The sequence below is a fragment of the Micromys minutus genome (genome assembly GCF_963924665.1).
Source record: "Micromys minutus genome assembly, chromosome: 9".
Taxonomy (NCBI): domain Eukaryota; kingdom Metazoa; phylum Chordata; class Mammalia; order Rodentia; family Muridae; genus Micromys; species Micromys minutus.
The window spans coordinates 52,175,308-52,241,630 of NC_137978.1; the positions used below are offsets into that span (position 1 = coordinate 52,175,308).

The window sequence follows — 66,323 nt, forward strand, 5'->3', positions numbered from 1 at the left end:
GGGCAGGGGAGGTGGCTCAGTGATTTAGAACCCTCCCTGTGCAGGCAGGAGAATCTGAGTTTGCCTTCTAGAGCCCACATAAACAGTGTGTGTTTGCATGTGCCTCTAACTCCACTGGTGTGGGGCACAGACAGGAGGTTCACTGGGATTGGCTAGCTGTCGGCCTGATCCAGACTGTCCAGATTCAGTGATAGAGCCGGTGAGAGAGAGAGAGAGAGAGAGAGAGAGAGAGAGAGAGAGAGAGAGAGGGAGAGAGAAAGGGAGGGAGAGAGGGGAGGAGAGGGAAGTGTGGGGAGAGGAGAAGAGGGGAGGGGAGGGGAGAGGAGAGGAGAGGAGAGGAGAGGAGAGGAGAAGAGAAGAGAAGAGAAGAGAAGAGAAGAGAAGAGAAGAGAAGAGAAGGAGAGGGGAGAGGAGAAAGGAGAGAGAGGAGAGGAGAGGAGGGGAGGGGAGGGGAAGGGAGGGGAGGGGAGAGGAGAGGAGGGAAGGGGAGGGGAGGGGAGAGGAGAGGAGAAGAGAAGAGAAAGAGGAGAGGAGAAGAGGAAAAAGGAGAGAGAGAAGAGAGGAGAAAGGAGAGAGGAGAGAGGAGAAAGTAAGGGAGTGTACAAGCCCTCATGTGGGTGAAACAGTTGCCCAACAGTTTACCCCAAGCTAGTGAATCTTGTCCTAAGTGACTCACTCTCCTCCCCTTCTCTGAGCTACCCCATTTGGTTATCTGTTCCTGTTTTCTTTTTGTCATTCTTTCTCTCCTTTTTCTTTTTCTTCCTTTCTTTTTTCTTTCTTTTTCCTTCTTTTCTTTTCTGATGTCAGGGAACCCAGGCTGACTTTGAACTCTGTAGTCAAATTCCTGATGCTCCTGCCTCCACCCTTCAAGAAAGAGTCCGGATCACAGGCATGCACCGCCATGCCCAATTTAGACGGTGTAGGGTGCATGCTAGGCAAGGCAAGCACTCTGCCAACTGAACTACAACCCCAGCCTGTCTATCTTACTTTATAAAGCTTTGGCATCTCAAGGATCCTGATCTAGAGAATGTGCCCTGTGTAGGCTAGCCAATTTCTACAGCTAAGCTAAGATCTGGCTCTCCTGCGGTGGGGGGGTTGGGAGGGGGAGATGCTTTTCACATACTGGTCTCAGGCAGAGAATCAAAGCCTTCAAAATCCCAGCACCCACACACTTAACCCTTTCAGGCCAGGCCAGTCACTGTTAGCCCAGTGGCTCCTGGAGGGAAGCTTAGCTACTCTACTGGCTAGCCAGTCCGAGCCGCTCTCTTTCCCTTCAGACCCACACCCGTGTCAACCACTTCTGTGGACTGTAAATAGGGCACTCTTAAACAGTCTTTTTTCTTCTTCTTTTGGCCTGCCGTCCTTACACAGACCTCCCTGGAATGGGCTCTTGCTGTGTGGGTCCAAAGGGAGTCCCCTACAAAAGGAGTCAAAAAGATAGGACAAGTTCGGGGGAGGTGTCGGCAATGGCTGGGACTGAAAACAGCTGTCCCGGAGTCCAGAGCATCTCTGGAACCCAAGGCAGCCCTGAGACAAGGCCATGGTTTTGTTTGTTTTTATCCGACGACCACAGGAACACTGCGAGGTAATTTCAGGGTTGGAGCCGGGATACGATAATGAACGGTGGGGAGAGGCGATGTGGACAGGAGAATTGAGGGCCGTGTGGAAGCTGCCTAGCTCATGTGAGGAACGGGCCCTTCAAGGCCACATTAGGGAGCCCCTTATGCCTCAAAACTCTATTCGCATCTCCTGCCTGGGAAAGCATCCAGTGGTCCAAGTCCGATTTGAGATATCCCCACGCTGCGCCGGCTCTGCTTTCCGACAGAGAGGCAGGGCGCCCACTCACTCCCACTGGGCAGCCCCACAAATGAGTCTCACCTGATTGCTAGTCTCTGTCCTCAGTCCCGGAGAAGAGGCAGCAGCTGGGCCGGCTTGGTTTTAAACCAGTCCTGTTGCCTCCCACACCACTGCCTGGGCCGCCTCCAAGGTCCCTGGGAACTTGAAGTGGCCCACTCCAAGACCCCTTGTTGGTTTTCCTTCTCTAGATACAGGCCTCAGAGCTGGGACGCTCTCGGGAGATATCCAGAAGAGACTAGCTTAAGCTGACCTGGGTCTGAGAGACAGAGTCCTGAAGTCCCCTCCCAGGCACACACTCACTTCCTCTGCCACAGTGGGTCTTTGTGGAACCATCCAGTCTTTGGTTCCTTGTGGTTTCCAGCCCACAGAACCTCTTCTATTTGTTTCTGTCTTCTTCAGCCTTAGCTGGAGAGCAGCCATAGGAGCCAGTGATAATCTTTTTCCTCCCCTTTCTAACTAACTTCCCTGCCCCAACTTTCTCCTGAGCCCATAGAGCCCCCTTTGGGGACACTACAAGATGCCACCTCCCTAGTCCTAGCATCTGGTAACACCTGTTGACATCCGACTCACTCACTACTGAATTCCTACACCCAGCTTTTCCCCGGGAGCCACTTAGTAGCTGTGTGACCCTAGGCGAATAGCTGTACCTCTCTGTTTCTTCATATGAGACTTGTACACAGTGACCCCTCCATAAGCCCAATGAGGAGAGTACCAGACAAAGGATAAAATAATGTCACACAGAAGAGTGTATGGCTCAGTGGGTAACATCACAGATCCCATATCCTGGGTTCAAATCTAGATGTCCTCACTAACTGAAAATATCTGCTTTGAGAAGCTGTCATGAGCTTTAACAACTCAGTGCATGTGCTAACACTTATAGTGATGGTGAAGGCCTGGCTACGCTAATAAATGAACGATGGAATGTTCTAGAAGTGGGACGTTAGGCACTTGTGTGAATCCTCATACTCTTCATAAAGAAACCTTGGGATGAGTTACTGTCTCTCTTCATCTGTCTCTGTCTCTGTCTCTCTCTCTCTGTCTCTGTCTCTCACTCTCACTTTCTCACGCTCTTATCCTAACCAACCCCCACACCCTGCTCTCTTTGTTTTTTGGAGTGGGTTTCTGATTTGATCTGGAGCTCCCAATGCAGCTAAACTGGCTGACCATCCGGCCGAGAGATACTTAGGATTATCGGCGCAAACCACTGGGCCTGGCTCTCTTTTGATTCCAGAGCATCATATCTGTGTCAAGCACTGTTCTGTCTGAGCTGGCTCCCTGCCCCTGCTGGCCCTCTAGCCTTCCTCCCTCCCATCTCTCCCAGCAGCGACGGCAGCAGCGAGAAACCCTCATGACAACTTCTCCCCCTAGGACCTAACCACAGGCTCTCCCACGTTGCCCTGGGAACTCAACTCAAGATAAAATATCTGCCTACTGGGTGCCAGACACTGAAGGGGTCCAGCGGTGAGCGAGACAGAGCCCCTGCTTTCTGGTGAGGAGAGACAGCTAGTTAAGGCACACACACTGTGATCCAAAGTGACAGGTACTGCAGCTAGAACTGTTTATTCTTTAGTCTCAGTTCTCCTTCTTGACCAATTGTCTTCTCCTTGGGGACAGCAGGGTGGTGGGGGTGGTGGTCACGTGACATGCATTGGTCAACTCGTAGGAGTTGGTTCTCTCCCTCTCCTAGGTGGGCTCAGAGACAGAGTTCATGGAAGCAGGCTTGGCAGTGTCTACTTGCTAAGCCAACTTGCCGGCCCCTCAGATGATCCCCTGTCACAAACACCTGCTGACCTTGCCGTCCTACATGGGAGAGTGGCAGCTGTGGACACAGGCTCAGTTGATAGTGTCTGTCCGAAATGCAGGAAACCCTAGTTCAATCCCCTAGCACCTGTATATTCTTGGTGTGGTGGCCTGTGTATCCCAGCCTGGGATACATGAAACTCTGCCTCAAAAACCAATGAAGGGTTGCCTTCCTTTTGGCCCCCAGTGGCCTTCTGAAGCTTTCATTTTCCTCTGAAACTCATATGCTTTCGTTTTCCTCTGAAACTCATATTTCCATGTAGAGACTTCCGTGTCACCTGACTGTCACCCCTTCTGGCCCGTATTTCACTGTGCCACAAGCGTGGCAACCTGTGCTTGGTGCTTAAGCAAAGGTCTCTCATGGAATTGCCCTCTGACCTCAGGATCTTCTTCTACACCCCCCTTTCCAGACCCTAACCATACACACACACACACACACACACACACACCACACTCACACCACACACACTAACAACACACACACAACACACACACTCACACAACACACACAACAGACACATACATGCATATACACTCACACACTCAACACACACTCACAACACACACACACACACACACACACACACACACACACTACCCTCAGGAGTATTCCTCTCAGCCCATCCCTGGGTGAGCCCATCAGCGCTCTGGTTCTAAGCAGTATGTATGTGAGTGTGGAAGCTGGGCAAAGTTTGGTAGGAGTCTTGACTCAAGACAGACAGAATGTAGGAATGAGAAAGCCCAGTACCAGCCCAGGAACCCAAACTTTGGGTCACACACCCCAATTTGAATCGGCCTGCCCTCACCCTAGGGATGGTGTTGTTGGGGAGGGAGCGTTCACAGGTCACCTGACTACAGAGGAGCTGCAGCTGCCTCCAGCTGTGGCGAGGAAAGCCTGGCCAGATAGGTTGGGCTCATGAAAGCAGAATGTCTCAGTTCCAAGAACAGCTTCTCATGTCAAAGGGCCTCAGGGAATCCCCATGGGATGAGGTAAGCATCTCAGAACTTATTTGGTCTCTGAATACAAAAGGAGCAGGCTGGTACCTAGGCCAAAGCAAGGATTCCTGGCCACTCCTGCTCCAAAAGCCCAAGTTTTCACAATAACACTGGCCTTGGACTATGGTTTTTTGGTCCCTGCAAAGCTTCTAGAACAGTTCATCCAAGAATCTCTGGTAAAAGAAAAAAAAAATCCTCTTGGAGCCCTACCCCTAAGGATATAATTCCAGGATTCCTCCTTCTGCAGGGAGTTGGTTGGTCTCAGGAACACACTGCATGTTACCTCATACAAATGTCCTCTTGGGCACTTCCTATCAGGGGGTTACTACAGTTCAGGAAAGAAGGGGAGAGTTCAGGATTCTCTGAGCTCCCACTAGGTCCAAGGCCACATCAGCATCCACGGTCTTCTTAAACCCCTCAGAGTACCGGGATACGTGGTGAATCTACTGTACAAGTAAGGAAATGAAAACCGAGGGGCCGGTGTTAGAGAGCTTGTGGAGGTCACACAGCTTGTGAGAGGCTTCAGGGCCATCAGTCTGACCTGTCCCCCAAATGCCCAGTGCTTTTCCCACAGGCACATGGGGACTGCAAAGATGAGCCCCTCTTTGCCATATGAGCTCACGATCCCAGAGTTGCCAAGTGGCTGGCCCAGGACCCTTACATGTTTGCTTTCAGGCCAAGGGGTGTTGTGGAAGCCTGAGTTCTTAGAGCAGGAGTGGCCAAGTATTGCTCTGGTCGAGGCACCAACCTGCTCCTTTTCAACCATCAAGGTCCAGAGAGCAAATGCATCGTGTGTCCTACAAGAGGCCTGGCTTAGCCTGAGTAATGCTTTTTCAAACCTGTAGCCAAAATGGGGAGAAAGCTCAGTCAGTATGTTAATGCAGTCATAGTAATGTGAGTTCAAGTCCCAGAATCCACATTAAAAAAAAAAAAAAAAAGGATATGGTGGCATGTCCTTGTCATCCAAGCACGAGGGAGGAAGAGATAGGAGGCCCCCAGGGCTTGCTGGCCAGCCAGCCTATCCTACTTCCAGACCAATGGGAGAGCCTGTCTTGAGAGAGAAACAATGGATGGAGCTCTCTTGCACCCATTCACACATGAACACACAAGTGTGCACACACACACAAACAGAAAACATGTAGTCAGCTACCAATAGACCAGTGTCAAAATCTTAAACAAAACTCAATATTTCAAACCCATCTTAAGACATCTACCATTCTGTGCTGGCCCCAGTTTCCTTTATGGCAAGCCTCACCGATCCTTACTGTCTTGAGTGAGTCCAACCTGACTCACTCTGGCTCACTGCTTTGGCGTGGAAGCAAGTAAGTGACCTATCTCAGAATTTGAAGAGCAAAGATCATCTCTCAGACCATCTTACCGTTCAAGTGCTGAGCTCTGAGTTCCGACCCAGTAGTTGCTCAGTTAGTACCATGCAGGCATAGTAAAGGGTACCCACCCCAGGAGGAAGAGGAAACACCTGTACTAAAACCTACAGGATGAGTTAACAGAGCTTGCCTAGCATGCTCGAGTCCCCGAGTTCAATCCCCGGCACTGCAAACACAGGCATAGTGGCATGTTCCTGTATTCCCAGCGCCTGAGATGGAACCAGGAAAATTCAAAGTTTGAGATCACACTCGGCTGCGTATCAAGGACCCGTCTAGGCTGGGATACATGAAACCCGATTTCTGAGGGCAGGAGCGGGGACGGAGGGCAGTTAAAATGAAGTTCAAGGCAGAATGAGGACCCTGTGCCAGACTCACCTTCGGGGAACTGAAGATAACTGTGGTAGGCCAGGTGTTTAAGACTGTAGGGGAAGACAACACTCCTCCAACACCTGGCAGCCAGCCGTTCCCATGGGGACCATCCCCTGCTAGCCGCACAAGGTCCCTGAACATCCAACTGAAAAGACATGCGACCTCAGACAAATTACTCAGATTGTTCCGCAGCTCTACATCAGGATTAATGGGGCCAGTGATTTTTCCCTGTTCTAAGTTGCTGTAACCGGGTGTTTAGGCACACGGGAAGGTGTCAATAAATGTTAGCCTTTTCTTTTCTTTTTCTTTCTTTCATTCACTTATTACAGGAAGGAACGTCTTGAAATAGTGAGTTGGGGTTCTGGAAGAGATTTGGGAAACAAATCTCTTGGCCTAACGTACAGCCGTGGCATCCGAAGGAACCTGGGAAAACGGGCAAAGGAGCTCGGTCTGGTGTCTTTTATGTGAGGGAAGGAGGGGGAGACCTTGATCAATGTCCAAGTGACCCAAGTCAATAGGGAGAGAGACCCTGATTATTCTGGGGTTGAAATGCACAAGGGGAGGGAGTGATGTCACCTCCAAACCAATTTCCATGACATCACCTGCAGGAGGAACCTAGACCACTGTGGTAGGAGGACTTCCTCTCAGGAGCCCCAGCAGACCACAGACCATGCCTGGGGGGCAGGAAGGAATCCGGGACCCAGCCTTGGACTGAACAGGCCCTCTGGAAGAGCAGAGGGCATCTGAGTCACAGGACACAGGTTAGAGGAAGTGGCTTTGTGAAGAAGGATGGGGAGCCATTGTCTCCAAACCTCTGACAGGCTAAGGAAGTCAAGGAGATCCCAGAAAACACAGTGAGACTCAGATGGACCAACCAACACCAGGCCCCAACTCTGAGGAACTGGGGTTTGGCTTAGGTCAAGACACCTCACGGAAAGAATGAACTGTCACGGGAGACTTTCTTGTCCCTTCAGGGCACTTTCTACCTGCCATTTGTCAGAAGCAATACCAGGAAAAGGGATGTAGGGATCCAGCCGGTGGGACACACCCGGCTTTCCCCTTCCCAGCAAGGGAAGTTTTTCTTTAAGAGTTAGGAACATGGTGTTCCAGTCAAATTAACCATTGCAGTACCTCCATGTTACCCTGTAAAACCGTAAGATGAAGACCCAGGGTGTGGCTCACCAGGCAGGGCAGTTGTCTAGCAACTGAAAACCCCATCCCCAGCACGGCATCAGAGAGATGTGGTCCAGCATGCCTATGATTTCACTTGGGAGGTAAAATCAAGAGAAGCTGGAGTTTAAGTTGTTTAGTCAATAGGTCTCAAGCTAAAGTCCAGTCTGGGCTAAAGAAGACAATGTCTTGAACAAAACAAAGGAGATGGGGGAATGATTTTAAAACAAAACAAAACAAAAACATTTTAGTATTTTCGGTTTTGTTTGTTAGTTGTCCTTTGGGTATGTTGTTGTTCTGATTTTTTTGGGTTTTTTTTTTTTTTGCTCTTGTAGCCCAGGCTAGCCCACTCACTGTGGCTCAGGCTAGCCCTGAACTCACAGCAATCCTCCTACTTGAGGTTCCTGAGTGTTGGGAACACTAGCTAGTGCTGCCACACCTGGCATCTGAATATTCTTATTATTATTTTATTTTAAATGCATGATTGTTTTGGCTGCATGGATAACATGCATGGTGCCCATTAAGGTCATTAAGAAGGTGTCTGGTCCCCTGGAACTGGAATTACAGATGGTTGTGAGTTGCCATGGGCATGCTGGAAATCGAACTCAGGACCTCTGGAAGAGTAGCCAGTGCTCTCAACCCCCAAGCCATCTCTCCAGCCTCAAGATTTCCTTTTGGTTTTTGTTTCAAGAAAAAAAAAAAGTACCAATGCTTCATTCTCTCAACACCCAGAAACCTCTCCTTGACTTTTTCTTCAGGCTAGATTCCCTCTGAGTGACAAGATGGCACCCATGAAGTGGGAGCCAGACTGGGCAGCAGGCCCAGCCAGGTCTGCTGTTCTACCCACATCTGGTTTGTTCTAGAACCTTCCAGCCCTTTCCACTCAGATTTCTTCACACACTACCCTCTAGCATGCTCAGCAGTCAAACTGTTCATGATTCAGTCATCTCCCGGTCTTATCTCAAATGCCGCCTCCTCCAGGCTGCCTTCTCTGACTACCTACCTAAGGTCATCATGCTTTTTTCTTTCTTTCAAATACAGTGTGCCTCCTTGGTTCTAACATTGCTTGGGAACCCCTCCCTCCAGAACATGTGTACCAGAGGACAAAGGCATATCTGTCTTCTTTACTGAACTGGATAAAATCTTGGAGTCTGGAGGAAACACTGGATTTGTTTCCTGGTTTGAAGGCCAGGGTGGGCCTGGCAGCCTGTCCTACAGATATGCATGGCTAGTCCTCCCTCCCAGTGGTTAATGGCGAGTCATTAAGGCCACACCTCATTACCCGCTCAGGCGCACCATTGTACTCGGGGAGGAGTGTGTAAGCATTCATACCCTTCCCTTTGGCTATCTGACTGCTGATGGAATCGAGCCCAGAAGATTGAAATGTCCCCAGAAATCTTATGCTAGGAGAAAGAAAAGAAAAGACCCGGGGGTGTATCTTTCTAGGTACAACATCCTCCTCCTTCAATAACTACTTAGTGAACCCTTACAGCTATGAGGAGGCAGGCATGGGGCCATCTTCAAAATACTCCAGGTAGGGAGAACAAATGAAAGGCCCTGGGGTAAGCCTACCTGCAGGCTGGAGAAACGAGCAAGCCAGGCCTTTCCGTGCCAAACGCCTTCCTGTGAATCTACCTTAGCCTTTACTGCAAAGCCCCCCAAACTCTGAGCATCCTGGAGCCTCATTAGCTTATGCTGTGATACAGGACCCACCAAATTCCCTAGATGGGGATTGTGTGTTGTTTTGACATCTTTGTACCAGGGGTGGGGCATTCCTTTTTTTTCTATAGGGTAGGCTCTCTCCTGCTGTTAAATCAAATGTTTTGTCCAATGCCGCCTCCATAAAGCTTGGATTGAAGACTTCTCTGTGAGTAGAAGACTAAACCTTAACTCGACACACAAATAAAATACATCCACAAACACTATTAGCTCGCCCAACTAGTTATGGAGCCCAGCTAGATGCCCACCAATAGAAGAACAGCAGATGCGCACAGTGCCGGGATGTTCAGCCATAAAGGACATTGCGTCATCTGCAAAAAAGTTAACAGAGTTGAAAATGGCAGGGACACAAAGATAGATATGACATTTTCTTTTGTATATGGAATCTATTTCCATATCTACCTATCAATCAGCATTTACCTATAACTATCTATAGTTATATATGAAACAGGGATGAGCACTGTTTGGGACCAGATAAAGGACCAGCAGAGGAAGAGAAACAAGAGCAGCTACTAGGTGATGAAAACATACAGAGTATGTGACATCTATAAGAATGTCATAGTGAGAGCTGGCAAGATGGCCCAGTGAGTGAAGGGGCTTGCCACCAAACCTGACACCCTGAGTTCAATCCCCAGGACCCACATGGTGGAAGGAGAGAACTGACTTCCACACATTGCACACACACACACTGTAGCTTGTGAAAGTCTCCACACTCCCACAAAAAATAAATAAGGCAATAAAGAAATTATTGTATTATGAAATCCACCATTTTGCACAATGAATACATGGTAGTGGAAAAATTAAAAGATGTTCTCAATGCAAGAATCCAGAAGACATTGTCTTTGTGAATATCTGGGCTGAAGGTTTGGAGGCTTTTGCTGGTTGGTTGGTTGGTTGGTTGGTTAGTTTTATTTCTAATATCCAGTACTTGGGCCATCACAAGCTCCCTACTGTTCCAACCAGATGCTTATGACACGGTAAGTTCTAGCCAATCAGGCTGCCCCTCCCTAACTTTCCACACCACACACCACTTCCTTTCCTCTGGCTGTAAATACAGTCTGCCCTTGAGAAGGTGGGGCATCCTGAACCACTTCTGGTCTGGAGTGTTGCCTGACTCCAATCACCACCACAGTGAGGGCCTGTGGCGAGCTGCTACCCAAGGCTAGTCAGTTCTCCCTTTGTAGTACTGCCCCTTGCAGATCACAACTGGCTCCTCCAGGTCATGGAGCACTTAAGCTATGGATTGAACCTCGGAGACTCCAAGGTCAAGGCCAAATACCTTCCAGAGAGGACTGTTCAGGGAATGAAGGGAGGTACCTGAAGGATGCTGGAGGCAGGAGAAAGAGCTCCTTGTATGGGCTGGTAGTGGCATGGTGCCCTTCTCTGGATTGTTTGGTTTGTGACTTAGGTGGCTGGCACACAGGGGTTAGGGAGGGTGGGGTTAATTAGATTTGAACAAACTCTTTGCCCAAAGGGGAATTTTTTTCCCTTTTCCCAAAGATTGTGGTTTTGGTTTAAAAAAAAAAATCTAGGAACTGAAGAGATGGCTTGTCTATCTACACAAGCATGCAAGCATATAGACCTAAGCTTGCTCCCCAGAACCCATGTGAATAAAACAAAACTCAGGCACAGGGTATGTGCCTGCCATCCCAGCACTGGGGAGGCAAGGAGCTTGTTAGATGGCAGTGAATTCAATTATTGGGTTCAATGAGAGCCCCTTACCTCAAAAACTGAGTTGGAGAAGCAAACCTCTGGCCTCCACATGCATATACATACATGCACGTTAACATGTGTGTGTGTGTATATATATACACAAACACATACATAAACATGAGAAAGTTGGACAAGCCTTCAGATGGCCGTAAGCAGGAATCATAATCCACCCCATTCATAACCCTGTCTTGTCTTAGTTCATTTTAGGAATGACCATATGAGTACCCTTCCTTTAGACATGACTGCCCTCAGGAACTACCTGGTCTGACAAAAGGCTTATAAGGAATCCTGAAGCCCTAGGAGATTCCTCTGGCAGAAGCTGTGTCTACTGCTCCCCAGTCTTGGGTTCTCCAGACTCCACCTACCCAAATTCTCTCTCCAAAGCCCCTCCCTGTCATGTTCTCTTCACTCCCAATCACTGACCTTTTTAGCAGCAGCCCAAGCATCAGGGTGTACAAGCTGCAACACAGGAAGGCCGGACTCTGTGTGTGGTGCTCATCCTGGGACCACACAATGGCCAGCAAGCATCCTGCTCAGCCCCCAGCAGCCTTCATGGTGGCAGGAAGTCCAGCAAAAGCAGAGGCTGGCACAGCACTGACCCTTCTTCTGCACCGGGGCCCTGGGCAGTTACCCAGCACATTCCGGTGGGGAGGGCAGTGGGAGAGTGGAAAGCTATTCAGGTCACAGCCTTGTCCACTTCAGAAGCCTTTGATAATCCCTTGGCCCTGACTAACCCCTACAGGGCCTTCTTAATTATCTGAAGTGTCTTGGCTACCAGAGGACCCAGGTACCTCAGTGTCGTCCTCCGCCAGGAGCACGAACACAGAGCCAGTGGTTAAGATGGCCCAGGATGGTGGAGAAGTGGGAGCAGCTGAAGCCGCTGGAGAGACAAAGAGTGTCTCCAGATGCTAGGTTGGGGGCCTGGAGAGCAGTGGCTGAGAATCCTGGGTTTCAATCATTCTGAGGTTCTTTTCCGAATTACAAAGTTCTGTGTGAGTCTTTGGCTGGGGGGCAGATTTAGAAGACAAAGCCGTGGACCCCACAGGACCAGTGTTCAACACTGGGCACTGGGCATGAGCGTGGGCAAAAGATCTCACTGGGGGGGGGCTGGCAGATAAGCTTAGAGCAACAGAGGGAGCAGACAGACACCCCTTGCCCAGCCAGAACAGCAACAAAGAAAGGGAGGAAGGGAGGGAGGGAGGAAGGAGGAAGAAGGAAGGGAGGAAAGAGGAAGGGAGGGAGGGAAGAAGGAGGAAGGGAGGAAAGAGGAAGGGAGAGAGGGAAGAAGGAGGAATGGAGGGAGGGAAGAAGGAGGAAGGGAGGAAAGAGGAAGGAAGGGAGGGAAGAAGGAGGGAGGGAAGAAGGGAGGGAGAGGGAGGAGGAAGGGAGGAAGGGAAGAAGGAGGAAGGAAGGGAGGAGGAATGGAAGAAGGGAAGAAGGAGGGAGAGAGGAAGGGAGGGAGGGAGGAAGAAGAAAGGGAGGAAAGAGGAAGGGAGGGAGGGAGGAGAAAGGGAGGGAGGAAGGGAGGGAGGGAGGAAGAAAGAAGGAAAGAGGGAGGGAGGGAGGAAGGAGAAAGGGAGGAAAGAGGAAGGGAGGGAGGGAGGAGGGAGGGAGGAGGAATGGAAGAAGGGAAGGAGGAAGGGAAGGAGGGAGGAGAAAGGGAGGGAGGGACAAAGGAGGAAGGAGGAAGGGAGGGAAGAAGGAAGGGAGGGAGGAAGGAAGAAGGAAGGGAGGAAGGGAGGAAAGAGGAAGGGAGGGAGGGAGGAGAAAGGGAGGAAAGAGGAAGGGAGGGAGGGAGGAGGGAGGAAGAAGGAAGGGAGGAAGGGAGGAAAGAGGAAGGGAGGGAGGGAGGAGAAAGGGAGGAAAGAGGAAGGGAGGGAGGGAGGAGGGAGGGAGGAGGAAGGGAAGGAGGGAGGAAGAAGGGAGGGAGGGAGGAAGAAGGGAGGGAGGAAAGAGGAAGGGAGGGAGGGAGGAGAGAAGGATAAGGAATGGAAGAAGGGAAGGAGGAAGGGAGGGAGGGAGGAAGGAGAAAGGGAGGGAGGAGGAAGGGAGGAGGAGGAAGGAGGAGGGAGATAATGAACATAAATACTCACTGATCAAATAATCATGAGTTTCCCAAAATTTCATTTTGAAAAATTTAAAATCTGCTGAAAGTTGAGATTTATCCATAAATCCCCAATTCTTCATATTTTGCTGTTCTCTTTGTGTCTCTCTGTCTATCTGTCTACCCCCCCTCCCATTTGAGGGCAAACTGAAGAAATTTACCCTCAAATCATCCCAGTTTCTCCCCTAATGAGAAGAGAGTGTTTTACACAAGCAGGCAAAATTATGACCATGAAGAACGTTTTTACCTATTTATTCTTATTTTATGTGCATTGGCCTGCTTGTATGTGTATGTGAGGGTGTCAGATCCCCTGGAACTGGGGGACTGGAACTACAGACAGTTGTGAGCTGCCATGTGGACGCTGAGAACTGGTCCCCCGGGTCCTTTAGAAAGAGCATCCAGTGCTCTTAACCACTGAGCCATCTCTCTAGCCCTGACCATGAAGAAACTTAACACTAGGGAAGATATCCAGAGGCCTGCCCACTGCATGGCCCAACCACAGTGGTGCACATGTATGTGGTGGAGAGATGGGGGTGGGGGGGAAGCTGAACAATTTGAGCACTAGGAAGAAAGGTGGAACTGGAGATGTGAGGATGGAGGAACAGTCAAATGTGAGTGGCCTGCCCTGCCACCTGAGGCCATGGTGAAGTCCCACTCTGTGCTGCCTCTGGGACATGTCCGGGTCTGTGGCCATGCAGCAGCGGGGCTCTGTGTCAATGTCTATGGCTCATATTACTACCAAAGGCCATGCGGCTGTCCCTGATCTGGACTGCCACCTGGACAGTTGATGTCCAGGAGCTGTGTAGAGTAGGTCCTGCCTCTCGGTGGCGGCAGCACTCTGGAGAGCAGACCCTGCACCTCGCTTGGGCAGCACAGCAGCTCTGAGCCTGAGTTTAGGACAGAAGGAGAGCTGGCCCAGCCCTTTGCTGGCTGTGGAATTGTGTGCGTTGGTAGGGAGCAGTTCCAGAGAGCTTGCCCTGGTGGTGTGGGTACAGGAGAGGCGATGGGCTGACCAACTCAGCTGCCACCCGGGCCCATAGCCAGGGCTCTGTCCAGCCCAACATCTACATCATCCACAAACTACTGAAGCATGTGAAAGGGCTGGTCCTGCAGAACCAAAGCTTTAGGATCTCCATGACACAGGGCAACAACAGGTTATCTGTGTGGAGTCCAGTGAGGGTCCAACATTGATAGTGTAGCAGAAACCAGAGGCCTCGAACCAGACCAGTGACTCATTGCAATGAATATTTGCAGGTAAAGATGTGTGGACAAGGACTGGAGAGATGGCTCGGCGGTTAAGAGCACTGGCTGCTCTTCCAGAGGTCCTGAGTTCAATTCCCAGCAACCACATGGTGGCTCACAACATTTGGTGCCAAAACCCATGGATCCTTAGACCCAGATGGGCTGTGGAGTCTAAGCCATGGACCCGCAAGCAGGGACCATGACTGTCACACCCAACCTTGTCCCGCAAGGAAAAGACACAACACGGCCAGATTCTTCTCTCAGTGGTTTATTCAGGATTCCTTTCTTGATGCTTGTGTGGAGGGGGAGCCCCGTGCCCGGGAGGGTCTCTCCTTCTATCCTCCCTGCCGTCCACCAGCTGAGGTGTATCATTATAATTGGTCGGTAAGGTGGTGTGATATAGGTGCATGCGCTTTTGAGGTGTTTACTAGTTAGAGAGGGCGGAAGCTAGTGCCATCTTAGGGTACGGCCCTTTGTCTCCAAATCCAATATGGCTCCCTACATGTGACCAATCAACCACTGCTGCCACTTGGACCACTACCCTGCCACCACCTCCACACAGGCTGTTGCAACCGCCACCGCCACCAACTACACATTGCGTGGGTTGCCACTACAGCCACTGCCGTCGCCAAGTGGATTTCTGCCACCGCAGCTGCAGACCACTGCCACCCACCCACCCACCCACCGCTACTGCGGGATGCAGGACACACAGATTTCTACACACACCTGCACCAAGTGGGCGAGCTTCTGCCACGTGGGTTAAGCCCCATGGGCCGAACCTCATTTGGACAGGCCCACCACCCACACGGTTCCACTTTTCTTGCTATCAAAATCTGGCACAACCATCTGCAGATTGGTAAGGTTTTCCCTCCAGCCGGCGGGGATGGCCCTGGTCCCCCAGGAAGGTCTGGTCAACCTTTGTGAGCTATGGGGTTGGTGTTTCACAGCCACAGTCCCTATGACCAGCCTCCTAGCTGACGTACAAGATAGGACGTCGACCCTTGGGTGACTTCTCTCTTCGAAGCAGCTTCTGACACCCCCCCTCAGGCTCTTGCAGCTGTTCAGAAAAGCCTAGGCCTAGGTGGAGACACTTTCTGATGAGTCTGGGACTCAACGGAGCCCCTAGGTGTTCACATGATGACCCAGATGTATAGACAGGCTGTGCATTTGTATAACTTGTGGCAGCTTGTCATCTTTAACCATGCCTCCAGGCTCCCCAATGGGATGTGTCCTGGAAAATCTCAGAATCTCTATAAAGTGGATGCCTGACTTGAGGGTATCAAAGTTGGTACACCTCTATAATGTGTCTGGATTTAGACAACAGCTTTAAATGATCACTTAATATAGCACACTGGATTCAATTATTTTACGGAATCTTCATACATACAGACAGCGGTCTGGTAAATGGAAGGAAGTCCCCTAAGCCCAGGCATTTACCTATTTTCGCTCCAACCACTCTGGGTGTACTTCTTGATCCTCCACCCAGCTTCCGATAGCCATGAAACCTCTGCACCAACTCTAAGCCAATTGTTTCTCTCCTAATGCAAAATGTGTTTTTCTACACTATGCAACCTGTCAAAAGTTAAATTACAGTGTGCTGTATTTACTATATACATTCTCAAACGAGTGATTTAACGAACACACGTCTAACTCAGGTGTGACCAAGCGATACGGCTCTCAATCTTGTCAGACGTCTGCTAATTATTAATATACTTAAGTTGATGACAGAACCTCCCAAAGCCTGACAAATTACCCCACGAGGTCTCAGAAGATACGGGCACAGCTGCAGGAGACTGCCTGGATTGAGATGGAAATGACCACTGAACAGCACCGTCGTTACATTGTGGACTGGAGAGTCAAATGCCTCATATTGTCTAAGTCAGGGTGAATCATTTCCCATTTCACAAGTGATCTAATCCACAGGGGTGGGGGGAGTGAAAGGCTCTTTATAAAAACTGACTCCGCCCAAGTTGCCATGGAGACCACAAAGACCATAGGGGGCTGTTTAGGCTATAGACAAACTGTCATTTTTTAATTAACACATGGCCCTAGATTCTAATTTATTCTTCCTCGGATTTCTGACTACACTGACAGCTAAGGTAACTATGACTTGACAGCTAGAGAACAGACCCAGCTCCTTTCCTAAACTCAGTTTCTAGCGTCTAGGTCAGATGGAAGCTTCCACACATGGAGCTTGTTACCTCCTTAGCTAAACTCAGTTTCCCTTGACTGAATCCTTCATATTCCCTCTTCTCGCTACGTCACTGTCCAAACACTATTCAAGTTCCTATAAATGTGCTAAGCCTAACAAACATTCCACTGTACGACCCAACTGTATAATCACAAATTCAAATTTTAAGTTTTCTTTGGTTGTCTTTTACCTAAATGTAAAGTGATATAATATGTATTATAATTATATATATATATATATATATATATATATATATATATATATATATATTCAGTCTCCTAGACAGAAGGAAAAGCCCCTCTTATTCCTCCACCCATGAAAGGCTCATCTTAAAGAATATTCATGTTGCTATCTCTTTTATAAACTTACAAGCTACAGGAAACCTACTCAGATCTACCTCTTCTGGTGGGTCTAAGGACAGCGACAGTGTACTTATATAATAATAATAACAATAATAATAATAATAATAATATAATAAATAAATATTTTAAAATATATATAATTTAATTGAATTAGACATATCTAAGGTCATAAAAAACTAGTTCAATAAAACCAAGAAGACAAAAATGGCGGACAAAAGGAAGATTACTGGGACCGGTGCCCTGAAGGGGTCCTTAATATTTTAATGTCCCCCTCCACACACACACTATTACTTATCTCTAGTGTTTATGTTCTGGAACAGCAGCGGCTAGGAGAACACTAGGAGAACACGGCCTTTTATCTTCTGTCACACTAACACCTGCATCACCATAACAAGTAGGTGGCTTCAGGTGGCCACCTGGAGCCTGAGACATTCCCCCACCCCCAACTTCCAACCAAGTAAAACCATATTCCTGGACACTCGAAGGAAAAGAATTTCAGGATAGTGTAGAGTTGGAGTTCACTAAAAGGAATTTTGGACATAGATTTTTTTAAGCACAGAGAGGTGCCCAGGGGACAGTGAGACAAACCCAAGTATAGGTGTGGCCTTCTCAAGGGAGCGGCAAGGCACGTGGTTTCTCGGTAATGGCTACCATAACTTTCTGTTTCCATTGCTCAGAGAATGTCACTCACAGCAAGCTGAAAAGTTAGAGTTTGCTTTTCCAGGAAAAGCTGTGAATTGGATTTATGAGGGGTGTTGTCAGGAACAAGAAGTGTCCAAAAGTCGGGGTCAGAAGTCGCCTGAGACCCGAGTAGGCATGGTTTACTGGGTTTACGTATTATCTTTAGTTCCCACTCCCACCCCGTGTCTTAAGGAAAACACCAGAAATTCTGGCATTGGCGTTACCAGCGCTATGTGGGGGTTTCCTGACTGTCAGCAGGAAAGACAAACCAACTAGAGCTCGGGATGAAGGCTTTCTTTCCCCTCTCCCGGCTCCTTAGTTTTCTTCCTTTTCTGCCTCATTATGAGTGGCAAGCTATTGCCTATAAATGTTTCAGCTTCCCATGGTCAGGACAGTGGGTAAGGGTCTTCTGCACACAGCCTTTAAGATTTTGAGGTATATTCTTTTATATCTAATTTATGAAGTTTTTAAATCATGAAGATAGATTGTATTGTATGAAATGCTGATTCTGCTCCCATTGAGATGGTCAAATGGCTTTGGCTTCTCTGTCGGCACACGATAAATTTGCAAATACCAAAGCACCCTGTCATCCTGGGGAATGAATCCCCGATTAATCTTTCTATGACCTTTTTAACTTATGGTTGCATCTGGTTTGGGTTGAGGATTTTCATCAGAGAACACATTTAGGTCTTCCCTCACCTTCAACCAGTATGTAATTCCCTTGTGAACAGGCATCTTGTCTTGGTCAATGACATCCAAAACATCTAGACATCAATGGAAGAAACACAACCAGGTGGCCAGAACTTTAAGAGAAAAAAAAATTCTAAGGAAATGAAGAAAACCTGTCTGGGGACATCAGGATCTTTAGAATTGATGCAGTCTTAAAATCTGGAGCCAGTGGGGGGCTGCCAGAATGTTCATAGGGGAGTCAGCTTCTGCCCATTTCGTAGTAAGCATCCCAGAGGCTGAGAGGATGAACCAGAGATGAGAGCTCCGAAGGGGATGAGATCTTCCTGAATCACACCAGCTGCTCAGGGAGGACCCTGGAGCTCAGAGACAGCTTTGGAGGCTGCATTTCTTCACTGTGGTTTTCCTTTCCTTTCCTTTTTTTTTTTTTTTTAAGGGGACAGCACAACGCTCCCCCTCTACCACCGATGATGGTCCAGTTTCCCACATTTGGGGAAAATACAGAGATCAGCCAAGCCAGAATGCAATGAATAAGCCTCGCCCTGGGAAAACCACCTCTATGACCATGGTATCTCCCCTGCCCAGTAAACATCCACTGAGGCTGTCTAATAACATCAAAGTTCCCCAAAATGAGTAGTCTAGTGAGATAAAGAGATCAAAAACTGGGGTGATGTGAGACGAAAACCTTTCATCCTGAGATCTGGTTGGTTTGTCTTTCCGGCTGGCACTGCCAGGAAGCTCCACACACCACTGATAACACCAAAGTTGCCTGAAGTGATGATGGGCGTTTTCCTAAAACAGATCTCAACTGAAAACATTAAAGGGAAATTAAACCATGCCTACTCAGGACCAAAATGACGCCTAACCTGGATTTTTTTTTTTAATCATTTCTTATTCCTGGCAACACCTCTCATAAATTCACCTTTCATAAATTTACAACTCTGTTGATAAAAGGAAAAATCTTTAGCCTCCTTACTTGCTGAGTGGTGGAAATTAGAACGCCACAGGGTCAAGGAGTGACTGTCCCTTGAGAAGCCTGAACCCTCACTGGGAGAGATCTCATTCTTCCCCTGCTCACCCCTCCATTAAGCGCTGTGCTTAAAGTCTAAACTTCAAAGGGCCTTTAGTGAGCTCTGTTCCACGCTGGCTTGTCTGATGTGTTTTCTTTGGCAAGGCCAAGAATTCAGTCTTACCTGAGTACAAGACTCTTAAGTGGAGAAGGAAACTCCCCAGGCTATGCTTTCTGAAGTGCTGACTCTACCCCTCCCAGCTATCCTAGTAGTAGTAGTACAAATTGATTGGTTCAAGGCTCTGAGGCAGACAAGAGCCCCCATCCCTGGGTGGGGGGAGATGGTTGGGTCCTCATGAGAGCTGAGAGTCTCTCCAGGACTCTCCTGCCTTCTGTGTGCCATAGCTATCATCCTGGACTCCTTGAGTAGTTACAAATGCCACCTTGTGAGCACCTCTCTGAACCCACATTTCCCTTTTGTGTAAAGACATCAAGGTATATAGGGCCAGGGACCCAATAACCTCATCTTGACTATTAGCATCAGCAATAACCCTATTCCAAATAAGGTCATATTCTAAGGCTTCAAGACTTCAATAGGAAATTAAGTCTTGAAAGAGGGAGACCAATCAAACAATAATATACTGGAAAAGAATCTTCCCCCACCCCCAACCCTCCACCTTGGATTTTCTGAGACAGTTTCTCTACAAAGCCTTGGCTGTTCTGGAATTTTCTCTGTAAACTAGGCTGGCCTCAAATTCACGGAGATCCACCTGCCTCTGCCCCCTGAGTGCTGGGATGAAAGGTGTGTGCCGCCACTGCCCAGCTGAAAATTTTAATTCCAATAAATGAACCAAGTTTGAGTTTTTCAGGACATCTGCTTGAATGACTCACAGTGTAAAATACATAATCCTGCAGAGATTACCAATCTCACATCAATAGCTTAATATAAGAATATTTCACTTCTTACTCATACCAGGCACCCTGGGGGTAGCAGAATGTTCCAGAATAGCTGTCCTTCATTCCATGACTTGGTGTCCCAGGAGATGGCGTCCACCTTCATGATCCTCCAAGAGGACCTTAGAAAGGGCATGGGCTGTATCTGCTTGAAGTGACCCTGTGAGTCAATGTTCATGTCTGAATGAAGCCTATGATACTCATCTGACATAGGCTGGAAAAGTGAAGAAAGAAAATGGGCTGTCTGGGCACCCCACAGCCTCTACTCTGGGAATGTCTGAAGGACTCGTGTTGGATGGTTTACTTAAAGCTATGGAAGCCAGATTCTCAGCAATGGCTGAAGGGTGGGGCAGGGCCAGGGGGAGAGATGTTTACTTTAGGAACTAAAGCTAGAGTCACTGTATCCCTGATGACTAGGGAATAAGAGCATCATGGAGCCAGAAAGCATCAGTAGACCTGTTACCAAACAAGCAAAGACAAGGGATAGTAGAGGCAAATCTACTATCACACTCTTCTCCCGAACACCTCTCTATTAAGCTCTGTCAGGAGCCATCTAGGAAAGGCTGAGGATAGCAGGTGATCTGCTCGGAGATGGCCCACCGTTTTGCAGGTCTCATGATGGGTGAGCTCTGGGAGGCAAGGTCCCAAGAGATTTCGTCCCAGGATTGCTTCTCGAGGCTGATAAGCCTTTCCTGCCACTACCACATAACCTAATGGTTCCCGGGCATCAGCGTGTCCCATTGGACAGATTTACCACTGATCAACCTAAAGGGAAACTTTCTAATGTTGTCTAGATGAATTAATGATCTTAAAGAATTCCTGATTTGATTCAAATAGTTTTAAAAAGAGATTTAAGGGGATGGCTTTGGGGATTTTTGCCAGAAAGATGTAATAAAGTTAGGACTCAGGAACAGAATGTGCCCATTCCTCATAATAGTAAGTAAAGGCTGCAGAGTAAGAAATACAGTGAGCTTTCACAATTAACACTGAAAGGACAAATAGGCTTGGGACACATTGGTGATCAAGGAGAAATGTTCATTCTAGGTCAGATCAAAGAGTGAAGCCACAGGTGTGCACTGTGATAAAGTAAAGCCATATAAACACTGCTTCTTTGAACTTATAATGAGCTTACAGAGTGAACCGCTGCTTTGAACTTCTTATTGATATCTTTCTGCTACTCCCCTTCTCTGTACCATGCTATCTATGAGGTAATTCTTTCTTACATAGAGAACTTCTTCTCTAGCAGCTCTAAAGGACCAAAAGCAATGTTTAAAGGGTCCTTAGCTGCCTCTGCTTCACCCCCAAGGTTTGAGTGGTGACTTCTTTCCTTTCCTTTCTTTTTTTACTGGCCAGTGAAGGGCTCCTGGATGACTCACCGGAGAAATGAGCTCTAACAATAAATCCTTTTACATAATCCCCTGCTGCTAAATAGCCTGTGCTAATTCACCAGAAATTAGCACTAAGTTAACCACGAATAAGAAGAAGTTACAGAGTAAGAGACCTGTGTGCTTCTCTCAGCAGAAAGAGTTGAGTTTTCCACACGCTAAGGAAGAGTTACGTTTCCTGTGCTTGATAACGCACGCAGAGTCAAAAAGTAAAAATACAGCCTTTAATAAAGAGCAGGGAACTATACAATAAAGATGTAGTGCACACTACAGCACACAGAGCTAAAGAGGAAAGAACCGCAGACTTTCAGCCACAGAATAAGCAAGAGATTCTTACGTGTCCAAAAGTTCCTAGCCCCAAATACAGGTAGAAGGAGTTATAAGGCCAGGGGTCATTCAGTCTTTCCCCTTCATCCAACTGTGCTGCACCTCAGCTCCATCCCCTAAAGGCCAGGGCAGGTCCTCATCTAAGTTCTACAATAGTTTTGGAGAAAAGCTGCTGGATTTGTCCAGCTTTAAAAAAATCCCTATGGGACTGGTAGGGTGGATCAGTGGGAAAGGGCTTGCCTTGCAGCCCCAAGGATGTGAGTTCAATTTTCAGAACCCATGTAAGAAAAGCCAGGTGTGACAGCACACATTTGTGACCCCAGTGCTGGAGGTGGGGTGGAGGTCAGGATAGCCAGATCCCTAGGATTTGCTGGGCAGTAAGCTTAGCTCGTTTTGTTAATGCTGGGTCTCAAAATAACAGAGCAGACAGCTCCTGAAGAACAGTATCTAAGATTGTCCTCTGAATGCCACATTCGTGTACACATGCCTGTACACACCTGCACATGCACACACACACACACACACCTGCACACACCTGCACACACACACACAGACAGAGAAGAAATCATGGAAGAAGAGAGAAGAGTGAGGAGGAGGAAGAAGAAAATGTCGAGGTGCTGGCCCTTTGGGTGACAAGAGTCTTTAATCTTTCCCATGCTGGAGTGGACAGTGGGGGTCCCAAGAACTCATTCTTATCACCTCCCAAAAAGTCTGGGTGGCCTTGAAACTTATGACTGACAGATGAATTAAACAAAGCATACCTATCCCCAAATGTCACAATTTATCAGAAGAAAGAAACACCCCAGACTTTCAAACACCCATTCCCTCCACTGAATACAGTCCTTGCATGGTCTTGGAAGTGGCTGCCGGGAAGTGGCTGCCGGGAAGTGGCGGGTGGTCACACCCAGATAGGATTATGGAACGTTCCCCAGTTAGGAGCTGGACTCTGTTTCTCAGCAGCCCAGAGAGGTTTTGAAATCAGCTAAACTTTATGGTGGCAACCAATGGTATTAAGACTTTCCCGGCCCTCAAGGCTGTCCTGACAGCTGTTGGGGGAGGAAAGGGGAATTACCCAGGGCATTGGGTTCACCCATCTGTGAATTCACTATTTGGCCACACCCACTTCCCCCATCCCAGTGGCTCACCAATCCCCAGCCCTGCAGAGGGAAGAGCTATTTAAGGGCATTAGGACTTCAGGAAAAACAAGGCAGGCCCTTGAACAGGAAACCATACCACCATCTGAGAGGTACATGCCCTGAAACTCCTGTCCTTTTCATACATTTGAGTGATTGTGCAGGTGTATGTGAGCATGTGTGTGCATATGAACATGCCTGTGGATGTGAGCTCCCATCAGGTAAACATGTACAAGACAGCGCTCATAGGCAAGTATGTTACATGGGTTTGTGAGGGTGCTGGGGGAGAATTTGAGAGTATGTGTGTTTACATGTCATCAGTAGCAGGTTAGAAAGGCATCATATGTACATATATGTAACTGTCACAGGGTTAGAAGGGCAGCATGTAAGTACATGTAATTTGCATAGTGTTAAAAATAGAAAGGCATCATGTACGTATACATGCAATTGGCAGTGTCAGAAAGGCTTTCAAAGAGAATGTGCAGTCTTAATTGGGGAAGAGATTGTCGGGATCAGACTCCATGGATGGGATTCCCAAGCCTTGAATATAACTTAGGAAGCAGGTGGAGTATATAGTGAGGGGAGACATTGCCTTCAACCACCCCCCAGTTCCATTACCACATTATTCCAGGAAGGGATGAGAGGTGACATGTACAACGCACAGGTAGAAGCCACTCTGTGTGTACTGTGTGACTTAGCCCCATGCAAGTGCACATTTGTGCTCTGGGATTAGTAAGTCAGACAAATGAGCTGTCCTGGGAGAAAATGTCCAGGTTATGTGTACCTGTCTTTCACAGAGCTGACAGCATGAAGGTTCTCCTGTTGCTAGCAGCTGTGATCATGGCCTTTGGTAAGAGTGGACGCTGAACTCAGCACAATGAGAGGCTAGCCTGAGGAAGGAGGCGCTCTATCCCCTGGCTTTCCTTCCTGTGGGCCTGGCCCTCTCTCAATGCGAGGAGGAAGAAGCCATCTGTGGGGTGGGAAGGTAGCAGAGAAATGTCATGTGGAGTTGGGGCACAGGGTTTACCACCCTTTACTAGGTCTTTTCTCCATTACCTTTCAGGCTCAGTCCAGGTCCAGGGGAGCATTCTGGAGTTTGGACAAATGATTCGGTTTATGACAGGAAAGAGAGCTGAAGTCAGCTATGCTTTCTACGGCTGCCACTGTGGTGTGGGTGGCAGAGGAGCCCCCAAGGATGCCACAGATCGGTAAGACCACCCCACGCCTCCTAGCCTCTGTCACTCCGGATGGGATGGGACTAAGAGGGAGCTGGTACCCACTGCCTCAGTGTTCCAGTGAGCACAGGACCAGATCAGAGCTGGCACCCAGTGCTTCAGGGTCCCAGCGGATCCCAGCCAGCCAAGGTCAGCGGGTTGAGAGCTCTGCTCTGGACCACTCCAAAGTTCTTGAGTCTCTGCTCAGAATCAAAAGGTCAAAGGAAAACACTGGGGTACCAGGACTGTGAGAAGGCAGCCTCAGCAAGGTCTGTCCCCCAACCAGGTGCTGTGTTACACATGACTGTTGTTACAACCGTCTGGAGAAACGTGGATGTGGCACAAAGTTTCTGAAGTACAAGTTCTCCTCCGGAGGGGGCAAAATCACTTGTTCTGGTAAGGAAGGCCCTGAACTGCCTGCCTGCTTCCTTCGCGAGGCCATTGAGCATGCGCAGAGCTGCCTGCCGCTTCCTTCGCGAGGTCATTGAGCATGCGCATGCATGCTGGAAACTTTGCTGGTGCAGGCAGGGGGTTTATTCCTGCTTTAAGAATCTCACAGTTGAATAGGAAGCAAGAAAAATGGCAAAGAGGGTGATGAAGACTCCCACAGGAAGTGGAAAAGCCTTTGCCCGGCCTGATGCTTGAGGTGGATCCTGCAAGCAATGGGATGTAAGCTAAGTCCGGAAAGCCTCCTAGTCAGTGAAGCACACATCCCCTAAAATAGGGTACGCACAACAGGGCAGAGCGTGGGACAAAGGGTCAGAGAGGACAGGGTTGGTCACATTGCTGCCCAGTGGACAGGTGAGGATGAGTCTGAACAGTGGGACAATAAAGAGACACGGCCAAGCCAGGTCTTCCTGAGGTTTCTGTGCTCCAGCATAGGGAGCTATTACTTAGCAAAGCAGCAAGAGACTCAGCCTGGCCGCAGGGAGGGGGTGCGTATGAGCCATGCTGCCTGCAGGAGTGGCTCGGTGTTAGCAGCCCTGCACAGATTGGAAGGATCTGTGAGACTTCACAAAAGTCGGTTGCCAGCTCTGGGCAACTTCCACGGCACAGGAGCCCAGCTGCTCCTGAGCTCCGTCACACTGCCAACATCTGTGCTGGTACCTTAAGATGCACTAAGTCCCCGAGAACCCAGGGCTCCAACAACAGGTGGCTTTTCCTCTCTAAGACTCTTTGGAGAGGGGAAAATGAACATCTCCCAGAAGCCCCTGTCCAGTCCCTCCTTTGGAACTTCGGTCAGGATAGAACTGCTCCATTAAGACCAATCTCAGCCAAGGAGAAAGGGTGGACCATAATGGCTTTCACAGACTCCATCCATCCCGAGGCCTCGGCAGCTGCCGCTTACTTACACAAGCAGGCCTGTTAGCAAGAAGGCAGGGTCAGAGATGTAGCTCAGCCAGCTGGGTGCTAGCCTTGCATACATAAGGGTCTGGGTCCCATCCTCAGCAATGTATGAAATGCTCAAAAATTAGCATGACCTGAATCCTGGCGTGCATGTGGAGGCAGGAGGACCAGAAGTTCAAGGCCATCCTCAGCTACTTAGAGAGCTCAAAGGCAGCCTAAGCTACAGAGATCCTGACCTCCCCTCCCCCCCAAAAAAACCCTAGAAGAGGGTGGCTAGGAAGTGAGGCAAACCTCTGGCAGTGCCATATGGGGCCACTGTGTGTCCCCATCAGAGGTCAGATGGGGTTGTGCCTCACCAGGAAGCCTCGGAGGGGACAAGCAGCTGCCATGAGATAGTAGCTGTCAGCTCTGTGTCTGTTTTCCCCTGATTTCAGCAAACCAGAACTCCTGTCAGAAACAACTGTGCCAATGCGATAAAGTAGCCGCCGAATGTTTTGCCCGGAACAAGAAAAGCTACAGTTTAAAGTACCAGTTCTTCCCCAACAAGTTTTGCAAAGGGAAGTCGCCCAGTTGCTGAAAGAGCCACCTTCTGAAAAACCCGGACACGGACACACGTCTCCTCTAACACCCCTCCCAGCCCAACCAAGTTCCCCAGTGATCAAGAAAGCACCCCTCTCCCACTCTAGAGGCAAAGTGGGGGCCTTTCTGTCTTCACCCAGAATGAGTGGAGACTGATCTTCCCCCAACACTCTACTGCCTTGGATCTGCCCACTTCCACCTTTCCCTGGGCATCCAACCTCCTGCTTCGTAGTACCTAAGAGAGTCCTGGGAGGCTCTCGAAAGTAAAGCAATTCATCGAAAACTGCGTGTGTGTTCTCCTGACTCCATACTAGACAGATATAAAGTATGCGTGCTAAAAATATAGGCCTTGAGGCTGGAGAGGTGGCTCAGTGGGTAAGGTGCTTACCATGAAAACATGGGGACATCTGTTCAACCTCCAGAACCCAGGGACAGAAAGTGAATATTTGTATGCAATCCTGGAGTTGGGGAAAGAAAGAAAGGAGATCCCTGGGGCTCAGTGGCCAGCCAGGCTAGCTGAATTAGCAAGTTCCAGGCCAACGAGAGACCCTGCCTAAATAAACAAGGTACATGATGCCCTGAGAAAGGACACCTGAGCTTGATCCGTGGTCTCCACACACACATGCACGCACACATTTGCATGTATGCACGGGTACACACAGAAACACACATACACATGATTATAAAAGAACAAGGTTCTTGGCCAGCCTAGCTGGGTCTGACCTCAGTACCCACCAAATGGAGATTTAAATGGAAATGCCTGTCAGCCTCCAGCTAAGGCTTGTTTGAGATTCAAGAGGGGGAAAACCGCCCTCTCCTGCCTCCCAGTCCAGAGCCTCCTGGCCAGTCTGAGGATGCGGACGCCATCAGAATAAAGTGGAGTGGTTTCTGTCAAGGCATCACCACACTGAACTTTAAGAAAACAGACGGTATTGTATGTTCGTACTAACACAGACCTCACCCAGAAGACTGGCAGAGACATGGTGTGTGCGAAGCTGGCCATCAAGCAAAAATGAAATCCTGTGTTGGCACACATGCCAAACCCAGGCACTGTGCACAGACCCTTAAGATACCCTGACAGCTTGGAGGATTCTCTTTGCCAGGGAAAGAGCAATCAGAAGCCAGAAAGATCCCCCAATTCTCGGTACAGGCCAACAAATCAGTGCTTTCAGCTGTCTGTCTCTGCTGTGTCCTTCTGTCTGTTTTGAATCTGCTAACTTTGTTTTTTTCATTTATATTAAAATTAAGATGGGCTGCAATTAAAAAAAAAAATCCCAACTCCCAGATAAGAGTTTTGGACATTTCGGCCAATAGAAGGATAGATATTTATTCCCCGAAGAGTGGTTTTGCAACTTACAGCAACTCCTTAGGAACTCGGGAACTGAGAACTGAAAATGTGGGGTTTGAGGCTTGAGCTGATGAGTTTTGTGAAGATGTTCCGATGCCGGCTGGAGTCTAGGTTGGGTGCAATACTCAGATCCCCGGCTGGCATGAGAAATCAGTTCCGTGTGCCACACCCCAACAGACACTGCCAAGGGCCTTTTAGAGCTCATTCCCAAAAATGCTTCCTGCCCTAACTGATGAGTCAAGTAAACCATCCAAGCAAAAGGACAAAAAAAAAAGCTTTAGGGAAAATCTTACTAATTGAGCCTGTCAACCTGAGTTTGATCCCTGGAACTCCCATAGTGGATAGGGAGAATGCTGTCCTCTGGCCCACACACATTTGCAGTGGCAGGCACCTGTGTTCTCACACTCACATATATCATAATACGTACAGTAATACAAATAATTTTAAAAGACAATTCAATTGTCATCATCATCAACAAGTTTAGGATGTTTGGACAGTGTGTTTTCTTCTCTGGTGCTAGCTTACATGGAGCCATCTGAGCATTCACCCCCAAACTCATTCAAGGCCTAGCAGACACCAGAAAAGGAGACATTCTTTAGCACCAGCTGTTCTGGAAATGGCTGTGCCCAAAAGTTTAGTGTGTATGTGTGTGTGTGTGTGTGTGTGTGTGTGTGTGTACAGAAGAGTCCACATGTGTGTGTGCAGGCATGCTCAACCATGCCTGGACATGTAGAGGCTGATGTCACTCTGCATCTTGCTAAGATCAGTGGGCTTCAGCTCCACCAGGCAGAGTTCCACAGAATCCTCCTGTCTCCGACCACTCGGCACTGGGGTTAAGGAATGCACCGCTGGCACCAGGCTATCTCCTGGGTGCTGACAATCTAAACTCAGGCCCTCACATGCGCACAGAAGGTCATTTCCTCACCACAGATACAGGATCTTTGTATATGTCTTGAAGTGTGTCCACACACATGCATGTTACATGTTGGGCCTGTAGACTGACATCATTTCCTAACTGGCTTATAGATACACAATCATTCAAATAGATTGAGACTCCATGGATCAAAATAATCAACATGTTTATGTAAAGTTATGTGAGTTTAGAACTCACATGACTTTAGCGAGTTATTGATAAATAAGATGGCTTTTAATATTTTGGTTAAGTGAAAGCAATGGCACCCTGGTCATTGTGAGCATGTATTTTTGTCTGAGTTTGTTGGCAGGAGTGTTCATATTTCTCCGCTAGATATTTAAGATCACAAGCATGTAAGTTGGATCTAGAAACAGCATCTGTTGCTTCCCATGTGACAAGCCCAGCAATTTAATTTTTTTTTTTTGTGTGTCTTTCCTTGACCCTGGCATAACTGTGAATGGCGTTGTTGCCCACCGACTCTGGTTTCAGAAGAAGCCCAAGTATAATTGTTAAAAAATAAAATGTTAGCCAGACATGGTGGCCCACACTTTTAATCCCAGCACTTAGGAGGCAGAGGCAGGCACATCTCTGAATTTGAGGCCAGCCTGGTCTACAGAGTGAGTTCCAGGACAGCCACAGCTACACAGAGATACCCTGTCTCAGGGGTGGTGGTTGGGGGTCAACCAGACAGAGTCTAGACTCAGCCTGACAGAAGGGCCTCTGGGCATGTCTGTGTACATTATCTTGACTCAATTGATGTCACATGACCCATCCTACTGTAGTAGGCACCGCTCCCTAGACCAGGGATTCTGTAAAACAGAGAAAGTGAACTGAGTCCTAGGGAGCAATTCCTTACTCTCTTCTGCGGTTGTAAACAACCAGGTACCTCACGTCCCTGCTACCTTGACTTTCCCACCATGACAGGCTTACCTTGAACCGTGAGCCAGAACGAACGCCGTCTCTCCTCAGCTGCTTCTGCCCGGGTATTTGGTCATAGCAAAAGGAAAAGGAATGAGGTCAGCCACCAAGCTGCTAACCTGCTGAGTTCCGTTACACTGGGGTTGCAGACATGTTCCCTCACGCCCAGTGAGCTGGCCTCCGTCAATAATTACATTCTTCATAATTAGCACTTATATTCATGGGTTTTTCTGGCAGATCCTTGTCTGGCTGACACTTTCTCTTATGTGGCAGGACTGAATTGGACATTCTGTGCTGTCCAGTAAATGTCCTATCGCCTGGTGACTGTCACTTTGGGTAGGGGACAGAGAGGTGATAAAACTCCATTTTCACCATCCCCTTTGCTGCCACTGTAGGCAGCTACTCTGCTCAGAGCCTTGTCACCAAGCACCTGAAGAGGCAGCACTGGCTGAGGTCCTCACCCTGAGGTGTGGCCGGCCATGCTGGGTGTTCCTGGGTATAAGGATGGGAGAAGAGGAAGAGAAGAGCTCTGAGGGCAGGAGACTGCCTGCACCGGTTTTTTTGTTTTGTTTTGTTTTGTTTTTTCATCATTTCTCACCAGGCAGTGGTTTGGGACAGCTGCACCTCTGACAGCACTGAAGATCGAGACAGAGCCCTGCCCTTCAACGGTGGTCCCAAGAACTGAAGCTTCCCCAGGTGTGTCCCACTGAAAGAGGGAAAAAGCTAAAGTCTCGTGCCAGCCAGAAGAAGAGCCTGACCTTCGAAGGTCTGACAGCTCACAGACCACCCCGCGAGGTGTTAGAACAGAGGAGATGGCCGAGTGACACTCAGGACCACATGTTGACCGGGGTTGCTCTTGCCCTCTTTATGTCAAGACCTGTGCCGTGTTGAGGGGATGAATTTGGGGTTTACAGGGCCTCTCTGTTACTCTTTCCACCGTGGCTATGTTGAATACGTCCTTCTCTGCTTTTCTCTGTTGCTTCCGTTTAATTGGCCTGTTGCGGTCAGGCGGCTAAGCCTGGCTTGTCAGAGCTTCCAGGGCCCAGTCTCTGACCCAAACTCTGGTGACATCATCACACCTCCGGGGCTGGATCATCTCGGAACCAAGGAGCAAACAGAAGGAAAACACAGTGTAGAAAGTCTCCTAGCTGGGCGTGGGAGCTTGAGCCTATAATTTCCACACTCTGGGCGCTGAAGAGGAGCCTGAATTTAAAACTAGCCTGGGCTACATAATGAGAGAAAATAAAGGAAAGAACAGTTTCTTCCCCCCTGCCTGCTGCCTGACCCTGTTCATTCTTTGCTCCAGTACCCACCAGCTCAGCTCCTCACAACTACACCCTGCCCTCCAGGTTGCCCACAAGGCTTGGCAGAGGCTCTTTTGTGACTTCCTCAGATCCAAGCTCCTCTCTCAGCTGTCACTCTGCCAGGCTGGTTTTGGCAAAGGAGCCAAGGAGTCTCTGCTAATTTGCAGTCTTGGCACAAAAGGGGGAGGGGACGCACAGTGCAGGATCCTGTGTATGATTTAAGAGCACACACAGAGTCACACAAACACTGAGTCCTTTTAAAGAAACCATACATCCAAATAAATATAGAGAGCAGCTCCAATGGTGGATGCAGGATGGGAGGAAAAATTTAATGTAATAAGCCGAAGCAGTGTTTTTCCCAGCCAGTGGCAGTGACATGCTGTGAGGAGCAACTACCAGCAGGGGGGTTAAGAATTGGCCAACTAGGTGTTTAAGGGCCAGCTAGTTGTCTCAGTAAGTAAAGGTGTATGTTCGTTTGTATATGGTTGGCATAGGGAGTGGCACTATTAGGAGGTGTGGCCTTGTTGGAGTAGGTGTGGCTCTGTTGGAGTGGGTGTGGCCTTGTTGGAGTGGGTGTGGCCTTGTTAAAGGACATGTGGACATAAGCCCTTGTCCTAACTGCCTGGAAGCCAGTCTTTTCCTATTGGCCTTCAAATGAAGACGTAGAACTCTCAGCCCCTCCTGCACTATGTCTGCCAGGATGCTGTCATGTTCCCACCTTGATGATAATGGACTGAACCTCTGAACCTGTGAGCCAGCCCCAATTAAATGTTGTCCTTATAAGACTTGCCTTGGTCATGGTGTCTGTTCACAGCAATAAAACCCTAACTAAGAAGTTGGCACCAGGAGTGGGGTGCTGCTGTGATAGGCCTGACCATGCATTCATTTGGAAGAATGTGGATTTGGGGACTTTGGATTTAGAAAGCAGTGGAATGATTTAAGTGGGGCTTAATGGGTTATCCTACTAGGTAAATGGAAGACTTCGTTGCTTTGAGTGATTTGAACTGTGAGGATCTGGCCCAAGTGGTTTCACTGGAGAAGAACTTCAGTATGTTGTCTAGAGACTGTTTCTGTGGTAGTTTGGTGAAGAACTGGGGCTTTTTGCCCTTGTTTGAAGAGTACCTGAGGCTGAGATAAAGAGATTTATATTGATTACATTGACAGAGTCTCAAAAATGCCTAATAGAGACTTTGTTCTCTGGTTTAGTCTTATAATGAGTGGCTTAATGAATAGGAGCAAACTGAAAAAGAAAAAATATAAAATGTATGATTCAGGCCAAAAGGTGGAAGCCTCAGTCCTTCTTAGAAAATAATAATAATAATAATAATAATAATAATAATAATAATAAGTGTATAGCACCCTCTCAGAGTGGGGTACACCTAAACCTTAAATCATTAATAACTCAAGAGCTAAGAAGACAGCCTTGTGGCAATTTTCAGTATTTAAAAATCATTATGTTTAATCTTTATACACCAAGAAAACTTTGACTATTTTCATGTTATGTTTTGTTTTACATGTACTTTATGTTCATTGCAATTAGTAAGATTTCAATGCATACTATCAGACCTTTAAAAGAAATCAAGTACTGACAAAAATATATTCATATAGTTTTATGCCAAAATGTTCTTAAAAATCTGTACAAGTATCTGTTTTTTAAAATAAAAGTATAAGAAAAAAAGAAGGCGTGGCCTTGTTGGAGTAGGTGTATCACTCGTGGTGTGGGCTTTAAGACCCTCATCCAAAATGCCTGGAAGTCAGTATTCTGTTAGCAGCCTTCAGATGAAGATGTAGAACTCTTGCACCTCCTGCACCATGCTCCTGTCTTGATGATAATGGACAAAACCTCTAAACCTGTAAGCTAGTCCCAATTAAATGTTGTTTTTATAAGAAGACAAAAAATGTATGATTCAAGTAATAAAGGGACATCAGGAAGTGAAATGGAGCTGACTCCTGTACCCAAGGACATAAAGATATTAAGCAAGTAGTGATAGCAGGGCAAGATTCCACCCAGCTAAGATTATTGTTTGTGTTTGCAGTTGACAAGGAGTAGTTTGGACCCTCAGTCTGGAATGAATTACAATCCATAAATGGAGGGCATACTTATGCTAGAAGACTTGGGCTTTTGCTCTGGATCTTGAGTAACAGTGACCATGAAAAGCTAAGGCCCAGGCAAAGTTGTATACACCTTTAAGGCCCAGGAGAGTGAGGCAAGCAAATCTCTGAGATCAAAGCCAGCCTGGGACAGAGCAAGTTCTAGGAAAAGAAAAGCTTAAATCCAGGGGTGTTTATACACACCTTTAATCCCAGATTCAGGAGGCAGAGCCATGCAGATCTCTGAGTTCAAGGTAATCTACAGAACAATTTCCAAGAGAGCCATGCTTAGGCAGTGAAGAAGTTGAAAAATAGAATGCTGGTAATAGAATAAGGGGTGGGGGGGCGGGAGCATGTTCCAGCTCTAGCAAGCAGCAGAACTTGGCAGCTTCAGCCATATGGCTCTGGATTTAGAATCAAGAATAGAAGGATCTACTGGAACAATTAATGCTGGTTAACTGGAGCTAGGAAATGAATGGTGATTAAGAAGAGATCAGCATCACAGATATGGAATTTTCTGTGAAGTGTGTTCTGAGAGCACAAAGGTGTGTTCCAAAGATAGCCAATGTTGTACCTCATGCTACAGCTGGACTTGGTAATATGGAAGAGTCACTCGGGTGGTACTGGATTTGAAGGAATGAAGGTGTCATGAAGAGCAGCTGAGGCTTGGCACTGTGAGAAACCAAGGAAAGTCACTGGTGAAGGTGCAGTCGGTTGCAGCTGATGGCTCAGTCCTGAAGGGATCATACAAAGAAGTTGAGACTTTGCACCATGAAGACTATTGGTGAAGCCTAGTTGCAGTTGAAGATCCCAGTATATTGGAGATGCCAGTACCATGGGATGATTTCTAAGAACAACAGCAGCAGTGAAGTGGACCAACCAGAGCCTTGAGTGCTACAGAGAACAGAGCTAGAGAAGTAACATAAGCCCTTTGGAGGAGCCCAGAAGATCATGTGTGGATCCCTGACACTGAAACAAGAAGCTGTGATGCTGACTTAGAGACTCCAACATGTTAAAGATGCCAGAGCCATGGGATACCTGCCAAGAAAAGCTGCTAACAGGGGGCAGAACCAGCCAGGAGAAAGAACTTTGTTGTAGTCAACAAAGATGGAAAAGAAGTTGGAGATTTGAAGACTACTTTGACATCAGATGTGGAGATGCAGAGTTTGGAGTCTGCCTAGCTGATTTTCTGTCTTGCTTTGGGGATTACAGTTAAGTGATTGAATGAATCTCAGAAGAGACTTTGGACTTTTACCATTGCTGAGACTGCTATAGACTTTGGGAACTTCAGAAGTTGGACTAAATGTAGTTTTTATTATGCTATGACTATGTATAGCCCCCATAGACTCATGTGCTTGAACAAGCCTATGGGGACCAGGAAGTGGGATATGATGGTTTGTATATGCTTGGCGCAAAGAGTGGCACTGTTAGGAGGTATGGCCTTGCTGGAAGATGTGTGTCACTGTGGTTGTGAGCTTTGATACCCTTGTCCTAGCTACCTGGAAGCCAGTCTTCTCCTAGCAGCCTTTAGATGAAGATGTAGAACTCTCAGCTCCTCCTGCACCATGTTTGCCTGGATGCTGCCATGCTCCCACCTTGATGATAATGGACTGAATCTCTGAACCTGTAATCCAGCACCAATTAAATGTTGTCCTTATAAGACTTGCCTTGGTCATGGTATCTGTTCACAGCAGTAAAACCCCAACTAAGACAAGGTGCCTGCTGCTCAGCCTGGACCTGAGCTTGATCCCTAGGACTCACATAGTAGAAGCAGAGAAATAACCTCTGAAAACCAGCCTCTGGCTTACACAACCATGCCAGAGCTCAGGAACATGCACTCTCACATGAATAAGTTAATTAATTAACTAATATATTTAGCAGGCTATTTTAAAGAAAAGAAATTCATTTATCCCTGGACTCAGCAACAACCATCTTTGTAGAAAATGGCTCTAGGCATACAAGTCAGACATAGGCAGGAAAAGACACAATGACACCTGGGGATTGTCAGAAAGAGTTACAGTCAAATCAGAGACCTCTGGAGTGATGACTAGTCTCTGAGTGTCCCCTCCCAAAGCAACAGGCTGGGCAGCTGAGTTCATACTATCTACCCAGAGGGAGACTCTTACATTTCACTGCCATCTCAGCTTGAGCTGACTGGTAACACAGGGTCCATTTAATTTCACTCCTGTGCCCAATTTTAAGACAAAGGCAACCTAGCCACAGGTAAAACCAAGCTAGGTTAACCCACGGAGACATGCAGATGGTTTTCCCACCTGAGAACTTTCTCTCTAGCTGCTAAGGAGACAACAGAGGCTGGAAAAACCTATGTGACAGACCTGGAGGTTGTACCCAACAGAGACCAATCCTGTGCTACCCACTCCCCCCCCCCATTCCACATAGCATCCGTGACACATGCTTTCCTACTGATTGACACAGACACAGGGTAGTGATGTTCAAATGTGATGGTCTGTGTTCATAGCTGTCCTGGGATGCATATGGCCCACAGCGCACAAGTTGGGTGTCCCTGATACTGATACTGCCTTTGTGGTCTCTCAGGATGCTGACTGGAAGAAGCATGGCCAATGGTCAGCACCAAGCTCCAGGTCTCGTCTGGAGTAGCTTAAAAGATAAACTTAGGCAAATAAAATCTAGCAAATTTGACTGGTGAACAAATTAGGCAGCTCAAGACTATGTATGAGATATTCAGAACATCACTGAGGGAGACAAGAGAGAAAAAAAAGTTTATAAGATATTTGGGGATGTCAGAAATGTAAATATATTCGTCAGAATGGAAAGCCACAGTGGGAGACTAAACTTAAGGGTATCTTTACTGTTTATCTGGGACTTCTTTTTATTTATGGAGGGTCTCAAAGTCCTGGCATTATTTTAGCTCCATCACCACAATTTCAAAAAAACAAAACAAAAAGGAAAAGAGCAAAACCTTTGACACTCCTGATAAAGCATCAGCCCCGACTTAAATATTTTAGCAGAGCTGGGAATGTGACTCACTTGGTGGAGTGGTTGCCTGCCACGCACAAAGTTCAAGATCCAACACCTCAAAAAGCCAGGCATGGTGGTTTGTGTCTATAACGCCAGCACTTGCAAGGCGAGGGCAGCAGGGTCAGGAGTTCAAGATCACCCTCAGTTAAATACTGAGCTGAGGCTAGCCTTGGCTATGGGAAACCTCTCTCTCTCTCTAGAAATATCATTTTGGTAGACTTAAGTAAAAAAACAAAACAAAAAAAAAATGTAGTGAATATCACGAGCTCGTTTGAAGTGAGAGCTACTTAGAGTGTTTATAAAAATAAGGAATGAACAGAGGACAATATACTAATCCTATTGGAAAATGGCCCTAATTCCTCTCATCCAGCTTCACGGACATGCTCTGTGGCTTTTGCTCCAAAACAGCTTCTCCTGATGAAACGAAGCTTTTGGGGAGTCTTGTGTTAATGACTGGGTAAAATATATGGTGGACAAAACACAAAACGACAAGCAAAAATTCAGGACAGTCCCTCGGGTAACTACAAAGGGCATCCAAACAGGACAAAGACTGTGTGCTTGGCAAGCTGTCAGTGGGACCATGTCATGGTCTTCCAGATGGAAAACCTCAAGGGCTCCACGCCAAAAAAAAAAAAAATTAAGTCGCAGGATTGTTGAGGTTTGGTCTTTTGCAATGTACTATATTGAATGCAGGGCCCCCAAGACCTGGTTGCCCCAGAGACAAAAGAGAGTCTGCACATAGACCCAAGTGATGCTATGTGAACTTGCCCGCAAGTTGTTTCTGATTGGTAAATGAAGATGCCTACAGCCTGTAGCTGGGCAGAACTGAGATGGGTGGGGCTTGGTGTTCCCTGCCTGGAGGTCAGAGGAGTCCACAAGAGGGAGAAGAAAGAGGAGGAGGAGGGCTCCATGGGTTAGGAGTCAAGAAAAAGCATGGCTCTGAGAGCTAGCCAATTAGAGTTAAGAGCAGTCCAGATGAAACATAGTAAGTAGTAACTTGGGATTATCGATAAGAAAGTAGTCTAACAACATGGAGGGTGGATATCTGCCCAGCTCTTGTGAGGTTTAAGGCTCATTGTAAATAATAAAAATTGTCTGTCTTTTTAGTCAGGAACTATTTCCACAACACAGGAAACAAAGTGAAGATAGAAAAACCATAGTTTAAAAAACCATCCAAAGTGATAGGCTGGAGAGATGGCTCAGTGGTATAGAGCACTGACTGCTCTTCCAGAGGACCTGGGTTCAATGCCCAGCACCCACACTGCAGCTCACACCTATCTCTAACAGTTGTTCCAGAGGATCCAACACAGACACCTTCTAGGTGTCTTCACTAGGCTACTTCCAGGGACCTAGCAGTGGCTTGTGTCATTCATCATCAGCTGTCATCACCGAACCTAGTGTGCTCTCTCTCCCCCCTCCCCCTCCCCCTCTCCTCTCTCTCCCCCTCCCTCCCTCCCTCCCTCCCTCCCTCTCTCTCTCTCTCTCTCTCTCTCTCTCTCTCTCTCTCTCTCTCTGTGTGTGTGTGTGTTTCCATGTTCCCAGCCCATTTCTCCCTCCTCTCTCTCTCTCCCCTTTTCTGTCCTCTGTTCTCCAGATCCCCCATTTTCTCTGCCTTCATAGCTCTGTTCATATCTCTCTGTCTGTCCACATGTCCACTCCGTCACCTACCCCTTATCCAGGTCCTCACTCCCTTCCCGTAAATAAATAATCTTTATACCAGATCTGTTGCATGGAGTGACTTTCCAGGGGGATACTTTGGCATGGGCCCACCAGGTACCCCAACCCTGCATTATATTTCATAATGTTGGTGTTGCAAGACTTAGTAGGCTCTCCTTGGGCTTGTGCTTCTTGTGGGTCTAAGCATCACACTGGGACCCTAATTCCAACCCACTACCACCTGCAACAAATCTTCCTTCTTCAGCATACCCACGTGGACCCAGGTGCACCTCCCACACCCCTCTTTCTGACTCACACCCTACAGCCGGCCTGAATGAACTAAGCTAAGCTTGCTCTCCCTCCATGGAGTCAGATTTTACCACAAATTGGCATTCTGCTCTCAAAAGTAATAATATCTTAAGATTATGCTGTAAATTTCTGTAAGTTGCTCAGTGGGTATGAGTTAGTATCTGTGGATTGATGTTAAGGTGATACATGTTTGGACAGTGGAGAGGTAGGTGGAGAAATCCATACATTATAACATTTAATGTTATTTATCTTGTGTTGAGACATATCTGCTCCTTACAGTTCCCCGTTGGTGGATTTAATGAAGAAATTAAGCATCTCTACCTCCAGGTGAGGTATACTGTGTGGCTAGGCAGCCACTGGGCAGACACTGCCTATTTCATCTACAGACTAATACTGTCCAGAAAGGGACACTTTGTGCAGAATAGTCAACTGATAATCTTTGCTGAGCCAAAATTATCAGCCCTTCAAGATTTCTGCATTTCAAAGTCTGTCAGTGATCCAGAAGGCTGAAGACTTACTCTCACATGTTGCTAACAGGGGATGGCTAGTGGAGATTTGTCTCTAGAACCTGTCTCGGCTCTGGAAGCTGTGTTAGGCTTCCTATGTTTTTAGATATTTGGCCATTCTCAGATTTCTGACGGAGTTGAAGGCTAATTTAGTTTTATAGCCTACCCAAGCTAATTAACTTTAAGAACAAACAGTCATTTAGAATATTTTTTACGTGGTGATAGTTGTACACAGCTTACATTTAAAGGTAAAGCTTTTTTTTAAGTAAACAGAAAAGATGATATGTGGATTGATGTTAAAGTGATACTTGATTGGATGGTGGAGAGATAGGTGGGGAAAGGTAGGAAAACAGAAGAGAGGAAGAGAGAAAATCAAGATGGAGCTCAAGAAGGATGAGCTAGAGCCAGGTGGACTTAATCGGCAACAGGTGCACATGAAGATTTTAAGGGATTCTATAGGTCTTTATCTCATATAGAAGGGCAGTTTGTATCTTTTTCCATTGGATATACTCATATTTCGTAGAGGGGTTGTGGATTGAGAATTTAATATATAAACCTATGTGAAAGCTATCAGGACTTAGAGTCATGTTTGTGCCAGGTGGTGGAGAAAAGAAAACGCCAGAGCGGTCGTATTCCTCCTGATGGAAGTAACAAGGCGGGCAGAGTGAACTGCCTGGGAAGGGAATCTCGTGGAGAGCATTGCTTGTAGACTGAGTGACAGGGTCCATGCTCTTGGCTTCACACTACAGCAGTGTCCACGGAGTGAGACCACAGGGGTCATAAAAAAATAAGCCATCTTTTAATATTGACTGCAACAAGCATCTATATAAACTGCAACAATATTTGACTTTCTTCAGCTGTTGCTAAGGTATATATGTGTGTATGTAACCCAAATTCAATTCTATTTAAAAACATCTGTGTTTGCATTATGTGTGTGTGTGTGTGTAAACACAAATGTTTGTGTGTGTGTAAACACAGATGTTTTTTTAAAGAGCAACCATGTAGACCACATGGGCTTGCAACCTGTCATGTAACATTTCCATCTTAAGATGAACACACAGTATGAAGCAGCAATTATAAAACGTTTTAGTCCTAATCAACTCTGTTTATTATTTTAATTCCTTTTGGATTTAAGAAGCAAACAAATCTCATATTTTAATTTGGCATGAATATATGATGACAGAAATTCACACCTACATTTTTTACAACATACTGTGTATGTGTGATTCGATCCTGGTTTAAAATATTCTTTATAAGACAATAATGAAATTTCAAGGTTATAAAGGTGTACTCGGATTAACAAACGCTAAAATAAAGTGTATGTCTAACCACTTGTGTCTTTGCTAGTATGTGGTCACTGTGTGCTCTTCTCTGACTAGTCTTGAATGTGTGAATGAATGAATGTTGTTTCTTTCTCCTGTCCCCAGCCACCTCTTGGTTTTCTGGCCACTGGATCTCATATAATAGAGAGTTAGATTTTATTTAAATATGGATAACTCTGAAGTTGTTTTATACTGTTCTATTTCATTGCTGGCTCTGAAAAATGGGTTATTACAAACACACAAACACAAACTAGCCACCAGCATAAACACACAAACACACATGCATATTCAAACACCAACACATATATACATTTACAAACTCACCTAAATGCTTACAAAAACTCACAAGCAAAAGTATACAGGCATATGAAAACATGCATGTAAACGTGTATACATACATACACAAGCATGCAAAAAAGCTCACATGTGAAGCACAAATACAAAACCACACAAACACACAAAATACATTCATAAGCACACACACATACACAGAAACCAACATCCAGATGTTAGCAAAAACTACACAGATGCATGCAAAAACTCCCACACATGCACACAAAATACAGGTACATGTGTATACACACACACCAAGAACACACAAATATACAAATGCACACATACAAACACATATATGCATGTATACACACACATGTCTACACATGTACACAAACATAAACTCATACACAAATACATTAGTGCACGCAGAGATGTACATGCAAGTACAACACACAATATGCATACATGCATATACACACATACAAAGGCATAGAGACACTAACACAGAGACATTCATGAACACACATGTGCAGATGCGCAAACATTTACAAACGCATTCATACACACACACACAGAAAACATAGACGCATACACATATAAAATACATATAACTAAAAATGCACATACAAAAAGAAACATATACAAACCCCCACCACTAGAGTGGACTGTCCCCTCCCCCACCACTCTTGAATCCCAGACACCTGCCTTAGACACACTGCGCTGCTTCCTGATGTGAGATCTGCCCTGTCTCTCAGAACCCTTTGAGAATGATGCCTCACTGTGTCTGAGGGAGGTTTGCACCTGCTTGCTCATCATCTCCCTCCCATCCCACACCCTCCCTCCCATCCCATCCCACACCCTCCCTCCCTTCCTCCTTCCCTCTCTCCCTCCCTCCCTCCATCCCTCTCCCTCTGCAGACCCTAGCTACATTATGTTCCAGTCTGCCTATGACACAAATAACGCTCCACATAAAACTCTCTCCTTTCTCCTTTTTCTGTTTCCTTCAAAATCCCACCCTGTGGTCCTGACAGAGGAGGTTGGCCATGACTCTCCTGCCTCGACCTCCTGAGGGCTGGAATTTCAGACGTGAGCCATTATCCCGAGATTTCTATTTTCTCTGGCCAACAAGTTTAAACTAACTTGTGTGTTAAATGTTTGGTTTTGGCTGGGTGTAGAGGTGTCCGCTCTAATCTCAGCACCCAGGAAGCAGAGGCAGGCAGATGAGAACTACCTCAAAGTACAACAAACAAAAGGAATGAAAGCTCGTAATGGGAGACTACAAATGAAAACAGATTCGTTGTTGTTGGTGATGTGTGTTTGTTTTTTAGTGTGAGCTGTTTTAAACTGAAAGGGGATATGTGCTCTCCTGATTCCTTTCCCATTAGCCACTTCCTGGGAAGAAAGATTTCCTAACCTAAGAACCTGGGAGACACAGATGTGGCTGCAGTCCTCAGACCTCAAGAGACAAGTTTCTGGGTGGCGGGCACACTAATTCACACTGGCCAGGGAGCACCTGTCTGCCTCCCAGAGGCAAACCAGCCTGTCCAATTCTGCCTGACTTTCCTTTGTATCTGCCCCCAGGGACATGAATCTCTGAGCACAGAGCCCCAGACCTTTGGCCCCTTTGCGGAATAAACCCAATTGTTGAATTGTGGTGTGGTTTAAGTGTCCACCGTTGGGACCTGTTTCTCCTTTTCCTCTCCACATAGTCAACAGACATCCTTATTATATAAAGTGATGATTAGCTGGGGTTTTTTTGTCTGTGCCATGAGTTTGAAAGTGGTAAAATAACACCTGTAGGTTTGTTCTTGAGAAAAGATGTTTGGCCACCCAGAGCTTTGAACTGTTCCTCTGCTGTTGGCCTGTGTAACTTTAAAAACAAACAACAACAAAAGGGGGATGAGGAGGATGAGAGAAACAGCAATGTAAAACCTAGAATCTTCCCCCGCCAACCCCTCAGAGCATGTCCCCATTAGATGGGGCTGGCCTGTTCTATGCTGCCATCTACTGGACTCTAGACATCCCTGCAGCTGGATGTGGGTGGCATAAATTATCTTCCAGGTGCCCCGAGAATCTCCAAGGATACAAACCATATCATATCTCCTTCTGAGAATGTATAATGCCTAGAGTCTGAACTGTGGATATCTGCAACTTAAAGACATGACTGGGCCTTGTCTGATGTTAGCCAGGAAAATGACGAAGCTGGGCCCTAGGTTCTCAATCTGTGGATTGTGACCCCTTTGAGGGTTGAATGACCTTTTCACAGGGGTGGCATATCACATATTTATATTACAGTTCATAGCAGTAGCAAGAAAAATGCTTTCATGGTTGGGAATCACCACAGCGTGAAGAGCTGTATTAAAGGCTCGCAGAATAAGGAAGGTTGAGAATTACTGAAGGAAAAAAAATCTTTACAAGTGACCATCAACCAAGAACTGTCCACTAAACCCAGTGCTAAAGGGATGTTGGTGGGTTTGGGGTTAAGACATTGTTTACAATGAACTTCTGTTGGGCTAAAGATAAGAGAGGCAGAGACCCATCTTGGAGGCAAAGGCCTATAATCCCTAGATGCTGAGGCTTGAGGGTGGCCAGTCTGAGGCCAGTCCGGGATACAAAGAGAGCTCTCATTTCAAAGGGGGAAATTGAAGAAAAGCGAGAAGGGAGGGATAGCGGGAAGAAGAAAGCTCAGGATGGAAGTGTTGAGCCAGGAGCTATGGTCCCACAGATCAAGCCACACCCCAGCAGTCCATGCAGCCTGGAAGGTCACAGCCTCTCTGTGACCCTATACTATGGGCTAAACTTCTTTTGTCCCCCAGAAGCAGAGAGCCTAGTTACAAGCAGGTATTCTGTGCTAACTATAGTTTATGAGTTCTTGGGAATCCTGGGAATGAGTGTGTGTGTGTGTGTGTGTGTGTGTGTGTGTGTGTGTGTGTGTGTGTATGCATGCATGCCTGTGTGTGCATATGTGTGTATGTGTGTATGCATGTGAGTGTGTGGGTATGCATGTGTGTGCATGTGTGTGTGAGTCTGCAGACCTGCATTTGGAGGTCAGAGGACTACCATGGGAATCAGTTATCTCTTTCCACCATGTGGGTCCCAGAAACCAAACTCAGCTCACAAGCTCCCTCGCCATCTCTCAGGCCCTGCAGGCTGCTTTAAATAGTACTAATTTTGCCTTTTACGCAGACACTTATTCCTCATCTTTTCTGTTTATAAGATTGGAGTTTTTCCATCCATGAGCTGCCTAGCTTTCCTTCTCCCTCTTGTAAGAAGTCTTTCAGAGGCAATATTTTCAAAACTGCAATATTTTTAGAAGCTTCTGCATTCAAATGAAAAATATACCTCATTGTCTCTAAGGTGTGGGATTCCCACACACATACCTCCAAAAGTGACGCTCTTGGGTGAGCAGTCCAGTCCTTCTGGAACGTTCCATATTGCGGCTATACGAACAGCTGTGGCAACTCTCTAACTGAATTCCCTCGGTTTCAGTCATATGCCTTTATCACCATGTTTAGAGTCACATACTAAGTCTGGGCTGGTGGCTATTCAGGCCATACTCATCTACAATGGCCTCTTCCTTTCCCCACTGCTACGGGGAGATGGCAGGCAGCCCATTGAGAGCCTCCCTGTGAAAGCACAACTCTCTCCCTTAGAGGAAGTTTCCCAGCCCATCTATCCAAACCCTAAGCAATGGGAAGTAGAGGTGGGATCTATAGTGGACATACAGTAACCAAAGGGCAGTCTTTGCCCTTCCCCTCTGTTCTAATTTCCTTTCCATTCTGATACAACACTCTGCCCTAAAAGCAACTTAAGAGGAACAGATTTGCTTAGCTCATACTTCCATAGCCCTGAAGCAATGTTGGGGGAAATCAGGGCAGGACTCTAGAGGAACACCACTTGCTGACTCACTTTCTGGCTTAACAGGAAGGCTTGTAGCTTTCATATATGGCCTATGGAATGATGCCCCCCACACTGGGCGAGGCCCTCCTGCACCAATTAGTATTCAAAGTGATCTGCTACAGACATGCTTATAGACTAAATGTGATCTAGGTGATCCTCAATCCGGACTTTCCTCTCAGTGGTCAACTTCCCCAAACCCTGGTAACTCCTGGATTTGCTACCTCCTGAGAATTTTTTGTTAACGTAGTGTTAGTAAAAGGTCGGTATACCAGAAAGCAGAACATTCCACTACTTCTAGAATGTAAAACCTCAGACTTTGACAGAGTCTTCGCTCTTGTGTGGTTGTATAGTATTCCTCAGTGCACAGACATTTTTCTCAAGGATGATAAATAATGTCCTAAGGCCAAGTTATCTCTGCCCATGAGAATTGTCAGCTGATATCAGTCCATGCGGGCAAAGGAAGCAGAGACTATGCACTTGGTTCGGAAGCCCTGTGAGAATGGACAATAATGACAACACCAGAACCAACTGTGGGGAGACAGAGCAACTTGGGATAATTAAAATTTTATATAGGTTTGGGGACTGGGGATGGGAACATCCAAGGATGGGCAGAGGTCAGTGGCTGAAGGCTTAAGGTTCCAAGATGCCTCATTAACATAGGGTATTCCGGGAATCTCAGGTGCTAGCTGAATGGGTTCTTACAGAAAGAAAGGAAGTCGACCTGTAATCTTAACCAAGGCTAGGTAAGTAGAGGTGTTTGGGGGTATCAAGTTTCCTAGAGATGGTCAGAGTCCATGGTGGTAAAGGGAGTCTGCCATTTTGCACTGAGCCCAGAAAACTATCGGGACAATGGTGGACATCAACCTTAAGTAGCAGGGCAAACAAACTTAATCTAAGGATCTTCTCATAAGTAGTGTGGTCACTGGTCCACCAAAGCTTCAGCTGTCAATCTGACACAAACCTGGAATCACCCGAGAAGAGGAAATATCAGCTGAAACATGCCTCTTGTTGGTGAGCAAGCATGTCTATAGGCATTTTCCTAGTTATAGGTTGATATGGGGAAAGTTTAGTCTTTTGTGGGCCCTGGCATCTCTAGGCGGGTGAGCCTGGGCTACATAGGAAAAGCAGCTGTTGTCAGGTGGCGGCACACATCTTTAATCCCAGCACGAGGGAGGCAGAGGCAGGCAAGTTTCAGGCTAGCCTGGTCTACAGAGTAAGTTCAAGGACAGCCAGACACAGAGGGGGGGAGAGAGGGGGGAGAGAAAGGAGAGAGGGGGGAGGGAGGGAGGGAGAGAAAGGAGAGAGAGAGAGAATGGAGAGAGAGAGAGAGAGAGAGAGAGAGAGAGAGAGAGAGAGGGAGAGAAAGGAGAGAGAGAGAGAGAGAGAGAGAGAGAGAGAGAGAGAGAGAGAAAGCGCTCCTTGCCTTCCCTCAATGCTGGACTGAAATCCGTACGCTAAAATAAACTCTTTCCTTTCTCAAATTGCTTTTGGTCATGCTGTTAATCACAGCAACAGAGAGACAAACTAGAACATCATCCCTGTCATCTAGCACTCGGGAAGTTCATCTGTATGGCTCACAGCGGCTGTTGGGGATGAGAGGGTGAGTCACAAAAGTGGGGAGACAGCCACTAGGAGAAAGAGGCCGAAGGCAGATTTCTGAACTGACCATTTGGGACATTGCAGAAGGTCTTAACTGGAAACTGGCTGTGTGCTGAATCTGCACAAGCCCAACTTTAATTTAAAATGGTTGCCAGAGCAACGCAAAGTATAAGATTCTCCCGAGGCTGCCTGAGAGGAGCATCACAAACTTGAGAGCGTAAGTAACAGAAATAGATCCTGTCTGGAAAGCAAGAAGGCTGAATGTGGGGTCTGGGAGCAATGCATTGGCAAGGGATGGGCTTCTCCTGGGGTGTCCCTGAGAACTCACAGATGCCCACCTTCCCTCTGTGTCCCGCTGTGTCCCCTCTCATCAAAGGATGACAGCAGCTATGCAGATAGAGGCTCACCCTAATGGCCTCATTTTAAGCCCTGTACTGGCTGGTTTTATTCAACTTGACACAAGCTGGAGTTATCGCAGAGAAAGAAGCCTCAGTTGAGGAAATGCCTCCATGAGATCCAGCTGTAAGGCATTTTCTCAACTAGTGATCAAGGGGGAAGAGCCCATCCCATTGTGGGTGGTGCCATCCCTGGGCTGGTAGACCTGGGTTCTATAAGAAAGCAGGCTGAGCAAGCCAGGGGGAGCAAGCCAGTAAGTGACATCCCTCCATCGTCTCTGCATCAGCTCCTGCTTCCTGACCTGCTTGAGTTCCTTTGGTGATGAACAGCAATGTGGAAGGGTGAGCTGAATCCAGGTGGATTTAATTGATGTTAGGTAGATATAAATATTTTAAGGGGTTCTATAGGTCTTTTTATCTCATATAGAAGAGCAGTTTGTATCTTTGTCCATTGGATATAATCTTATTGTGTAGAGGATTTGTGGGTTGAGAATTTAATATATAAACCTATACGTGAAAAGCTATGGAGGAAAGGAACACAATGGGGTGGCTGTATCTACCTGGGACAGAAACAACAGGGGCGGCGGAGTTCATAGGGGCGGCCTGGAGCCTCTAAGATAGAGATTCGCTGCAGCGCCATATGGCCCCACAGGAGCCGGCCCTGGCGTGAGACAGAGGGTAAATAACACAGGTCAGTAAAAGAGTCTCTCTAAAAGAAAGGAGGATAGTGTCGAGGTGTGACCCTGAGATCTCTGGCCCCCACAAGCACTTTCGCACATGTGTACTGATATCCACATGCAGAACGAGCTACATGTACACTTGTACACGCAGGCGCACACACACACACACACACACACACACACACACACGCACACTGACCACTGGATACAATTTGTAGAATGTATACCAAGCTTGGTGCTTCTCTAACTTGTAGCGAGCCTCACACTAAGGTGAGAACGTGAGGGTCTTGGTAGGGATTTTCTTGCCTCATGAACAATGACACGGGAGCTGGGAGACTGCCTGCGCCTCTGCAGCCAGCCTGCTTCATGAGCCACCTGCTGCTGAGTGACCAGCCGAGCTTATACCCGGTGATCTCCCTTCGGGAAGAGGAGTTGGGGGGGGGTCTTGAACTTGTTTTCCCAAGGCCATGTTCACTTGTGTTTGGCTCAGAAATTGCCATTTTATCATTTCTTTTTCAACACGATTGTTACTTTATGCCAGCCAACATCTGGGGTCTCTTTATGGTCTCCTCACCTGACCATCGTCACAGAAACCATAAAGCCAAACAGCTGACATGCTGGTCACCTTTCCAATGACATCCGAGACATCTAATGAGTTCCCATGCATGTACCACAGAACTAGAAAAGATCCATGAAGCCCCGAGCCCATGTCCTCAGTCAACACCTTACCCTCTCCCCACACCCCGTGATGGCCCTCCTAGCAGGAATCCAGATGTGAAAGGGGACAGCAGTCATGGGTGGACCCTGACCACAAATCGTAAGCATTGACTACAGCAGAAAGAAGCATTATCTTTCTGCCAGGGGCTTTGAAAGGACCCAACCTAAGCTGGCCTTGGAGAAAAGTGGAGGGTGGTATTTGCAGAGGAGGTGAGGTTTAAGGGGACCACAGCTGCCTGAAAAATCTGGGCAGACATTCAGCATTAGAAATGCCATTGAGCCATTAGTGCTAACGGTGTCTTTACGGCAAGCACTCTTCTATATGTCTCTTTAAATAATCGATGAAGGGAGGGAGTTTGAGGGAGTTGGATGCCTTCGTTGACATCTGTTAGACCATTCCCTGGTCCCCTGGCTGCCTTGAACTAAGCACGTGGCTGCTTTGGGCATTCCACGGAGACCTTGAAGAAGCTACAAAGCAAGCACAGCCGTTTGCTGCCAAAGCATAACTCTGGGCTTTGGGGCTTCACGCCCTCTTCTGGCCTCCAGAAGCACTCATGAATACAAAGACACAGATACATGCACATATACGCAGAGAGCAAAAAGGAAAAAAAAAAAAAAAAAACCCACCGCAGAACAGATTACTTAACTTCTCTGAGCCTGGGTTTTCTTCTCAGGAAAAAAAAAAAAAAAAAGTGTGACAAGGCCTTATTGACTTTGTGAGAACCATGTCCCATCCGGCTGCTCCCTGGGACGGAGCGCCATCAGGAAGCAGCCTGTAAACTGACAGAAGTCGGGCTTCTATGACCTTCCTCATTTTCTTCCTCATTTGTGGGTTTTATGAGGAAGGTGCAAGAAAGTCATTAGCGCTAAAGAGGTCAACAGCTGTATGGAGGCGATTTATTACTCTGTAAGTGCTCCACTCTGAGAGGAGTGGGCAGGCACCGCCCTCCCGAGATGGCTGCCTGCCTGAATGGGGCTCCTAGGAGAGAGGAGTGCACGGGGCGTTCCGGCTTCCAACGCAGGGGGCAATGGGGGGTTGGAACTGGTTCTGTTGAAAGGCTAAGAGGTGTGCAAGAGAGAACTTAAGAAGGTCTGAATGGACCTCTATTCATGCTCAGATAGAAAAACACAGTGGCCAAGCTGTAAGCAGAAGGCCAAGGCTGGTCCCTCAGTCGTTTGGGATGCCTTTTCTGTGGGGACAGAAACAGTGGGGGCCAGATGTGTGGTGAAGGCATTGGGGCAACTTGGAAGATCTCAAGACAGATGCTTTAAGCAGCAGGAGCAGAGTCTCTGCCTTATGGCTGAACCGATGAAGATGAAGGCTTCAAGGAAGAAGGATCATTAAACAGGATTCGGAAAAGCTGGTGGGAGAAACAGGGTGTGGCAGAGCTTGGTGGCAGAGCAAGGTCCCCACTCCCAGGAGCGCCGAGGCTCTTAGCTCCACATAGGAAAACTCATAGCAAGGACAACCTCCCAGGCACCCTTAGGATCATGAGAGATGTGTGGGAGGAGCAAGACTGCAGAGAAACTTGCTTTCTGGGTGCCAAATGCCCTGGGGGAGGGACTATAAGGATGAAGGCCGTAGTACTCGGAAGATGTCCAAGTGGTACCCAAGATGTCCAGGACCCGATCCCTGGAACCTGTAAATGGCCTCACAGGGAAGTTGTCGGGAGTGAGGAAAGGAAGGAAGACACAATGGGGAGATTATCTGGGATTAGCAAGGTGCGTCCCAAATGAAACCATAAAGTCCCCATCCATTATGCCCAGGATGGAGGCACAGGGAAGAAAGTGGCATTGCCACTGAAGCAAGATGCCACATGTCTGGCTCTGCATGTGGAGGATGTCAGAGAGGCAAGGACACGGGCTCTTCCCCAGAACCTCCTAAGGAGATGGAGCCCACTGCCTACGCCTTGGTTTGTAAGCGGCAAAGCTGAGTTTGGAGTCTGGTCTTCACTGCTGTGAGGAACCAATGGGTGAGGGGACCAGTGGGTGAGGGGACCACTGGGTTAGGTGACCAGTGGGTGTTATGTTTAAGCCATGGAGTTTGTACTAATATGTTTATATGTCACAGGAAATGAAGACAGACAGACACAGTGGTGGTTGGGGAGGCCTGAAAGACCAGGAAGACAAGGGTGTGTCTGTACTTGATTGACAGCTGATGCTGGAGCAGATCCTGGGTATAAAAGCTGCCAAGGGAGAAGAAGTCAGGGTTCTGGCCTCCTAGTGAAGAAGCTCAGAGGGTTGGAAGAACAGATGGAAGATGGACAATGACCAGAGAGGCAAACTGAGATTTTCCCAGGACCAGAAGTGTCCTTGATCTATTCGAAAGAGCCCAGGAGACCCACAGTTCCTGGCAACCTAAATTTGAGCGTTAGTTTGAGTGGAGAAGAGGAGGAGGGGCAGGGGGAGGTAGAAGAAAGCAGCTAAGGGGCAGGTGAGATGCTCATCCGTTGAAAGTACTTGCCACCGAGCCTGATGACCTTAGTTCAGTCCCCAGCATGTACATGCTATGAGGAAAGAAATGACTCCTGCAAGGTGTCCTTTGACCTGTTACACGCCTGTGCACACGTGTACCATACACATGTGTGTGCATGCACAAAACACACACAAGTAAATTAATGTAATCTTTTTGTTTGTTTTGTTTTGAGACAAGGTCTCACTATGTAGCTCTGGCTAGCCTAGAACTCACTAGATAGACCAGGCTGGCCTGGAAGTTGGACAGTAAATAAATGTAACCTTTGAGAAAGGAAATTCAGAATAACAAACAAACCAACAACAAAAACTGGCAAGGCCCTGGCCAGCACCGTCTACCTTATCTTTTGAGACTCTCTCGCTTCACCTGGGACTCCCGAGACTTCTGATTAGGCTCGCTGGATACCAGGCTCTGGGGGGTGCTCTTGACCTCAGCCACCAGTCCCAGGATTATAAACGTGTCACCACACCCAGCTCATGTTTACAGGGCAGGCATTTTATTGTACAAAGTTGTCTTCCAAGCCCTACTAATTTTTAACACCTCCATTTTTACTGTGGCCCACATGCCCTGTTGACCTTGTTCTGAGAATCAAAAAACCACAAATCCTGGCCAGCACCCACAGGCTGTGACATCCACAGAAACATACAGCTTAAGCAAGCCGAGACGGTGTGACATTATCATCACATTATTAATACAGGGAATCACAGCGTACTTCCAACAAGGTGGCAAATCCTTACCAATAAAATTGGCCCAACATTGCCTGGTGTAAATATCATCCTGTCCCCTTTCTGCTGCCCCAAACCCTCCTCTGATCCTCCTCAGCTCAGCCTGTGGGACCCTCATTCTGTTTTCTAGAACAATCTGGTATCTTGTTCTAGAATCCCTAACAGGGCCAATTAAGAGCGTTAAACTAGGTTGTTGTCCTTTTGACTTTTGACCACGCCACTAGGACCTGCTGACAGGTTGGACATGGGGTGTGAGGGATAGATGGGTGTTCGGGGTGGCTGCGAGGTTTTCAGCCCAAGCAACTGGAAGTACGTGTTGCTACCAGCAGGGCGGGTCTGGAGGACAGCTTAATCATATTAAGTGAGATGCTTACTAGGCAGGAAGAAGGGAAAAGAGGTGTCCCTTCAAACCAGGCAGTTCAAGGAAATTTAGTAAAGGTGCCGGGTAAGGACATGGGGAAGGTGAAACACTGGGACCACAAGGTCAAAAGGGAGCCAGAGCCAGCAGTGAGGACACCCCCCCCCCGAGGGGCACAAGCTACCTAGTGAGACAGCCTTCCTCTGAAGGAAAAGGTACCAGGGAATAACTAACCCTCTGGTATCTAGGAGCCTCAAAAATGCAACCATGGGGGCCAGCCTCTGGGAACACAGGTACATGAGACTGGGTGGAGATAGACAGAGACTGAAGGTAAATCGAGGCAAGAGGATGCTCCCAAGAGGAATGTGCGCTGTGTTTCTGATGAGCTTTGAGGCATTTCCAGAACATTCCAAGTCCACCGTAGCCCATATGCACAATGCCCGCCAAAGAACACTGTCACTATGGTAGTAAAATTGTGAAGGGATGAATCTTTTAATAGATTATTACCAGAGGCTAGATGGGGAGATGGATTAGCATATCCTGTGATTGCAGGGGACCTAAGTTCAAATCCCGGCACCCACGTCAGGCTGCTCACACAGCCTGTAATTCCAGCTCCATGGAATCTGACCCCCTCTGACCTCCTCATGCAGATGTGGAGATGTATACATAAATATGTAAGTAAGTAGGTAGATAGATAAATAGGTAGATAGATAGATAGATAGATAGATAGATAGATAGATAAATAGACAATAGACAGATTTAAAAAGAGAGAGAGAGACTGTTTCCAAAGACAGAAATTGATATGTTTAGCCCGAGAGACTCCAGTCTCCCCTCCATTAGGGTTTTACCTCCCCCCACTCTATCCCTTTGGAGACAGGGTTTCAAGTAGCCTAGGCTAGCTCAAACTCTGTGTAGCAGAGGATGACCTTGTGGTGTTGGGGATCAAGTCCAGGTCCTCATGAATGCTAGGCAAGCAGGGCTACCGCCTCGGGCACCATCTCCTCCTTTCCTCTCTGGCTACTCTGTCATCTGCACTATGGGCCTCCTTCCTCACTTAAGCCCAGTTCCCCTAAGCTTGGCCCTAGATCTTGTTCTCTCCCAACATCCCTTTCTAAGATGGAATGTGGACACAATGGCTGGCTCTCCTGCAACCCTTGTAAACCATGAGGTGTCGTACTCCCAGTGGCAGAGCAGGGAAAGAAAGAATGGTGGGCTTCATGAGTTCTGTGAACTCATCTTTATATCCAAGACTCTCTTCCTGAACTCTTTCTGTCTTAAATAATGTTCTATGTATTTGTATGTACGTGTGTCTATGCATGCAATGGGCAAGTGCTTGGCACAGCACATGCGTGAAGGCGGTGAACCAGAGTTGGGTCTCTCCTTTCACCACATGGGTCCCGGAAGTCAAACTTGGGTCATCAGGCTTGGCAGCAAGTATGCTTGTCCACTTAGCCCTGTCCAGAGGGAAACCTATACTTATGTATTGTTTAAATCAGCATTATCTAAGACTCCCACTATTCATAGCTTGAGTGTCATCCGGTCAGAAGGAAAATGCAATCCGTAGTTGATCCCTGATTTTCAATCGTTTGCTCTGTGTTGCTGAGCACAGCTGAATCACGGTCTGCAATCACTTCATATAACCTAACAGAGAGTCCAAGGGCAAACCCCACCAACAAAGTGACCCTAGATAAATAAATATGAGCCCTCTCTCGTTATCCACGTCTCAAGATGAGAGCCAAGTCTGGAAATTGCCCCAACTCACAGATTACGAAATAAACACCTTCCCCCAGGTTTTAACATTTCTACAAGCTGGATGCCTTAAAACAGTGTCTTATGATTGGTAGCCACTTGTGACCAGGCTGTGTGAAACCTTCAAACTGTATAAAAGGAGCCGGCAGCTGGGCAGCGGTGGTGCATGCGTTTAGTCCCAGCATTTAGGAGGCAGACACAGGAGGAGCTCTGTGTGTTCGAGGCCAGCCTGGTCTACAAATCGAGTTCTAGGACAGCCAGGACCACAGAGAGAAATCTTATCTTGAAACAAACAAACAATACCCCCCCCCCAATGTATAATATGTGGACACAGTTGAGGGAGGTAGTTCATTATCAAGCCCATCCTTACACAGGTGCATAAGGATGGACACCCCCATACTCACCCCCTCATTTCCTCTTCTTTCTTGTCAACCCTAGTACATCGATCTGTCTCTTAAGGCAGTGGTCTTGGTGCTTGAGGGAGCATCAGATTTATCAAAAGGAGCCGGTAGTTTTACTTCCAGGGCCCAATCCACAGAGCTTCTGATCCAGCAGGTCTGGGTGGAGCTTAAGAATCTGCATTTCTATAGGTCCCTGGGCTGACAAAACACCTGACAAAAGCAAGTTAAGGAAGGAAGGAGTTCATCACGGTGGGAAAGCATGGCTGCTGGAGCATCAGGCAGCCTGTCACATATGGTCCACAGTTAGCCGGTCACATCTGGTCCATAGTCAGGAGGTTGAGAGATAAACTTGGATGCTCCACTGGCCTCCTCCTTTGCATTCAGCTGAGACCCCAGCCTAGGGAATGGCGTCACCCACATAGAAGGTGGGTCTTTCCTCCTCAACCAGCCTACATAATCTCTGACAACATTCCCAAAGATTCGTTCCCATGGTGATCAAGTTGACAGGATGAACCATCAGAGCAGCTGATGTTGATTACACTGGTAGGGACCACGTGGTCTCTTTTCCTGTCTTCCTGTATTTATTTCATTTTCCCTCATTCACTGTTCCTGCTCGGGATTCTTTTTTAGAAAGAAAGAAAAAAAAAAAAGATTTAAGTATACTGAGTCACACTTCTCAAGTAACTCTGGTCTCTTTTTAAACTCCCCATGCAGTCTGGATCCTAGAGACAGAATATTATGACATTGGTTGCTTTCACTTCCTGACCCTCAAGTCAACAGGAACCTTACTTAACAGCATGAGTTTCCGTACCTCAATATATGTAAGGTGACACATCGTATTTATACAAAGAGCATCCATAACTTTTTTTTAACCTCCCATGGCAGAATCTGGCTATTAGTCATGACCTACCTTCTATAATCGAGCTGTCTAGAACTAGCCTGCTTAAAAATTATGTATGTGTATGGATGGGTGGGTGTGGTCATAAGTGCACATGTGCGTGTGGGTACCCAAGAAGGCCATAGGAAGTTGTTGGGTGGGTCCCTTGGAACTAGAGTTGCAGCTGTTTGTGAGGCACCAGCCCGTGTCCACATGAGCCATCCCTCCTGCCCCAGGGCTAGCTCCTGCTTTCTAGTAGAATTGTTCACGGGCTTAAATGGCTTCTTCGATAAGGGAACTCTAGAGCTTTGTTCTCAGCAAAGGGTGACTGGCTGCCCTGGGACACTTGGAGAGAGCATGTATAGGTTGATTGGGAGGACGTTCCTGATGTGGCTGTGTGGGGGCTGTGAGTATTGCTAAGCATCCCAGGAAGTTCAGCAGCCCCTAACCCAAAGATGAGTCAGCCATTGAAAAAGCTCACTTGGTATTGAGGATACAAACCTACCTCAGACGGATCAGACCTTTTTCTGATGGGGGAGTGGGGTATCTCAGCACCCATAGAATGACCTACATCTTAGTCTTCAATTCAGTCCAAATGGACCATAACACAATCACAATTGCCCCTGCTCTTTGAACAGTGCTGCCCTCTGTACAACACGCAGGAATTTCGTTGATTTGAAAGGCTGGGCCTGAAGTCACTGCTCTGCCGGCAGCTGCGCCTGCAGCCTTTGCAGACCGACGGCTTGCTTTCCTCACGAGTGTCCCTCACTCCTCTATCTGCCTTCTTCAACACCAGCTCTCCCTCGAGCCCAGGCCAGCTTTCGGAGTTCAAGGTCAGGTTGAAGTGGTCCGAACACTAAAGCCTTTGGAGTCTGTGCTGTGCCGAGCACTGCCTCTGTCCTGTGTCCTTCCCTGTGACTCTGCTGTGTCTCCTGAGAATCTCGGAAGCTTACCTCACATGCCACTTGCACTTGGCTTCCCCTGTCTGCCCCTTGTTTATTGAGCTCCTAGCTCAGTCATCAATCAGCTCAGGGGCTTGGAGTCAAGGTCAGTAAAGAGTACCCTGCTTCTGCAATCTAGATTTGGACCAATTAAGAGACACGTGAGTCAGTCCTTTAGAGATCAAATTACTCCCGACTTCAAAAAGGATTGACTAAAGCTAAATTGGAGGAGGTAGCTGATGACTATGAAAGCAATAAACGTCCTAATCCCACTTCCTTAGAATTAGATGACTAACCAGCTAGGCCATCAGCATGGATGAGCAATCAGATTGTAAGAGCCCTCTCCAGCTAAGCTGGACATGCAGCCAGAAGAGAGCCAGGGCGTGCACTCTGCAGGTGGACAATGCTGTCCCACCAAGGAGAGAGGGTGGGGAGGAGTGAGTCTGTCATACCCAGAGTTCTCTGCCAAATTTGTCCATTGTAAAAAACTCAGGAATAGGAAGTGGGTAGTGGGAACCTGGGAGTGTTACCTCGATGGGTGTTCCACACATCAGAAGGAAACATCATGAACAGGGCATAAGTGTTCCCACATAACACCTGTCCTCTCAGGCTGGGGATCTGCCTAGCATCCACAAAGCCCTGGGTTTGATTCCCAGTACCCTATAAAACTGGACATAGCCGCACACAGCTGTGATCCTAGGACTCAGGAGGTAGAGGCTGGAGGATCATAAGTTCAAAGTCATCCTTGTTGACATATTGAGTTCCAGGGGACACATGAGACAGTGTCTCAACACAACACAAACGAAATTTCTTCCCTGGCTGCCATTCATGAGCACAGTGAGTTCCTGGCCGTGGCGTACTCTGTGAGGCTATCACATGCTTTTCACCATTGCAGAGTGGCCGCAGTTTTATTCCTACAGATTTTTAACCAACGGGACCCGTCCCTCCATCTCTGCTTGTAGAGGCTTCACTGGCCGTAGGTGCAGCTCTCTGAACGATCCTTAGATTTTGCTTTCAGTGCCGTGAGTACAGATGTCCCTTGATTTAAGTGCATTTAGTTTATTTTCAAAGTTGTAACATATGCATTTAAGTCATGCAACATTGCTATAGAAGCCTATACTGTGTCTCCTGTGTCATGGCCACTCTGAAGTTGCTCTCCACTTGGGAGACTTCTGTAGTGACATCCGCAGCCAATCTCCTGTTAACCTGAGCTCTACCTACATGCAGTACCTGAGGCAACCAGAAGAGGGCATCAGAGCTCCAGAGAACTGAAGTAGTTGAAACAGCAGAGTTCAAGGTCCTCACGGAAGAATCCCTCCTTGTCAGCCTCAAACTCCAAGTCCTGTGTCTGCGGCCACTGCCACTCATCTTAAGGAGAAATATTGGCGTTGCTTCACCTTAGACGGCGGCATGTCAAAGGAGGAAGGACACATCGCTGTTGCCTTCTGCCAAGACACAGCGGGTCTCTGTTCTAAGTTCCTCCATGAGGAGTGAAACAGCAGCTGCTGGGGGTGTATTTGCCCTGGGTGACACCATCATACACAGCAAGCAGCATTTAGTCCCATTTTCATCAAGAATACAAGAGCAGGTGACTGGATCGTGTGTGTGCAGACACCACATCCTGTCCAGCCCCCAGCCAGGAGACAGATAAGAATAATTCGTTCCTAAAAGTATAAAAAGCCCCACCTAATCTACTCGACCAAGGCTGAGTGAATATTTAAGCCCAAATGGGAAACTGACCAAACACACCAGACTGACAGAGGCCATGACACTTTCTTCTGGGCCCCATAAAAAGAACACCTAATACTAAAATAGCACTGGTCCTGCAAACCTATCCTCTGGCTACCTAGTGTTATGTGTCAAAGGGCCAATAGACAGGAAACCCCCAACTATCTCGGGGCTTTGGCTGAGCACAAGGAATGGGTCCCTGATGTTTGATAAGACCCAACCCAACAACCATCTGTACATCCATCCATCTATCCCTCGGAGTCTGGACCTCACCTCCATGGTCCCATGTGTCTGCAGTTAGGATCAAGCCCACCCCGTGGTTGGGTCAGACTCAGCAACTCAGGAGCCCCAAGTCAGCTCTGCCTCCCTCCCAACAATCCTCCACTTGGTTGTGCTGTACACCTATTGTCCCCTACATCTGCTTTCCCCCTCTGCCTCCAGTAAGGCCTCTTTAAACTCTCTGATCTCTGGTGCCTCTGTAGCCCTGTTTGTAGCCATTCCATAACACACACACACACACACACACACACACACACACACACACACACATGTACATGTAGCATAAGCATATATTGTGTGTAGGTAACATATGTCATATCTATTCATACACACATGCGCACGTATGTATTCAACTGTGTAGCACGTACCGTGTGTTCTGAGTTATGACTGGAACCGTGATTGCCAACAGCCGTGCTTTCTTGGGAAATCCAGATGACATGGTAAACTGAAGTCAGTGGAGCAGACAGAACCTGTGAATCTATGACTACTCAAGAAACTCAGACATTATGGGGACACACGGACATGTCCATCTGCGTTTCTGGTGGACCGTGCTCATGACAGCTACCCTAAAATTTATATTTAAAATTCTGTGTGAAAGGGCAGCTCCAATTACAGACTGGACAAGAGGGAGGAAAATGGAGGCAGTGGGGCTTTATTGAGACCCATTAAGGCAAGAACGTATCATTCTATTAAAGCCTAACTCTGTGTGCATGCGCACACACACACACACACACACACACACACACACATATACACATACACACACAGCATGCACACACATATGTACACACTTATGCAGCCAGACTGGATACACAGCCAGCCCTGGAGTCCGACTGTTTCCCTTCCCCCATCCCCGGTGCCGGGGCTACAGACACATGCCTCCAAACCTGCTTAGAGGTGAATCTTGCTTGTTCAGTGATCGCTTTACCCTCTCAGCCCTCACCCAGCCCCACACATGGCTTTTTTTTTTTTTTAATCAGAAGAAAGGGATCGGAGATGTTTGCATCTCTGGCCTGGGTGGAGTCATGACTTTCTGAACTGTCAAGAAGATCATAAGATTGCCATCTGCCAGGACGTTTTTAGGTTAACAACAAGGACACGTTATTATCCCCTTCCTTAAGCATTAACCCACATAAGCCTGTCAATCACTAAGAGAGAAAATGTTGCTCCAGAAGAAGGCAAGCCTGTGCTGGTGTTCTTAGGTCAGAGGTCAAGAGAGTTTGCTGTTCTTTCAGAGTCCCTGTGGTTGGTTTCCATGCATAACAACCCCCCATAATTTTAGTTGCAGGGGATCTGATGACTTTTTCTGTTCTCCATGGGCACTGCATCCATGTATATAAATCCTAGATGTACACATACATATAAATATGTGCATATATAATTAAAAATAAACTTCCTAAGAAAAATAAGATAGAATAAAATTTATCTGAACATATAAGACAGGATGGTATATCGATAATTTAGCCTAACCTCTTTGTGTTCCCGGCAGGTCATACTCCCAGCCACCCACCAGAGCCCTCTGGATTCAAAAGTGAAACACACACACAAACACACACACACACACACACACACACACACACATACACCCCAGTTAATTTTGACATTCCATGATTAGCTTAATGGTTGGACACTCTTAAATCTTCCCTGCTAGCAAACACTCCCCTCTGGTACTCGTGAGTTAACATCTCTTAAAATCTAGATATCATCTCTGCTACCCCAGGCCCAGTTGGGGAAGTGACCCTTGTGGACAGTTTCTCTGATTCTCACATGTTGGTGGGTCTTTAGACCTGGTCTTTCTTCTTCCCTGTCAAGGTGATCTCTGCCCCTTCCTCTCTCCCAGTTCCTAGCCCAAGCATAAATCTAAAGGTCCCACCTCAGTCTACCTGCCCAGCCACTGACTGTTGGCTCTTTATTGATGGGTCAAAAACCAACTGGGTACAAGGACCTTTAGTGTTCCCTTAAGATTTCTGATTTTGGGGGCCAGATAAATTCAAAGCATTAAAACCAATCACTAACATTTCTCCATTTCTGTCCAAAAAAGGGCTCTTCTTTCAAACATAAGTTGAGTACAATCATAACAATTATGTAAATTACAAAGATATACAATTAACATCCAGTTCATCATATTTGTCAATTAGATAAAATACTCTACCATCTATCCTGACGAAACAGCTTATCATTCTATACCTGAATTATGCTGAGTTTAGCTTGTATCACCATCTGAAAACCATTCTTTTATGTGTATCATCTCTCAATGCTAAACAACTTGAGCTTGATTATGAGACTATAATTTGTCTTCAACCCCATTAGAAATATGAGAACGAATTAAATACTACCTGAATATTTAGGAAGCACAAAACACAGTTTCAAAAACTTAAACAAAGTGTAGAGACAGCTGACTACAGGCACAGTCCCCTATTCCTCAAAACGTCAGAGCATCTGTCTTCAGCCTTCTGGCCCAGAACCATCTGATAGACCTTGAAATGAAGCAGAAGTAGAAGGACTAGTGTACCCTGTCTTGGCAGAGAATAGCAGTCGACTATCCCACATCTGTTTGTCCTCTTTGGACAGTGTTTTATCTGGAGATGAATAGGGCAATTTTTGCCCATTGGTTACCTCGCCATTACTGGAGCAACTCCAAGTGGAGATTTTGATGCTTAATTTTTTTTTTTTTTTTTTTTTTTGGAGGAGAATGGGGAAGCTGTCAGGAGCAGACATGTCTCGTTAAATGATCCTTAATAATGTAATAACGTTAAATGTCACATTGTGTGAATTTTTGATGTTTTTGAAGACTATAAATGCAAAGTATATCTGAAGTGTTAAACTTTAACTACTCTTAGCCATTTCTATTTGAGTAAATTGAAAATACTTTATTATAATTAAATCAAAATCCAACACAATCATGAGTTTACTATCTGACCCTTAACTTGTGTTTCTTAATTATTCTAAATAGTTTGTAATAACAGTCATTAAAAGGAATGGGTCTAAGCCTTGTCTTCTTGAATGAGTTGCATAGGCCCAATGCCTATCTAAGAGTAACAATATTAATTTCAAATCTTGTATCAATATATAGTCTTATATCAATGAAAACCTTAATTCTATATCAATATATAACTTCTGTACCAATGTAAGAAATTATCACTTCAATTTTGCATCAATTACAAAGATTTCTATCAATGTAAGATTATGGCTACACAATGTTTTGTTCAAGAATAAAATTAGTAACCCATCCTATCTATTTCCTCCCTGTTTGAAATTATGACCATTTCCAAATTATCTCTTAAAGTGACAACCTATCAATAATTTATAAAATAATCATAACCAGACACCCAAATTTAAGGGGTCAGGATTACGACTTTCTATGGCTTCTTCCTGCAGAAAAGGGACAAGGAGAAATTCTTTAAAGGGGTGGGGAGGGGCAGGAAACATAGAAAAAATTGGTTAGACGTAAGAAAGTTGGCTTTAGCATCTGTCATCCAGTCTCTGTGTGGTTGGAAGGCTCGGGGCTGAAGTTCCGACTGGATCCGTCTGAAAGGTTGGATGGAGCGAGATCATCTGAAATCAGTAGCAGTTCCTGAAGCTGTTCTAGAAGCAAGTCTCTGGACAGCATCAAGATGTAGGGGGTTGGAACAGCAGGTCAGTTCAGCACCTCCAAGGATGAATCTTGCCAAAGCTGTACGTTCTGCAATATGTGACTCTAATAACCAAAATTTTAATACTATTAATGTTAGTATAGATTGTGTAAGGTACACAGATCAGTTAAGGATGAATTTTATTCCTTCTTTGAGCAAGTGAAAGACAACTATCCTTTTATGAGTTAATTTGATCAATCAACAAATCATAATAAATCTTCATTCATGCCATATGAAGGAGAGCACAAAGAATCTTAAGGATTCCATAATCAACGAGATCTATTGTTTCATTTTAGCCGACATTTTAGCTAGAGACATTTTTATGTCTAAACCAGTAACTGAGCTGCTTCCATGTCGGGGAATCAGCAAATTAAATTACCTGTACTGTTTGATCTCAAAATTTTCTTTCCCATTGGCAAAATCTTCAGAGGGTCTCCTGTTATATCTGACCCATATCACTCTGGAAGGTGTCCAAAGCCTTTTCTCCTTCCCCGTCAACACAAATACAGAGCCTCTCTCCCAAAATAGCATGTCCTTGTTCCAGTAACCGGAAATCATTAAAGGTATAGCATGACCTCTCTCCCAGAGGAATTATAATATGACCATCAAACGCATAACCACACGCATTTTGATAATTAAAACAATTCAAGGTATTTAAAACAATCTAAACAAATATTATCTGTTGAGACAGTGCTTCTTCCCCTGCTTATGATCTACAATTTAAGATCAAAAGCTTCAGTTATTTATGTAAAGTTAAATCCTCCCTTCTGTGGTGGTTAATATCTCTGTGGTTACATATGGCAGTATGCCCTTTTCTATTTATATAACTATCAAAGCCTAAGTTTCTACTGTCTGAGATATGTTAGGTTCCCTATCCCCTGATTTTCAACATAATTTTTAAAGATCAAAATTCTCATTTATTTATACATCTCTGTCTACTTACTGTGTAAGTTTACTTCCAGGCTCTATTTTTGTCATACCAGGCAAAGAAATCCCAGATATCCTATGTAGATCATGTTCAAAGGTCTCAAGGGGTTGGAGAGATGGCTCAGTGGTTAAGAGCACCAACTGCTCTTCCAGAGGTCCTGAGTTCAATTCCCAGCAACCACACGGTGGCTCACAAGCATCTGTAATATATCTGATGTCCTCTCAGCTACAGTGTACTTATATATAATAAATAAATAAATCTTTAAAAAAAAAAAAAAGAAAAAAGAAATCTTAAAGAAAAAAAAAAGATCTCAAGCATTTACCCTTGCAGAATCCTTCAAATCTTCTCTAAGGCATTTGCTTTTCCTTCAATCCTCCCAACTTCTCCCTTCTGTGGAGCTAAATATCTCTGCATACTTAAGAACATTTGAAAGATCACCATTATATTCCCTTCTATCCTTAAAAACAAATAAATTGTATTTATCCCTCTCCTTTGATTATTTGCTTGTAGGAAGCAGGCTGTCTACCATCTAACTTTCTGCCTCAGAGCAGCTACCCTGTCTCTTTGCACAGCAGCGGCTCCCAGTATCTCAGCTAAGGCTCTCTGAGGTAGCTATAATCCATTTAAAGCCCCCCCCCCAATAAATCCCCACAGGTGTCTGTGGCCCTTTGTTCTACTTTCACAAGGCTTGCTTGGGAAATAAGTGACCCCTTTCAACTCACTGAGAACTAATAATTGTCCCCTTCTCCTAAACTTATCTCATGTGTGAGTATTCCATGTGGGAATCTCTAATTAATTGTTAGATATTGAGTTCTTGCCTACCACACTGGGGCCATCTGTTGCAGTGAGTTTAGCTAACCTCTTTTGCTCCCAGTGGGTCACATTCCCAGCCACCTGCCAGATCCCTTTGGAGGATTCGCAAATAAAACACACACACACACACACACACACACACACACACACACACACACACGCACGCGCACGCCATAACTAGCTTGGTGGCTAGGCACTCCTAAACCTTCCTCTACTAGCAAATACTCTCCTCTGGTACTCCTGAGTTAACATTTTTTTAAATCTAGATTTTATCTCTGCTACCCCAGGTCCTATCAGGGAAGCGACCCTTGTGGACATTTTCTCTGATTCTCACATTTCACCGGGTCTTTAGGTCTGGTCTTTCTTCTTCCCTGTCATGGTGATCTTTGCCCCTTCTTCTCTCCCAGTTCCTAGCCCAAGAATAAATCTAAAGGTCCCACCTCAATCTACCTGCCCAGCCACTGGCTATTGGCTTTTTATTGATGGATCAAAAACCAACTGGGGACAAGGACCTTCAGTGTTTGGACATGCAGATTCCTGCTTTGGATTAATATAAAGCATTAGACCCAGTCCCCACCAGTCTCTCTGACCATGATCCATTCTCTACACCAGGGCTCTTTTGGTCATTGTCCATTCTTATTTTTATCCCCAAGGATTTTCTATTTTACTAGACAAAAAGAAAAATAAAATGCACAAGTAAATGGTAAATATAGTACATCAGACCTATAACCATGCAAATTCTTCCCATGTAGACCTCAGCCGTCTCACCACGGGGTCTCTCTATAGTTGCCCACTTGTAACTACCAAGTCTCACAGCTTTGGCCCTCAGTGAGCACGTGGCTATTTTGTAGCTGTGATAGTTGCCACTGGTAGCTAATGTGACAATTCCCTGTACAACCTCTGCACAGTGAACCATCTTGGGTCCACTATCTCCCTCAGAACCTGTCTACAACCCTCCTCCTGGTACCAATTTCAACATCAACTGACTTTCTTTGTTGAAAAGTTATAGAATCTTATTCTGATTAATTTAATCTTAAAGGAACTTTGGTGTACGTATATATGTGTGCATGTGTACATGTGTATGTGTATATGTATGTGTGTATACATGTGTGTGCCTATTTGTACTGGTTGGTTTTGTGACATAAGCTTTAGTTATCACAGAGAAAGGAGCCTCAGTTGAGGAAATGCCTCCATGAGATCCAGCTGTAAGACATTTTCTCAACTACTGATCAAGGGGGGAGGGTTCAGCCCATTGTGGGTGGTGCCATCCCTGGGCTGGTAGACCTGGGTTCTATAAGAAAAGCAGGCTGAGCAAGCCAGGGGAATGCAAGCCAGTAAGTGACATCCCTCCATGGTCTCTGCATCAGCTCCTGCTTCCTGACCTGCTTGAGTTCCAGTCCTGACTTCCTTTGGTGATAAACAGCAATGTGGAAGTGTGAGCTGAATAAACCCTTTCCTCCCCAACTTGCTTCTTGGTCATGATGTTTGTGCAGGAGTAGAAACCCTGACTAAGACACCATCTATTTGTTTTTTTTTTTTTTAAGATTTATTTATTTTATATGAGTACACTGTAGCTGTCATCTGACACCAGAGGAGGGCATCAGATCTCATTATAGATGGTTGTGAGCCACCATGTGGTTGCTGGGATTTGAACTCAGGACCTCTGGAAGAGCAGTCAATGCTCTTAACCACTGAGCCATCTCTCTAGCCCAACACCATCTATTTGTATATGTATGTATGTACATGTGTGTGCATGTATACATGTGTATGTGTGTATTGTACAAGTGTGTACCTGTGTGCATGTATGTACATGTGTGTACATCTGCGTATGTTTGTACATGTCTACATGTGTGCATGTGTGTCAACCTGTACTTGAAGGTATACACACCCATGAATGTGCATGAAGAGGCCAGCAGAGGACATCAGGTGTTCCAGACACATTTGAGTGTGTCAGGGATTTGAACTTGGGCCCTCAAGCTTATGCAGCAAACCCTCTCACCAACTGAGCGCAGCCTCCTGAAACTTTTTACACCTTTTTAATTATTTTAGACGCATAGCCCAAGCTGGCCTCAAACTCCTGCATACCCAAAGATGAACTTCAGTTTCTGATCCTCTTGTCTGCCTGCACAGTGCTGGGGTTTCAGATGTGCACCCACACACCCATTTCACACAGTGCAGAGCATCAAATCCAGGGCATCATGTATATGTATATGTATATATGATGTATGTGTATGTGCATATGATGCATATATATATATATATATACATATATGTATATGCCAGGCAACCACTGTACCAACTAGGCTACATCTCCATCCCCACCAAAGATACAAATTTATACCAAAAGCAAGAAACTGGCACTATGAGTCTGAGCTCCTCAGTACCTCCCACACGTCCATCCTGACCTCCACACCAACCACTCCACCCATCACCCCGGACCCCCCTTCCACACTCCAACTATCAAGTAGAGACAGCAGCCCCAGGCTGGAGGTGCAAGCTCCCTTCATGCCTTTCCCCAGTGGAGTGAATGCCTTTAACTCCCCACAGCAGCTGCCTCCACCAGACCCAAGATAGGGCATGTGGAAGAGGGATGAGGGGGACAATCATGATGGGGTCCCCTGGAGACAAGGCTGCCTTTCCATCACACGTCTTCCTTATTTGGCTTATAACCCTAAAAGGTCAGTCTAGTTGTTTCTTATATAGTTTCTAGTTTCATTCTTATAGAGGATGAAGCTAGGCTCAGAGAAGACCATAAGAGAAGATGCGGACATTCTGGTCCTGGCTTTGCTATAAGTTCTGCCACATTATAACAGAGGTGTGAAGGCCCTAACACCAACACCCTTTCTGGGATGTCTGAACCCTTCCAAGTCTAGCCTCCACTAGCATTGTGCTGTAAACTTCAGTGGGGAGCCTCCTCCAGGAAGCGAGGATTTCTCCAACATCTATGGGAACTTGTAGGGCCTCCACCCTACCCAGGTCAGGATTCAAAATGTTTCACAAAAGCAAAGGTCTCAGAACCAGGCCCTTCTTGTGCTCCCTACTTCGAGGGACTAAACCTCTGTTGCAGTGTTGTTAGGAGTCAGCTGTTCCCATGACTCACAGTTTGAGGCCTCATGACCCAGGCCAGAAGCCAGGGACTGCCAGGAGAGCGCTCATTAAAACCAAAAGGAACTGGTAAGGAAAGGGACCTCTCAGTAGACTGTAGCTCCGAGCTGCAGGCTGTACCAGGCCGGTAGGGAGACTTGTTTCTGGTCCCCATCACCTCTGTATCAGGGACAGAACTTGCAGTACCCAGAGCCTCTTCCACCCCCACCCCCAAGATGGGGGGTGGGGTAGTAGCCGGAAGTGGATGGGAAGTAGGGCTAAGGCTCTGTGTACAGCCTTGTTTACAGGCTCCCCTCCTGTGTTCAAAACCTTTGTGTCTCCAGTCACACAGCCCAGGGCTACTCATCTCTTCTCCTCACTCTGTGGAGAAACTTCGGGAGACTGGGGATTCTGACCAGAGAGTCTACATTCTCCTTCTCTTGAGACCCAGCCAAGGCCACAGAAAACAGACAGACCCCAGGCCCTAAAAGAGCAGCTGAGCTTTGAAGCTAGGAGTAGGGGGTCATCAGACACGTGCCCTAGGTACCCCCTCCCATGAGAGTCTTTGCCAAGACTGAAAGAAAAATAAGAGTGCAGGGAATTTGGCTTTCTAATTGTGTTATTGTAAAGTCAGACATAGCCCAGGCTGTAGCATCATTCCTCTGGTCTGGGATGCAGGGTCCCCCCACCCTCTCCCCAAGGGCTAACTTGACCCTCCATGAGCCCTTTAGGACTGCCTGGGTCCTCATTTCAGCTCACTTACTGAGGGGTGTGTCTGTCTGTCTGTCTGTCTGTCTGTGTCAGTTCCTGCCCCACCTCCTGTCACGTGGGAATCATGAAAGCCTAAGAGTCATGGGGTTATTGAGGGTTTGGGGCCCTGTGTGTCAGGGGTTCACCTGCACATGCTCAGTAAGAGCCAGTTTTCATGAAGGAGGTGAGGCAGGGTGCCTCCGTCTCTGTCACACAGACAGGAACACTGAGGTTCCAAGGAAGGGAAAGGGAAAGGCCCAGGGCCTCGTGATCTGTGGTGGGAACAGGCCTCAGAAGGCCCTGAGTGTTGACAGAAGCAGATGGTCAAGTTATCTCAGTCACGAACAGGGACGGTTGGGGAGGGGCACTTGTGCTCGAGAAGCTTGGCTCCATGAGAGCTTCAGTTTCTCCCCACTGGGTCTCATCC

At 46.8% G+C, this 66,323-nt stretch overlaps 1 protein-coding gene across 1 annotated transcript; it reads left to right on the forward strand.

The window, feature by feature from the left end:
• The first annotated feature begins 23,170 nt into the window (after positions 1 to 23,170).
• PLA2G2A (phospholipase A2 group IIA) lies at positions 23,171 to 26,408 on the forward strand. Its single transcript, XM_080920787.1, has 5 exons — positions 23,171 to 23,197; positions 23,882 to 23,934; positions 24,148 to 24,292; positions 24,585 to 24,694; positions 26,080 to 26,408. Exons 2-5 carry the CDS (start codon positions 23,892 to 23,894, stop codon positions 26,220 to 26,222), a joined length of 441 nt encoding a protein of 146 aa, XP_080776913.1. The 5' UTR covers positions 23,171 to 23,197; positions 23,882 to 23,891; the 3' UTR covers positions 26,223 to 26,408.
• Positions 26,409 to 66,323: the final 39,915 nt, after the last annotated feature.

What these genes read in the sequence shown, in the direction of transcription:
- PLA2G2A (XM_080920787.1), top strand. Translation starts at nt 23,892, where the DNA reads ATGAAGGTTCTCCTGTTGCTAGCAGCTGTGATCATGGCCTTTG. An exon ending in AGCTGTGATCATGGCCTTTG is followed by an intron (nt 23,935 to 24,147) that starts GTAAGAGTGGAC and finishes ATTACCTTTCAG; the next exon opens with GCTCAGTCCAGGTCCAGGGG. An exon ending in CCCAAGGATGCCACAGATCG is followed by an intron (nt 24,293 to 24,584) that starts GTAAGACCACCC and finishes TCCCCCAACCAG; the next exon opens with GTGCTGTGTTACACATGACT.